The sequence below is a fragment of the Lemur catta genome, chromosome 12 (assembly GCF_020740605.2).
Source record: "Lemur catta isolate mLemCat1 chromosome 12, mLemCat1.pri, whole genome shotgun sequence".
Taxonomy (NCBI): domain Eukaryota; kingdom Metazoa; phylum Chordata; class Mammalia; order Primates; family Lemuridae; genus Lemur; species Lemur catta.
Window position 1 is genome coordinate 33290933 of NC_059139.1, and position 72089 is coordinate 33363021.

The 72089-nt window shown below is 42.8% G+C and overlaps 1 protein-coding gene across 2 annotated transcripts; it reads right to left on the reverse strand.

Annotated features, from left to right (window-relative positions):
• Positions 1-3167: 3167 nt before the first annotated feature.
• On the reverse strand, positions 3168-51239 carry LOC123647972 (chondroitin sulfate proteoglycan 4-like). 2 transcript variants are annotated; one of them, XM_045565641.1, is made up of 8 exons: positions 49178-51239; positions 47275-47742; positions 42807-42983; positions 33909-34107; positions 30341-30472; positions 24600-24772; positions 8814-8997; positions 3168-7885 (listed from the first exon to the last, which is right to left on the reverse strand). In XM_045565641.1, exons 1-8 carry the CDS (start codon positions 51008-51010, stop codon positions 6108-6110), a joined length of 4944 nt encoding a protein of 1647 aa, XP_045421597.1. In that variant the 5' UTR covers positions 51011-51239; the 3' UTR covers positions 3168-6107. The 2 variants fall into 2 exon arrangements, with proteins under 2 accessions (XP_045421597.1, XP_045421595.1); XM_045565639.1 differs by having other exon boundaries at positions 3168-8155.
• Positions 51240-72089: the final 20850 nt, after the last annotated feature.

Consider the following 72089-nt stretch of genomic DNA (forward strand, 5'->3'; position numbering starts at 1 on the left):
ACAACCATCATTATGCAGTGCATGACTGTATATGAAATGTCCAGAACAGGCAAATCTATAGAAACAGATAGTAGATTAGTATTTTCCCAGAGCTGCAGGAATTGGGAGTAAATGGAAAGCGACTGCTAATGGGTCCATGGGTACAAGGCTTCTTTGAGGGTGATGAAAATGTTCTAACATGGTTGCACAACCCTGAAAATACTAAAAAGTATTGAACTGTATACCTTAACTGGATGAATATCATGGTACGTAAATATCTCAATAAATCTATTATTTTTTAAAAAGAGAGGTTATATTGTCTTTGCAGAGGCATGAGCCATGGTGAAATGAAATACATGCAAAGGAACCTTTCTAAAATATTACATAATGTAGTAAATCTTGGTCATTAAAAAGTTGTGGTAAAAGGGCTATTGTTTCTGGGACCCAACATGACCAGCAGAAAAGCTACAAGGAAGAGTGAGGGGATGTTCAGCTAGAAGGTGGTTTGGTGAAAGTTACCTCCTCAGCGTGGTTCTAGAAAACAGCCTTGGGCCAGGGTCTCCCACAAGCACAAGGGCTCCTGGCTCCCAACAGCAGAGTCTCAGCAGACCGGAGCTACAGCAGGTAAGGGGTCCTGCAGGCAGGAGGTCCTGGAAGCAAGTGACCCAGATCTAACTCTGTGCCTAAGGTTCACAGAAGAACCAGAAGGCAATGGACCCCCAGCTACAGGGTCTGTAATCCTAGGGTACACAATATAGGGAGAATGTGAACTATTGTCTTAGCCTGGGTTTCCTCAAAAGCAAAGACTCCTCTGTGAGTGGGAGCAGGAGTGAGGGACAGGGATGAAAAAACAAGGAAGGAAAAGAGTTCATCCCCAAAGCACTGTGTTCAGTCTTCAGGATGTTCTGAAAAGCGTTATAGAATGCATTTAAGAACTGCGCACTTGAAGGATGCATTTACCCACAGGCTTCACTCTTCCCCTGGACTAGGGCTGTTCCAGGGGGCGATAACTCTCCCCACTTCTAGGGTGTGCAAGCCCAAGTTCTCACAAGCATGCTGTGGAGACAGAGGAGCCCCAGGATAGGAAGCACAAGGCACACTACACACTCATTTACAGCTGCAAACACGCTTGGAACTGGTAGCCATGGCTGTAGCTAGAGTAAGCAGCAAAGGTGAGAGAATTTGAGACAGTGCATAAGAGGTATCTGATACACCTATCAGCGAAATTCAGTAAGGACCAAGATCCAGCTGCATAATTTGTGGGGCCCAGTGAAAAATGAAAATGTGGAGCCTCTTGTTAAAAAATTAATAGTATTTCAAGATGGTAACAGCAGAGCATTAAACCAAGTCCAGGGCCCTTCTGAGGACAGGCCTGTGTGACTGCACAGGTTGCATGCCCACGGAACTGGCATCGTCTGGACTTTCCAGTGGCAAATTTACCTGCTGCTCCCACTTTTCTCCTACTACAAGTGCACACACGCACCAGGGTCTGCTGACTACATCTTCTTAAGGAGCACCGACACGGAGGAGCTTGAGTTTCCCTCTGCCTGGCTTCTGCCTCTGCTCTGACCTATGCTCCCATAGGCATGGCCTCTGGGGTGGTTTCCTGACCCTGCTGGGGTGTGCTGAGGTGTTGCCAGGCCAAAGTCAAATCTGGGCAAAGGAGAGAATTTTTCTTAAAGGGCTGTTTTTTCCCCCATAAAGTAAGATTCATTTAAAAATGAAATTATGACGATGGTTGGTAGTACTTTTTGTTTTGTTAAGGATATGAAAATTTTAAAAAAAGTGGCAGACCTTTGTCAGTCCTGGAACTGAAATGGAACTTGACAATCCATGGATGTCTGAGAACTATTGTTTTGGGAGGAGGGAAGGGCAGGTAAGGGTTCCAGATCCAGGGGGCTGGTGGATGTGCAGATTTGATTCCTGCATGGACAGGAAGGGAGTGGTGCAGGGTATTTTATGGAAGGCTCCACCCCCTCTGCAGGGTAGAAAACATTTGACCTCTGAGCTTGAGCCTGCTCCCTGCAAGTGTTCCTGAAGTGTTCTTTGTTTCATCCATTTTCTTACAGGTCTCCAACAAAGGACTAAGAAGGCCCTGCATGCCAGGTAGAGTTTGAGCATTTGGGAAGTTCCCTTCTTTAAACACTTCATCTATCCCTAAATCACCCATGTGAAATTCCTCTACCAGTAATACAGTGCTTTTGAATTAATAAGTGTACATCAGAGGTTAATATCAGACTATGAGCCTCTGGTTCTTTTAAAGTACATTAAGTCCCTAGGTAAGAAAATTCTCTTACAGCAGTTAGTATATTCTCTGATGCATTAAAAATACTGCACAAACATTATTATGCTATTAATATCAGGTGATTATATCACTAAATCCCAACAAAACCCAAACAGCTGGGTCCTAATACTATTATCCCCATTTTTTGGCTAGGGAAACTAAAGTTCACAGAAATCGAATAATTCCTCAAAGTCACATACTGGGCAGTAGGAAGCCACAATCCAAAACAGACCTGGAGTCTATTATTCAACCACTCTGCCACGTCACTGGGCCCGGGGCACACCAAGGGACAAGGAGTGCACGGTTGCGTTGAGAAATGAGGAGGGTGGGAGACAGGACACAGTGAGCCATTCTTGTGCCTCCAGTCTAAGCCCACCCCAGAGGATACCTTCTCTTAGGCAAAAATCTGTCACTTTTCTGATATTAACCTCTGGTATGCACTTATTAATTCATCAGTCATTTGTTAAGAATCAGTGAATTCATTATGACAAATAGTTAAAACTATTCAGTTATAGCTCTGCATATAGGAGAAGCCATTTCAGACTGATTTTCAATTTCTAAAATTTCAATTTTCAACATTAAACAAAGCTTTGCCAAAATATTTTTTTCATACTTATTTGAGCCAGCACCAAATGGTAGGCATTGTTTCCTTTTAATTGAACCCATATGCAAATCAGTAGAATCTTCCAGAGCCTCTGGAAGAAATCTTTCCAAACTCTCTATTAATTACTGAATTAATAACTGAAGGTTTGGCATCTGGATCTCACACTGATGTTCTTGCACAAGCAGGCATGCTCATAAAACAACCACGTGAATTATTATTTTAAAATGTGCGTGTCTCCTTCCAATATGGACACCAATTTTATGTTTGAAGTTACAAAATTAACAGGAAAAAGAGGAAGGAAAATCATATATTTTTGATGGGCCAGGCTGGTAATCCTAGCTCCAGAGATCTTATGGCTGAAGCAAGGAAGAGGCCAACATGCTCACTGAGCCAAGTATGTCTGGCTTTTCCACAAAGAACAGGCATTCCCCTTGCCCAGTTAAGGGGTAGCAAAGCCCACTTACTGGATGCAGACACGCTCCTTAGTCTGCCCCTGTGTGTGCAGACTCAAGCACACACTGCCAGTCTATTCCTTCCAAGTGCCCAGATTAGAACAGGCCTAAGAACAATTTTGAGTTGCATAATGATCAAGCCAACTTTAGGTTAAGACTCTCATTCCTCCTCCTTTCTAAAACAAAAACACTTGAAAGAGGCTATATAACTCAGAAGTCCAGAAAAACAGGAGGGAAGTGCTTTTGGAAGAAGAGTAGAGAAGTTTTCTTCAGCAACAGTTGTCCATGCCAGGGATGGCAGTCAACAGTTGTCCATGGCATTAGATCCAAGGATCTAAGACGTGAGTAGGTGTCTCTAGGCCCAAATATGCTATGCTTCCATTTATTCTGTAGACTGTGAAATGCGTTTTCGCAAAGAGCAGTTAAAATTGGGTTGGGAGGGAGGTGTGACTTAGAGGAGCAGAAAAGAGAGAGAGTGAGAAAAGCATCTTTTCCATATGGAACTCATCAGAGGCATCAGACTTTTGGGGACACTTTGACCTCATCTTTACCTTTATAAATATCCTACCTCATTTTTTTTCTCCTGATGTGTTCCACCTGTTAGAAAAATCTTTCTCTAAGTAAGATAAGGAGAAATACAAAGAAATGAGTCTGCTGTCAAGTTTTGCTTGGGTTTTAATGTCCTCTTTTTGAAAATGTTCATGTGTACCATTAGCCAATCAGAGTTTCAATATGCTGTGGAATTTTCACCCCACCATGCTGTTTTTAGAATATAGTTTTTGCCTAGACTTGCCAATAAGTTTGTTAATCCTTCACTGGGTATACAAGAAAACTCTTCATTATGGCTTAAACCAGGGTTTCTCAATCTCAGCACTACTGATATTTTGAGCCAGATAATTCTTTGTCGTGGAGGACTGTTCTGTGCATTTCTGGATGTTTGGCAGCCTCGTTGGCCTCTTCCCATTAGTTGCAAGAAGCACCGTCCCCCAACCAGTTTTGAAAACCAGAAATGTTTCCAGCCATTGCCAAATGTCCTCCAGGGGGGATATCTCCCCTCACAACTACCTCCATCACAGCCCATCCCACCTCTACTAAAAAACATCAGCCTCTGGCTTTAAGAAAATCATTAAAACATGAAAAGGAAATATTTAATATTAGACACCAATTTGAAAGATCAAAATCCCCAGAATTTCAATACTTGAGGAATATTTCAATAGACTCTATCCATTGTCTATCTCATTGCTATGCCCCCATCCTTCCCTAATTACATGGTATCTCTGAGTTGGTAGACTCCTCACAGCCCAAGGAGAGACAGATAGTCAGGAGAATCCCATTTTCTTTTGGCAGTGGTTGGTCAAGGGATGGGAATCATGTTACCCAGTTCTAGACAATGAGACATAAAAGGGGAAAAAATGTTTGGGGAGGAACTCCTCTTACAAGATTATAAATATAATAATAAAACAAGAGTCTGTCCTTTATTTTGCTATCTTTCTCTTTCCTCCACTGTGATTTCTGCCTTTGAATGTGGTTGTGTGGTTTGGAGCTTCAGCAACCATCTTACAATCATAAGGAAGTAAATAGAAGAACAAAATGCTAACAGCTTGAGGAAGGTAGAGAAGAAAGAGCCAAAGAGCTTCAGTCCTGATGACATCCTTGAACTACTGAACCAGCCTTAGACTGCCCACCCCAGAATGTTCCTTAACTGAGATAATTCCACACTTTTTTTTCCTAAACCAATGCTTGGCAAACTAAGGTCCATGGGCCAAATCCAAGAATTAAGAATTGTTTTTACATTTTAAAAGGTTGTTGAAACAAAACAAGAAGAATGTATGACAGAAACTATATGTGACCCACAAAGCCTAAAATATTGACTATGTGACTCTTTACAGAAAAAGGTTTCCAATCCCTGACCCAAGCTAATGATAGTAGATGTCTTGTGATTTGCAGCCCAAAGCATTCCTAATACTAGTATTGATATCTTCATTTTACAATTACAGAAGTTGAAGCTTGAGTTGGCCAGTGGTAGGCTCAACTGGACAATTTAAATACAAATTTGCCATTATTCCAATTTATTGTAAAGTTAAGCCAAATTGAGGCATCACAAAAGCATTTAACAAACTTTTCTGTCCATTAGGACTTCAAATAATATTTCTATTCTAGGATGATTTTACAAATCAGAAAAGACAAAGCCTCTTGATGAAACACAATGCATTTCAGTGAATACTTTCAAAAGGGGCCAAAGTATCCCACTACCTGGAGCATGGAGGCACTTCCCACATTAGGAAATCAAACTTAGAGACTCCAAGGAGGAAAAGACATTACAGAAAAGCCCTACATAAACAACTCATTGATTTGATAAATTACCTTTTCTACATGCTGAAATAGTTCTTGCACTCCCTGCTGACTCAGAGTGAATCCTCAATGAAAAGTATTCGAAGGCTTCCTCCTTTAACTCTATGTCCCAAGTTAATGCTGCTGTTTTCAGTGGGGCCAACATGTTCTGCAGCACCTTAGTAAAGGGTTTAAATATTGACCAACTTATGTATACTGAGAAAGGTCCAGGAGAGGACACACAGAGCACATTGTGGAAAGCCCATGAGTGTCGTACAAAAGTTACAATAAACACCTACCAACGTGTAACCATGGGGCTGTGACTGAGAACTGCATCATTAGTGGGGCCAGTCTTTTCTCAGTTCATTCAGCTGGTATTTATTTGCCTTTATATCCCAGTGCCTATCCCAGTGCCTGGTACACAGTAGGTGATCAATGAAAAATGACAGCTCTCAGTCTACACCCAATACTGGTTGTGCTTCAGCATTGGGTTGGTTTGTCGGCAGAGCTTGACCATGTCGGGATCCAGGTTTACCCATGTCTTCCAAGGAACACATTTTTCCACTGGCTCAGACACAGGAGATGCCACTGGCTCACATTGCAGGGTCCTGAAAAGACTGGTGGGAGGGCTGCTGGAGCTTTGTATAAGGGGTGTTACTGTGACAGTGGGAACAGTCGTGCTTCTTTCTGGCCTACGACCTGGGGCTGTGGGCTCTGGGTCGGCCTGGGGCTTGAAAAGAGGTTTTGCCTTCTCTACCTTCCGGCCCAGCAGCCAGACACATAAGGCCACTGCAGCCACTATCAATAGGAAGATCATCGCAGCCAAAGGCAGGATCACCATCAGAGGGTAGCTGCTCTCCCTGGGCTGAGTGGGTGCTCCAGGGCTGGCTTTGGTGGCAGCTGGTGGCCAGATGACCTTGGTGGGAGAGACCTTGCCATCCACGCTGGGCTCTTGATCCCTGTGTCGTCCCCAGGGATCTGCTTCCTGCCATCTGGTCCGGGTCAGCTTCCCCAGAGTTTCTGTCTCTATCACGGGTCCTGAGGAAACCACAGGTTTTTCCAGAGAGAGAACTGAGGTCACAAGGTTATCTCCAGTGACAAATAAAGGAACATCTGTTGTAAAAATTTGCAAAAGTAAGGGGTCAGGTGGCACTATGGTGAAAGGGAGATAACCAACCGCAGGCTGTACATGGTCTGCCCTGAGCAAGAAAGTGAAGGAGTCATTCAGCACATCGGTGCCTGTTAGATTGGTGTGTGGGTCAAGCAGCAGCAGTCCTTGGTCAATGTCCCTCTGAGTGAACAGAGTAGCGTCTTCGGTCACAGTGCTGCGAGCCCCCCTCCACACTAGCCTTCCATGGACAGGGGGTTCTGTCACTTCAAATCTGGGATCACTGTTAGTCATATTAGCCAGTTCAGTAGCATCTAGGTCCTTTCTTCTCAGCTGATGAGCCACTCCGTTGGCAATTTTCAAGTCTGACATAACCCGCAGTAAAGGCCGCACTCTGATGTTCAGTGTTTGTCCTGTCAGGTTGCTTTCTGATGTAAACAGTGAGAATTGTAGCTGATCTTTTGCAGCAGTGAGATTGGTCATGTGGTAAGAGAGTCTTCCTGAATCCAGATCCTCCTGTCCAAAGCTGGTGACCACCTGGTTTTCAATCAGTAGGTGCCCATGCTGGAGGGGCCATGTTATCTTGTAAGTGACATAGGGACTCCTCCCATTGGTCATGGCTGACAGGTGAGCACTGGTGATGGGGACGGTTGTCTGGCCTTGTGGGAGAAGTAGGTCAGTGAGGTTCACAAGGGTGATGGAGACAGGAATGACATCCAGGTGGAAGAGCTTGTAGAGAGGGAGGTGCTCACCATCTGTCACACTAAAGTAAAACACTCCTGAAGATGGGCTCCCATCTTGTATGAACCACACCTGAAAGTCATCAATGTCGGCTTGTGTGAAATGGTGAACAGGTGTGTCTGGATGGTCAGCCATTGTCAAAAAGCCATTATTAGGATGACGGAGAATCACATATGTGATCTCATTTGGAGGACTGTCTAGATCTTCCACCTTCAGGTTTTCAGGTCCCACAACCAATCTACTGCCCTGCAGAACTTTCAAGCGAAGTCCTTTTGTCTTTAATTCTGGAGCCTGGTCATTAACAGGAGAGATGGTGATATTAAACATCTCTTCAAGAAAGTCAGTTTCTGGTTTGGTGGTGGACTTGCTCTTTTGGTTTGGCCAAACTGCAAAGGTAAAATTATCAGCCAGGGATTCAGAGTCATCGTGGAAGTATGTGATTCCAAACTTATTGATTATATGCTGGGAGAAATAGGGTTTTCCTTTGGTAATATTTCTTTCTCCAACCATAATGGTTCCATGGTGAGGAAGAGATATAACCTGGAACCAAATTTCATAGGAGGAGCGCTGAGATTTGGGCAATTTAAATAAGAGATTGGAAGCATCTAACTTAGATTGGTCAATTAAAACTTTGTCTCCCTCCATGACAGTAGCACCTGTTCAAACATAAATATAAAGAACAAAGTGGCAATTCATTAGAACTTTCAGATGACAGTTGTAAAGCTCTTTCTCCCTCAAATTTATCTGTCCTAGTGGATTATTCAAAACACTTTGGTTCCTCAAGTACCTGAATTAGCATTTCTACCCAGGGCATATGAAAAAATTAAATTTTAAATAAACACACATATATACTTACACACAATTCAGTCAACATTTCAGGAAACTGAGCTTTAGAACCTTCAGATTCACTTATAAAATGTCAATGTCCAGACCTAACTTATCTACTACCACACTTTCTCTTGCCGTGGAAACAGGTGCAGCTTTCAATACCCCTTTCCTTTCAAGAACTTACTCTAGTTTTCATTTTCATTTCCTATCAACAGTTTTCAGTCATGGGCACAGTGAAGTCCCCATTTGGAGGTACAAATAAAATTCTTTAAAGCTAAACTTCCATCCTTTCCCCAACACAACTATTAAGCTCATGAGGACAGAAGAGGACGTGTAAAGAAATAACATTTTTTTGTAATTGTCTAAGTTTTATTTCAAAAGTTGGTATCATGGACATTAACAATTAAAAACAGAAAGACTTATTTCCAAATTGTGCCTCCTTTAATAATGATAGATAAGGCACTAATCATGTCTCGGTGGCATTACCTGTATTTGCAAGCAGATGACTGTGCTGTCCAGGTTCACTGATTTCATAGGAAATAATAATATGAAACTCCTCAGGGCCTAGAGCTGCCGGTGGGGAAGAGGCTGTGAATGTAAAGAAGTCTTCTGTGGTCCAGTCTGCGTTCTCACGGTCCACGTGCTGGTATAATATCAGCCCTTCGCTAACCTAGCCAGACAGTAAGAGTATTAGCCTCTGGCTTCAGGGATGATACCGTGATTAACATGTATCCTCACGGGAGGAGATACACAATCTTTCAGGGTTCATTCTACTCATGCTCAAATTGTTGCACATACTCATGTAAATGTAGAAACATTAAAAACATGGTAACTTATTTTTCAAAACTAGAGGATTCTATTACACAAAAGATCCATTCATCAGGGAAGGAAAAGCACATTGATTTTGAGATGACTAATATCTAAGGCATTTGTGTTATAGAAAATTTATGAGAAACCTCCACTTACCTGTCAGGGAGCTTCAACAATTATCAACTCATAACCAGCCTTGTTTCATATATACTTTTCTGCCCAGCAGATTACTTTGAATCAATTACAGACATCACACCATTTCATCTTGCTATGATTTGAATGTTTGTCCCCTCCGAAACTCATGTTGAAACTTAATTCTCCCATTGTGGCAGTATTGAGTGGTGGGAGCTTTAAGAGGTGGTTGGCTCATGAGGGCTCTGCCCTAGTGAACGAATTAATCCATTCATGGATTAATGGGTTATCATGGGAGTGAAACTGGTGACTTTATAAGAAAGGGAAGAGAGACCCAAGCTAGCAAGCTCAGCCCCTCACCATGTGATGCCCTGTGCCGCCCTGGGACTCTACGGAGAGTCCCCACCAGCAAGAAGTCCCTCACCAGATGCGGCCCTTTCACCTTGGTCTTCTCAGCCTTCATAACTGTAAGAAATAAATTCCTTTTCTTTATAAATTACCCAGTTTCAAATATTCTGTTATAAGCAACAGAAAATATACTAAGACACATCCGTAAATGCTTCAGTAAGTACTGGTAAAAGATGACTCTTAAAAACATAACCATAATACCAGTGACACATGTAAATATTATAAATAATTACATAATAGTATCAAATATGCAATCAGTGTTCAAATTTCTCTGATGATCTAGTACACGTCTTTTTTCACATAGTTGCTTTGTTTGAGTTGGGATCCTAAGCACATACATTATATTTGTTTGATACTTCTCATAGGTGTCTTTTTGTCTTATGAGTTCCCTTTCTTTGATTTTTTTGTTTCTTGTAATTTATCTCTTGAAGAAATTGGGTTGTCTTCTAGAGTTTCCTGTATTCTGGATTTTGCTGATTACATCCCTATGGTGTTTAACATTTCCTCTCTTCTCTATATTTCCTGTATACTAGAAGTTAAATGTAGACACATAGTAAGAATTGGGTTCAATCTTGCAGGTTATATTATGCATTTCCTCTTGTATCTCATCGCAAAGCAAAATATTTGGTTGCCTCTGTTTTGGATATGCTAAGATTGATAGGTGAGTTTAAGTGATGGCAGGTTGATCCATCTGTTTTAAGGTTCCCCATCAGCCTGTCATCTAATAGTTTTAAACAGTCATTGATACTATTGCCTAAGTCCGTTGTTATTGCAGTGGCAAAACATTGATAACTCTTTATCATTCCTTCTTCATTTATTATCTGCTAGTTTTTTATGAAGAAGCACTTTCTTTCATCAGCTATTTGATTATAATGAGGTACAGAAAGAACTTTCATTCATCAGCTATTTGATTACAATGAGGTACATAAAAACACGAGAAATTCTTGATTTTTTCCATTTACATATCAATTTTTAGATAGTGAGTTTGTCCCCTGGCTCTAACTGCCAAACATGACCGTTGCATTGGTTTTGTTTGTGTGTTTGTTTGTTTTGAAATCATTATAAACTCATGAATTTTAAAACATGATGTATTTCACTCCATTGCAGTTATTATTCTCATTGATGTTCCAATTGTCCCACCTTGCCTAAGGTATTTTTTCCTGAATTTAATCAAAGTCCCTGATGCCTGTTAGCTGTCAATGTCCTTTCTAACTCAACCGATGGGGATGAGTTCTACTCAGTTTTGTTGTTCAGACACCATGTGAGTAGTCCTTCCTCAAACAACAATGCTTGAAAGTTCCAAAATTGTAACCACAGAAGGAATTGCTACAGATGAAATACTCAATCCTTAATTCGTATGGCTCACATCTTTTTCTGACCAGCTAATTATTATAATACTCTGAATTTACAGGTGGCTTTTGCCACCTGTCCAGATCAAAGGTACCTAAAAGTGCCTAGGATAAACTATCACATAATTTACAGAGATGTTGGGTCTACTTCATCAACCAATATTTGGAAATACTGTATTAACTAACAGAAGTTGCAGTCTCTGAACATGTATTGCTCTGGCTAAACGCTGGTAGAGAGAATGTATCTTGAACCAGAGTTCTAGAAAGGCTTTTGATCTAGTGAGTTTCCACAGAAGATAAGCTCCCTGTCCCAGAGGGGCCAAAAACTGTACGAGAGAAGATTTTCGTTCCTTATGCCATTCAAGAATGAGGTAAAGAAATGCTGTCTTTTGGTTATTTAAAGTGAGAAGAAGAAAATATCATCTCTAAACACTTCTTCATAAAGAAACAAGATTACTCAGAAGAAATTAGAGTTTCTCCAAAGATAGTAATTTCGGGTACTAACTAGTGACGCAATACCCCGCAGTTCCTGGGAATAAAGTCTGTTTTATTTAGTGATCCTGCCACTTCCATTCCCAGATTAAGATTTATGACAAAAGATTAGTCATGAATGTATTTCTTCTCCCAGAAAGAGGTGACTGTGCCACCAGTTTTAGACCAGAGTATGGTTCCTATGAGTCTTGAAAAGGTATAATATTACAAAGCAAAGAAGATCCAGTTTCCTAAGATTAAAAGTAACAAACTCTATTAACTAGGGGAAAAGGTCTTCTTAGAAGCTTTGTTTAATCTTGTCCATTGGTCCTTTGGTACATAAATGAAAATTTGCTTCCCTGAAAAATATATAAGAAGTTGTTAGAATAATCTAAGGATCTTCTGATGGAGAATGATTGCCCCAGGGAAGGAATGGTGCTCACAGATGGTCAGATGAAGGTCAGAAATCTTCTGAGGGAAGGGACCTGGGAAGAATCCTAAACACAGGTTTGTACATTAGGAGCCTAGAGAAGGAGAGATTCCATTTCTGTTATTGATGGGTTCTATCTTTAAAAAGGCATCTCAAGAGTAGGAAACTAAGTGGAAATAACCAATTGACTTACTTTACAATGGAGACTGAGAGAGAGAATTTAATTAGGTGCATTTTGAGTCTCTGGACTTTAAGACTGGATAGCAGGTTACTGAAAGTGCTGAGCTAGAAAAAAAAAGGGAGTCAAGGTGCCCAGGGAATGTCAACTTGCTGGCCATGCCCTGAAAGGGGTTTGCAGGTGAGAAGAGTCTTTAATGTTTAGAAGAGAGCTTTCACCTCTACCACTGCAAGAGCCAGGTTCTAAGGGCATCTGTGTGTATGTGCATATTAAGAGAGGAACAGGAATGGGAGAATGAGACCAAAACTCCATGAGAAAAAGTGTGGGGTAAACCTGAGGAGAAAAGGGTCTAAGAGAGGGTTAGGAATTTTGTCACCTCAAATAGAAAGTGGCCTTAGAAGCAACTTCCAACAGCTCTGCATATTTCCACAGTATTAAATATGGGACAGATAAGCCACTTAGCTAAATACCCGGGCTCTGGGATTAAGGGAAGGGTGTGGGGGGTTATTATTTCCTATGGATTTAATTTAGCCCAGATATTTTCTCTTTTACAGATGGAGTCTTTCTGGAATGTCATTAAAAAACCAATGGTGTAGAATTCCAACTAATAAACATTGTAGGAAAAGCAAAATGAGAAAAATCACCACTTGGCAATCACCACAGTAATAAATACTTCAGGCAAGAATCCTAAACCTAGTGGGCTAAAGTGTGATGAGAAACAGGAGATTTAAATAGTTCCAGAGAATCTCCTCAGAATATATTTATTAATTACAAAGGGGACAACAGCACCTTCACGGTGGAGAGACCTGAGAGGCAGCTCCTGACCAAATGATGACAGTAAACATCCTCCACCCCCAGGCAAAGTGGACCTCCTGCCTGCCCACCGCAAGCTCTGAGAAGAACCTGGCAGCTCTCCTGGGATTCCTGCCCCACAGGCACAACCTGAATCAATCTGATCATGGGGAAACACAGGATAAAACACCAGGTAAAACCAAACTGAGGGACATTCTACAGAGAACTGGCCTGTACTCTTCAAAAAATGGCAAGGGCGTGAAAGGCAACATGACTGAGGAATGGCTCCAAATCAAAGCAGATGAAAGACACAGGACAGCTAAATACTATGTCTTATGCTATGGATATTTTTTCTTTTGCTAAAAAGAACGTTTATTGGAACAATTTGTGAAATCTGAATAAGGTCTATAAATTATATTAATATAACAGTATTGTAGCAATGTTAATTTCATGCTTTTGAAAATTATACTACTATTATTATATGAGAGAACGGCCTTGTTTTTAGAAAATGTACATTGAACTATCTAGAGGTAAAGGGGCATGTCAGCAACTGGCTCTCAAAATTTCCAAGGTGAGTGTGTGTAAAGAGAAAACAATAAATGCTAACATTTAGGGAATATGGCTGAAGAGTACATGGGAATTCTTTGTACTCTATTACAATTGTCCGATAAGGCTGAAGTTATTTCAAAATGGAAAGTTAAAAAATAATTTTAAAAAGTAAATCTCATGGTGTTTTACTACACCTGCTTCAAGAAGGAACCAATAATCCCTCTTATCTGATGACTCAGCCTATGTGGAATGGGAGAGGCACTCTTAAATCAAGAAGTGGTTGTTTCCTATCCTGATATGGGGTCTGGGTGGTCCTTATCCCACAATGGTTTATTAAAAGGGTTTGTTCTGTAAAATTTGGATTCAGTCAAAAGGCCACATTCAAGGATCCAGAAGGCCACATGTGGCCTTGAGGCCGCAGGTTCTCCACCCCTGCCCCAGCCCCACCCACACCACCATCACCTCCTCCCCACCCCACCCACCACTTGGTCCATTTCTCTAGGACTTTAACAAGGCTGTAATCCTACCTCGGCTACGAATGGGTGAATATTTGGTTCCAAATGCTAGAACTTCTCAGAGCAGTGCTTTTATTTGAAGGCATGATATTACTAACATAACATCCTTTGTGTTAGGTTGGGACAAAGAAGAAGGGAAACAGATGCTTTGTCTGGGTGGGGGGGCTTCCACTGAGAAATAGATGACTTTAGGAGATGCTTTGTCTACTGGGAGGAACAAATTGACTAGAAGAGGGGCTTCCAAGAAAGAACAGATGATGCGTCAAGGGGTCACCAAGAACCGACCAACAAGAAAGAGACAGAAAGGCCATAAAGTGGAGATATGTCCAAGGCCACAAATGAGGATCTCTGGAGCATGCATACAGAGTACCCTCAAGTGACCTACTCTCATTAACACTGTAAAAATCACACCTACCAGCGCCATGATAGTTTATAAATACCATGGCAACCCCCAGAAATTGCCTTACAAGGTTAAAAATGGGGAGGATTCACCATTCCAAGAATTTTCCACCTTGTTACAAGAGAAACCATGAATATTCTGCCCCACTACTCAACATAAAATTAGGGAATCAGCATAAAAGAGAAAATCTTGTTAAACTCAGGGTCTCCTCCACTCATGGGAGTTGACCCACTCCTTCTCTGGAATGTATTATCTTTAATAAAGTTTTGCACTTTTCTTGCTTGCATCTGCTTGGTCTGCTCATCTGCTCCATCGACCAGTATCCATTCTTCCGTACTGGGAACCAAGAACCAGGGAACACAGGGACCTGACATCTGGTCCCCATACCTGACACCTTGGATCTCTGAGATCTAAACTTCCTGGATCTCATATCCTTGATTCCTATCAGACCACAAATAAAAAAACATTTTTCAGATGCTAAAGAGAGATTTGATGCTAAGAAGGTCAGGGTCCCTGACTTTTCTGTGATGGGTTAAAGTTTACAGCGGAGAGGCTGCTGAGACACTCAGAAACTGGAAGTTTAGGGAATACCTCCCTACCTGACCCACATCACAGAACTATTAATAGCTGGTAGCAGAGCTGGGACCAGAAGCCAGATCTCCAGGCTCATCAAAAAGAGCTCTTTCTCCTGTAGCAGTTTATAGGGGCCTCTTTGCCTCCAGCTGCCTGAATTCTTCCTCTTCTCCCAAGGAAAAAAAGGACACTTATTCCTATGAAAATGGAAGCCAAAGAGTGTTGCAGATTTTGAACCTTGCATTGATCAGACCTAAATTCAAATATAAATGCTGCCAATTTTTAGCTCTGTGGCCTTGGTGTAAGTCATTTAATCTCGCTGAGCCTTCATTTCAAATATAGAATATATATTCAAACATAGAATAATATCTCACTTGTAGATATATATTTGACCTAATGGGTCTATTGGCATATCAGTGTTCAAAAAAAAAAAAAAATGCAAGCCTTGGGGCATTTCTAGGTCTTTCAAGAAAGCATCTAAGTCTTCACTAACCAATTCCTTCCTGGGACATCAGGGTATTCTGGTGAAGACAGAAGGCAGTACTCATTTTTTATAGTGAATCATGGCATGCGAGTATTAAGCAATCAGAAAGTTCTAAAACATGCCTAAGAAAATAAATATTTTCCCATAAAAATGAAGGAATTTATAGGCTGGAATCTTGGCTGGAATCTTGGCACATATTCCAGAAGCTTACTTCCAGTTTCTCTGTAAATAAGTACTTGTTCACCATTCTATGTTAGGTATTTCAATAAATATTTGTTTACTGAACAAATAAACTACTTTAAAAGTGCTTTACAAAATCTAATTATAAAGTATATTCATTTTTAATCATAAAGAAGTAGAAATAAGGCAATCCAGGATATCTTTTACCCATTTATTTAACAAAACACATAGACAATGCCTAACTTTTACTGAGCCCTAAATATAAATTCTAGGCACTTTATGCATAACTCATTTAATTTTGTCTCAAGGGGTCTTCTTATGCCCATTTGAACGATTAAAAAAAAACAAAAACAAAAAACAAGGCTCAAAATATAATAATTCACCCATACACACGAAGTGGGAGAGCCCAGTTTTGAACCTAGTCCTGTGTGTTCCAGAGTTCATGCTTTTTCTACTACCTAAGAGCTGCATCTACAATGTGGAAAACTCAACAAGACTCTAGGCAACAAAGAAATTCACAAGATCTGCTTTCCAAATCCAAGGACCCTGTTAATGGGGAAAGTCAGTTGCAAGTACAACTAAGGCAGACAAATGCCATTGTGATCTGGCCTGGCTAGGACATGGTCACTATTGGCCAGAGCTTGACCACCCTTGTAATGATTCAAGGGAATAGCTCATTCTATATACTGTATTTATTACAATGGCAAATTAAAGAAAGACTATATTCCCATTCTTCTATACTACTGCCATTTTTGAGCAGGTAGAGACTCAGATAAGACACTGGGGAAAATAGGGTGGCACTAAAGAAAAAGGAGTTTTTCCTGAGGGAAATTCCTGTTTGGGTCCCAGGGTGACTACCAGAGCCTGCTTGCTAAAGGCTAAGCTTTTTAAACCTGGAGCCAGAGAGCAGAGGGTCACTATGAGTGCCCTTGGATGAAGCCAGGGATGAAGCAGGAGCTCAGACACACCATGCTTGGTGGAGTCAAGCATGGCATGGAATCTGATGATTATGGAATGTCTTCAGGTCCACAAAAGTACATGTGGACAGGACTGAGGATAATGAGAACAGAATTGTCAAAGTTGGCCAAAAGGCAGGGCTAAGAACACTCAGGAGAATATCTTTATTCTGAGGGTGTCTCTAAATATAGCTCCTTAATGAATTTGATAAGAAAACCAGAGCATGAGTCCTTTACACTGATCCTTCCCACAGTGGGACTTAAAAGTCAAACACAGTTTTAAAATTCCCACTGGAAAAGAGAGTAACCGAATCATCTGTGGGTCAGCTGGGGGAAGGAGGAGGATGAGATGGAGACAGGGAATCCACTTGCTTGGTCTTCCACACATGATGGCTTTGCCCAAAGTTCAAGTCTCTGGATAGGATGTTGGCCAGAAGGAGCACAGGAAAGAGAACTGGCCCCCCAAAAAATCACTATCCTCAACAGATATTCATGGGGAAAGAGACTACATAAAGCCAAACAATTCAAGAAGGTAAATTCACTTAAGTTCCATGAAGACTAACCAAAAAGTCCTAAGAGCTAACTTTCCGAAGACACCAAGATCCTATGCTCTGAAGGACGAGCTCTGAGGAATGGCTCCTCTCTGTGCCCCTTCTCTTTTCTGCCAGGACTGACACCATCATAGCTGCACAGAGCAGCTGAGAACAGAGGGTTCAAGGTTCCCAGAAGAGATCAGAAGACTGGGGCAGCCCAAGGTGCCAAGGCTTAGAGAACACTCAGGTATCAGGCTAAATAAAGTGGGGCTGAGTTAAGTCCCAGGAGTGATTGCTCTTCGTGGGCATGGCTAGAAGAGGTATTTCAGAAAACCTAAGTTCCTAAATGGTGATACTTGGAAATCTCCAGCTAGAAATGGGCAGATGAAAACCTGGCCCATATAATTATCCCATATTTGTGGCTCATGCCCTTCCATGACAGGTCAATCTCTTCAGAAACCAACTAGAAAAAAAGTCTTTTCAAGGATCCCAGCAATGTATCCATCTACAGCCTTGCCTGGCAGAGAGGTCCAAATCCACATTTGTATAGAAGTGAGCATAGATTCTCATGGGCCTTATGCCATTATAAGTATATAGGCCTTACTACCAAATGAGATCATATGAAAGGTTATTATTAGGAAACTGCAGAAAGTAGCATGGGACATCTTGTTTTTGTTATATATGAATGTAGTAGGCTAAAAAGACCCCTGAAGATACCAAGTCCTAATCTCTGGAACCTGTGAATGTTCCCTTATATGGCAAAGACTTTGCAGATGTGACTAAGTCAATGATTCTGAGATTGGAAGATCATCCTGTATTATGTGGGTGGACCCTAACTGCAGTCACATGAATCCTTATAAGAGAGAGGTAGTGGGAGACTTAGACAGAAGAGGAGAAGGCAATGTGACCACAGATACAGAGACTGGAGTGATATGGCCACATGCCAAGTAATGCCTGCAGCCACTGGAAGCTGGAAGAAGCAAAGAAGGAATTCTCCCCCAGAGCCTTCGGAAGGTACACGGTACTGCTGACACCTTCATTCTGGCCCACTGAATGGAGTTCAGATTCTGGCTTCTGGAACTGTCAAAGAATAAATTTCTGTTGTATTAAGCCACCAAGTCTGTGGTAATTTATTACAGAAGCCATAAGAAATTAATACAAGGAACAAACATGAAAAAATGGTCAATATTTCTAAACATCAGAGAAATGCAAATCAAAACCACAATGAGATATCACTTAACTCCATTGAGAATGGCTTTTATCAAAAAGTCCCAAAACAACAAATGCTGATGGGGATGCAGAGATAGGAACACTCATACACTGTTGGTGAGACTGCAAACTAGTACAACTTCTATGGAAAGTGGTATGGAAATACCTAAAAGAACTAAAAGTAGACCTAAAATTTGATCCAGCAATCCCAATACTGGGTATTTACCCAAAAGAAAAAAAGACATTCTGTAAAACAGACATCTGAACTTGAATGTTTATAGCAGCACAATTCACAACTGCAAAAATGTGGAAACAACCCAAATGCCCATCAATACATGAGTGGATTAATAAAATGCGGTATATGTATACCATGGAGTACTATTCAGCCACAAAAAACAATGGTGATCTAGCACCTCTTGTATTAACCTGGATGGAATTGGAGACCATTATTCTAAGTGAAGTATCACAAGAATGCAAAAACAAACACCACATGTACTCACCACTAAATTGGAACTAATCAAAAAACACTTATGTGCACATATGGAAATAACATTCATCAGAAATCAAACAGAAGGGAGGGGATGGGTAAATTCACACCTAAAGGGTACAATGCACACTATCTGGGGGATGAGCACACTTGTAACTTTGACTCAAATGCTACAAAAGCAATTTATGTAACCAAAATATTTGTACCCCTGTAATACTCTGAAATTTAAAAAAAGAAAGAAAGAAATTAATAAAAGGAGAAAAGATAAACCACTGTCACTGAAATGGGAGTTAATTGTATTTGCTTTTTCAAAGTAAGAGCCAACAATTCTAAGAGAAAGGAACATTTTTGGCTATTTGTAGCCACTGGGCCAGGACCCAACAGCCAATTTCCATTTCAAACAATGAATAGGTGACTAAGTAAGTGGCAACGCAATACAATTATTTCTACATGTGGAAAAATATGTTAGCACATAATTCAATGAACTATAATGGCAAAGCCAAAATTACCCCCCCTCAAAAAAAGAAAAAAAGCAGGTGGAAAATGTCCAAAATGACCTCTATGTCTAGTTGCCATTGAGCATATTACTGAAGAGACTCCAAGAAAGCAGGGCTGGGGGTGGGGGGGCAGGAGGAATCACTAATAGCAACACACTGATCCTTCCCTGCTCAGAAAATTCAGGGACGGAAGCTTAATGATCCATTAGGTTGACTCTACTCTCCATTAAGTTGTAATAAATAAATTTCTATCCTATGGGAAATATGTTCACAATTTCTTAAAATATACACATTATCTTGAGCAATAAATCCAGATTCTGGAAGAGGTAATTAGACAAAAGTCATGACCCAGAACTGATTGTATTATTTTCAAAATGTGGCCCTGGAAACCAGTGCCTGCACTGCAGCAGCAAGCAGAGACTAAGATGGATGATCTCCCACCCCCGGCAGCACAATGGCTAAAATGCAACTACTGGCTTTAAGGAGAAGAAAAAAGGCCAGGCATCATAAACCTCAAAACTGGAACCCTTTGCTTTCTAATGACTCCAGATTATCTCAACAAGCACTGGAATGAAAATCACTCAATTAGCTTCATGCACTACTTGGAAGGGATCAGTGCTCTATAGAATTCAATTCTTATTTTGTTTATACGTTCTTTGAAATGAACAATAATTTTTCTAAATTTATAAAAAGCTTTCATTTAACTTTTAAAATTTGATTTGCCTTCTCTGTGTATTCATATGCTTAATTCTTCAGGGTACAAGATTTTCAGCTAAAGTTTTTGTGGTTTAGTTTTTCCCACTTAGGCAGAGATACTATTATGGTGAAAAACAAGAATGTTACTTGTTTATCTTGGTAGGCTGACATTGTATGGTTTGAAAAAATAGTGTATTTTTCTGGGATAAGAAAATATTTTTGAGCTATGACATAACAAATATTTTTCCCACAATTATTTTGCCAAAATATGATATTGCGCATAACAGAGTTAAGCTTTCCTAAGCTCTATCCATCCAGAGCCACTGATTAAAATGATCATTTTAATTTATCCATCAAAAGCCAAGAGTGAGTGTGGGTTTTATGTGCAAATGATACAGTGGTTTTGTCTCCCCCAGTTGAGGGTGGTAGCGGGCTGAGAACAGGTTAGTCCTTTCAGATAAAAGTGTGAAAGCACACTGAACCATCAACTGCCTAAAGCACTCTCCAAAGTTAGTAGGTTATTGGCTGGAATTGACTCTTGAAATTAGAAAAATTGGTCTACGAAGCCGAATAGTAATCAAAGCCATTCGATTACTTGTACATGGCTGAACAGCTCTGACCTTTTATATCTGAAATTGCTTCTTTAGTACTATCTTTTTTTACCAACCAGATTGAAGAGGACTAATCAAAGCACATGTGTTGATAAATGTCTTCATTGAATACTTCAGGGAGGAGGTTTTGATCATTTTCACCAACTCTATAGCCTGTCTCCATCATTTCTTTTACTTCTAAAAAATGTTCTGGAGCCGCTGGGTAGTATTAGGAGCCATTCATTATACAATGGCTGAGAGTTGACCAGGGTCCCATCTGACAGAGGCCATAAAACTGCAGACTTTAGGAAAAGGTTCACATTCCAGTTGCATGTGTAAAAGAAGACAGAATCTGGAAAAGGGGAAGCCAGGAAGATGAATAATAGGTTTTTTCCTCTTCCCAAGTCACAAATAAAAATCTGCATTTTTGAACACACAAGCTAACCAGAGTTGGAACGCCTTCAGATGAACACCCATTGTCCTGTACTTATTGGTGATGCTCTGCTCTTTCTCAATATAAATTTATTTATTTTATTTTCACAATAATCATGTGTTAGTTTTATACTCAGAAACTAACACACATGCATACTGAAACATCAAAATGACCTACTCCCTGGAAAGAGCTAGAGTTAGCATTTTGGTTTATATCCTCACAGAGTTTTCTCAGCACACTCCCTCCGCGATCCGCATTATTGATATTCTTTATGACTATTGAAGTGGAAGGGGAGACAGGGTATTTCAATCACGTGCACAGAAATTTAGCCAAACATGTCCTGTAGAAACACCTCAACTTGGCTACAGCAGCTCTCAGCTGCTCTGAGAAGCTGTCCTTCCACTGTCCTTCTCGCACTAACCTGCTGGGCTGGGGTTCTTGGAGCTCCCCTGGCTCCAGGCCTCATTCCTCCTCCAGCCAGTGCTCTGGAGAATGCAGTGTTCGATCCCTGCATGAGGCTCTTTCATTTCCTCAGCCCTCCCTGCCCCCACCCCATCACCCAGGGAAATGCACTGGGGAACAGCAGGGACTCTCCCCTGCCCCCCCAAGGGAAACTGTAAGTGGGTTATAGGTGAAGCAAAAGTCACTCTCCTCTAACGACCTCATTTCCATTCATTAAATTACTGTAGCAAATTAGGGTAAACACAGTGGCCAATTCCAGCGTCCCAGAAAATTGCCTTCCCCTGTGAAACAAATCTTTTAGCTACCAGGAGAGAAAAAGAACATCCACATTTCCAAGAACAAAAAGATAATAACATTGGCCTTAACTACCATTTATTTAGTGTTTTGCTAAGCATTTTACGTCTGTTATCTGTCTTATTCCACATTTAAACACTAGGAGAAAGGCATGGCTTAGCCAACAGGAGCATGACCTAGAAGCAGGAACCGTGGGTTTGAATCCTGCCTCTGCTACTTTCAAGCTGGGCATCTGTGGCCAAGTTATTTAACCTCCCATGCTTTGGGCTCTGAGTCTGTAAGAGGGGATAATAAGTAATATAACACAAGGCTTAGACCAGTGCTTGGTACACGGTAATTGTTCAAAGTGCTTTTAATTCTCATTACTATTATTTTCCCATTTTACAGATGAGGAAACTGAGGTTTAAAGGGTACGTGATTTGCCCTAAGTCACAGAGCTAATCCAGACCTGCGGACACTTGAGGCCAAGGGACTTGTGCTCAGTCACCAGTAGTCAGCAGTAGACCAAGGAGCACCAGGGTAACTGATTCTTAAATTACAAGCTTTCTCTGACATCACACACTAAAGGTACAGAAAGTGCAGGCTGCTGTGCTGAATTCCTATAGACTCTAAGTATATCTTAGATGTTGTTTCAGGAAAAATAAAGTGATCACATCCAGGGGTGTGCCTTGTATAAAAAGTCTCATAAACAGGCTAAAGCCCTGCACACAACAAAACAATCTCTCCTTTGTTTTTCGAGTCAAAGCGCTGGACCAGGCCACTGGTGTGGCGGGTGCACACCTGAGAGAGCTGGACTCCCTGGTCCACTCAGGAGGGAGAGAGAAACTCCTCTCCCCACCCCTGACTTATGGGCTGCTGGGTTGCTCTTCCAGACAGACCCTGCTCCTGTCTCCCCAGGGCCCGACAGTCAAGGCCCTTCATCCCAGACACCCCCGTGTGGCCCTGAGCCCCAGGTGGCACACTACCCGCTCTGCCACCGTGCCTGCCACTGCTGATACGTTCTCTTCATCCTTGCCTCCTTGTTCATAAAAGCAGAAGGACTCATGAGGTGAAAAAAATAAAACTTTGAAGTAACTGGATTTTAAGGAATCTAGACTTTGCTTACCCTGGGACCTTATCTCTAGCTTGGGATATTAATTTGCTGTTTACAAATGTGTCATATTCTCAAGGTGGTTTGTTTTCATAGGGAAATATACTTTGAGTATTACAAACAGTTTTCAGATTACCAGTCTAGCCGGCTGTGCTCGTGTTCCAGCATCCAGTGCCTCCTCCCTGCAAAATCATACTTTTCAAGCCCTGGGATTCAGTCCTGTTCATGTGGCTCCCGCTAGCCAGTGAAACACGAGCACATGTGACACGTGGCATTCTGAGCACGAGCTTTAAGAGGCATCGCACGATACATTGCACGGTTCCACCAAGGCTTTTCCCCTCTGCTGTAAGCACAGCAATGCCCAAGAATGGAGGCTTCTCCTTCAACTCAGACCCTGGGATAAAGAAGACCCACCGAGCAGAACTCATAGCCAGCCCACAATAATGTACAATATGCGTGAGAAATGCATGTTTGTTATTGTAAGCCACTTCGATTTGTTTGTTACTGCAATACAACCTAGTAAATCCTGGCTGCTATATCCACTAAAGCCTATTTAGACCATATGGATCTAATATACTACATAATTGAAAAAGCAATTGAAAACAATGCTTCAAATGACCATAATCAAAAATTTTTTAAAAAGGAACTAGGGCTAGGGCATCGTTATGTGACTAATATCATTCTTGTCAGTATTCAAAATGCAAACCGACCCTGAACATGTTTTGATGCTCGTGGGCACGGTTCAGCTCCCCACACAATGTACTTTTCATCCTAGTTCTTTTTCTCCTCCTCTGGAGTGCGCCTGTGAACTAGAGAACTTATGCTCCCTCCTTGCAGCATCACACTCAGAGGGTTTACCAGCCTCACGATCTGTTCCCTTAAATGCATCCAGACAAAGGCAACTGTAAAGCAAAAGCCAAATTCAATCCTGCCACATCACACCGCAGAGAAATGGCCCGAAGGTTAATGGCAGGCAGACAAATGGTTTACTCTTGCTATTTCTGCTAAACTTGACTTTGGGTTTTTTTTTATTCCTTAGTCATGTAAAGCTATAGCCAAATCAACTATCAGATCCATGTACACACTGTTTCAGAATGCAAAAAGAAAGGTGAATGGCAAACAAGTGAAACAGTTATATTCAGGAAGACTATTTGGAAACATAGTCTTTCAGAAAATGAAATCACATATATGCAAACATGTCTGGTCAGTCAGATTCCTGGCTAGAATATAAAAAGAAAAAAAAGTTTGAAGGATTATCCAGTTAAATAGGAAGGTACGTGATGCTAGTAAAGTACTAGTGACATTTAAAACAAATGGCTCTAAAGATGGATTAAAAAATAATAATATATATATGAATGATACAATGTAGATACACTCATACATATTTATATACACATAAACTTATAATATATTAAATAATTTAATAATAATATTAAATATAAATGCACACACATACATCCTGCAGGATTTACTGCTGCAACTCTGCTTTGGATTTCCTCTTAAGTCAGTTTTCAGTGATAAAGGACCCCTTTTTATTTATTAGACACATAGTTTAAATTTTCTTAGTGTTTTCTGACAACTGTGTCTCATTTTGTGCTCCCTACAAAGTGTCCGGTTTTAGAACCAGCACAGCTGAAATGCGTAATTGCCGGGCAAAGGGGCACGTCTGCTTGGTGTAACAGGATGGAGACAAATGAGAGGCCCGCCCTGTGGGGACGCTGACCCTGCGCAGCAGCTCGGACGTCAGAACTCACCAGACACTGAGTAAAAACGGAAACTTCCTCTGTGCTGCCGTCAGAGTTCATTCTCACCAACCTCCCCCGTCGAGGGGAACTTACAACCGTAAAAGTGATAGTTCTGTTTCCTGCACTGTCCACATCATTGGTCACAGCTTTCAGGTCACGAGATGAAAGGGGCTTTGTGGAACCTAAGTGAGGATTAAAGCATGCGTTTAAGCATAAAGCACAGGAAAGCTGCCAGTTAATAAAATACCCTTCATAGGCTCTTGAAAACTCTTTGGAAAACACTTGGTTGCGAATGGGGCAACTGGCCATCTCTAACTTGAAATTGGGCTGTGAGAGGCTAGTGAGCCCTCAGGCATCTATCTGTAGGCAAAATTTGCTACTGGGCCCCCAGATGAGACAGCCTTCTAATGCCCAGCCCAGACCTGGGTGTCTGATCCCTAGAGAGAGGAGGCAATGCCAGGGTGTATGCACCCCAGCGTGGCTCCAAGCACATGAAAGGGAAAGCAGATTGTGCAGTGCCTAGAACACAGGACACAGCACCTCCTCTTGGAGGGTACAGGTGTCCTGGCCTGACGGTGGCTACAGGTGCTCAATGGAGTGTCCGTCTACTAATACCCGGGGAGAAGAGGTTGGCTCATGAACAAACAAATGTGAGACATCTCCTGGGCCCCCCCCAGTCACACATGTTCCATGGATGTTGTGAGGAGTGAAGGGCCTGTGTGAAAGCCACAAGAGAACCAGCAGTGACACATGGGTTTGCAAGCTAATGTGACCATATGGGTAACCAAAGGCCAGAGAGGCTCGGGGACACTCAGGTTAGAGGAGTGCTTCTCAAATGCTCTGTGGTGAAGGATCAGTGTTCCCATCCTAATCCACTGTGGACCAATAATTTCATAAAACACAATAAAAATGTTACAGCAATGTCAGACTGCAATAAAAGTTTCTAAACACTTCCTCTCATTTTCTGTTCTTATCAGTTCCCAGACGAGAAGGTCCATGGACCACTCTTGGAGGAACACAGAGTTGGAGTACATATCCCTTTATTTGCAATGATTTAGGGCTGCAGTCTCCAACCCCCAGGCCACAGAGCTCTGCTGGCTCCCCTTGCCCCCCTTTCCCCACCTCTTGTCTATAGAAAAATTGTCTTCCGTGAAACTTAGGAATGGGGGGGTGTTGCATAGGTGAGCTGCGGGGAGTGAGCAAAACTTCATCTGTATTTACAGCCACTCCCCATCCCTGGCAACACTACCTGAGCTCCCCCTTCACCCCCACTGTCCATGGAAAAACTGTCTTCCATAAAACCGGTCCCTAGTGCCAAAAAGGTTGGGGACCACTGCCACTGCTTTAAGGAACATCTCCAACCTCATATACAGGATGCCGGGTCTGAAATAGACTCACATAGTTATTCTGGCCCAAAATCTTGTCTTATCTCTTCTGTTTTAGCCCTTGCTGAAGGGCTTTAGCATTAAGCTTTTGCAGGGGAGCTCACTGAGTAGGCACTTTGTAAGTTGTTTGTGAAGTTGAGTCAACTGTCCAATAATAACTAAGCCTCCTGAATGACATCCTCTTTCGCTTTCCTTATGCAGCCATTGTAGAGGGCAAAGGCCACCAATTGTACTATTTAAACCATATTAGGTACTTGCCAATTCCTAGGGGAAGCCAACTTTGGGTCTGAAAGATTTCCAAACTTGCAAAGATTGTTCTGAGCCCTCAATTTGGAGGCTCCATTTAAAATGTCTGAGGCCCTGGAGTGAGTTCTAGGTTTTGGGGCTCCTGGAGGTGGGGGCAGAAGGGCCTTGGAAAGTCAGCTGCAGAAACACCACTCCACGTCGGGTTCAGGACTGCCTTGCCACAAGTTTGGGTATTACACAAAGTGCTCGTGTGATGCCTGTAACTGCCTCCCACATTCCTCTCACTTCTTGCTGTTGACATTTTTTGCAGGCTTTGCCACCTTCTGGCACCTGGAGCTGGGAGGCCAGGATCAGAGGTCACCCCAGGGAGGCGAGAGCAATGTTTCTGTGCCCTTAGGCAATGTTTTGTAAAGTCCTAACTGGGGCCCTTCTCCGTGACCTGTCAAGGTGGGGTCCTCACTTCCTATCAGATGGATTATGTCCCCTCGGTGTGTGGTCTCTGGGCACCCAACATCCAACTTCTCCATCTACAGTTTTCCTTTGGAATCTCTCCCTACTGTGCCTTCTTATAAAGAACCCTAACTTATAGTCCACTTGTTCCTTCACCTCCAGGGTTACTTTTGGTGGGTGGCGGGTGCAAAGGACTCTTTCTTAAAAAAATATCATGTCATTTGTGTTAGCCTTTTGGAATAGAGGACACACCAGAGCTGTTCCAGGCCAAGAGTGGCTTTCTCTCAGCCAGGGTAAGTCAATTCCTCATTCTCTTCTCTAGCAACCTAACCCAGAAGGGTATCCAGGTTTCATTCCTGTTCAGCCGTCACCCTGAGCATGCTCAGTCGGCAGGACGAGCTTGCCCCAGCTTGCAACTGCCTGACAAGCATCTCTCATGGCCCAGCCCAGCACACCAAAAGACACACATCGTTTCCCCCCTGCCCACCTCATTTCATCCAAACATTGATATTTTCCTAAATAAGCTGCAGCCACTTAATTTGGGAGTGATTTCTCTAAGGTCCCACCTAAATTTATAGCCATAGAGTAAGTGTCCTACAAAGGGTGTGGTCATAAGGGGGCTCCGTAACCGTATCTGTGTGGTTAAGCCTCACTCCATATGCCCTTCCTGGAGATGTGAAGAGCAAACCAGCATGTTCAAGTCTCTGACAAGTCATGGAGTAAAGAAATCTGTTTTATCCTCCTTTTAAACACAGCATTTCTCAAACATACTCGTACCCTAGTGTGTTTGTTTCAAGAAAAACCACCACCACCACAATTGGCCAGGGTTTCGAGGGCACTAGGCTTGGAGGCCTTACACATTTCTTCAACAAACATTATCAAGTACCTAATAAGTGAAGTCCTATAGTCAGGAGCAGAGATACACCAAGACACAGCACAGACTCAGCCCTGCCCTCTCTTTGAAATATCATGACACCCCTAGGAAGTGTGTATGTGCTTCCTCATCACCAAGAACGGGTGATGAGGCTAGGAGAGGTTAAGCAACTTCCCTGGCGGTCAACGTAAGCCTCGCTGGCTCAGAAGTGAGTATTTTTAAAGCTGACACTACATTGTCTATAACATCTTACTTGGAACTCAATGGGGGGAATGACGTTTGAGTCAGAAAATAACGTGATTAACCATTTAATGAATCTGACAAGTTCTTCCCCTGCCCTCTTCCACACACACCCTTCCTCTCCCCTGGTCTTCCCTGGGCAGTTGTGCTGCCCTCCCTGGCATGCCCACCCCTCTCAATGCCACCCACCAAAATGCTGCTCACCCCGCAGGGCAGCCCGAGGCCTGTCTTGGCCACAAGCTCTCCCTGACCGTGCCAGGCTATGGGATTTCCCTCCTCCCAACTCGGGCAGCTCAGTCACTTTGTACCACTCACTGGACACTTATCATAATGTATTTTCCATGGTTAGTGTACTCTTGAGTGTAAGTTTCTCATTTCACCAATTAGTAAGCTTTCGATCATTTCCTTGAGGATCAACAATGTCTTCTTATAGTTCTTGGTTATCTCCCACTAAGTCTTATGATATTCCACTCAGTGTTTCAAGAACTACTGATTAAAAAGTTTATAAATCTCTGCTCTAAACCCTTTAACAATACAGTACAAATCCCTTCTCCTCTCTTCTCTCCTTCAATTCCTACCTCAGAGGACAGACCGTTGTTAATGATACGAGGTTCCCTGAAGTCACAGACTTTGCCAGGAAGATCCTTTGCTGATGAGCTGTTTAACTCTGGGTCTGTGTGAGCTTATATTCTAGACCATTTCAACAAAACCCTCAAGGTTAGTCCCTCCCCAACACTCTTTGAACAAGAGCCAAGTACAATTTGGATAAGCAGAAAAACTAGGTCCTAAAGCCACAGTATATTCTAACATGCCACAGCTAAAGATAAACAAACAAAATCAATGGTAGCATTCAAGGTGAAAAACTAGTTATAAAACTCCTTTCTGGGGAATAAATTTTTCAGAAAGAAATAGAACATGTTTCCGTATATGTGTGTGTGTGTGTGTGTGTGTGTGTGTATACACACACACACACACACACATATATATAACAAAATAAAAATACACTTTGGGTAGGTTTTTTTCCTTAGTTCACACACAAAAAAAGCTCATTTAGAACTATAGTACTTTCTACTTTAAAATAACTGGGTTAAAAAATAATTGTCAGATTCGACAGGGCATAGAAGCCATGGTTAACCTTAAAACAGTCACCATACTAAGTATTCTAATAATTATTTTGGCTTACCATGCAAATTCCTACACGTCTTAAGCCAGGGCCATTTTTTAAGACTCAGAACACAAGGGATACAAAACGGAATACCAAAGTCTGACAAGCTGGCAGAGAAAGTCCGACTGGTATGGAATCAATGTGAGTCAAAAAACAGATTGTATTGACTAATGCCAGGTTGTAATATTTCCCTAACTGAAGACAGTAAAACACACGGTACTTCTACATAATTGTCTCTGTTTATTAAATTGTTATGTATATTTCCCTGGTTCTGCACATCAGTCCATCAATAATACAGAGAAGGAGACAAAATAAACAGTGACTATGGTGGCACGGTTCTCAGGAAACCAACGCTCTGCAATAAAACAGAGACAGCCCTGGAACACTGCCCCACGCAAAGGAGCAGAGCTGCTCGATGCCAGCACAGGACTTGGGGTCAGAGTTGGCACTCGGTCTTGGGGCTGTGACTCCTATTAGTTAGTGACCTTCCCAAGCCTTCATGTGTTTTTATCTGCCAAATGGGGATGACCAAAAGTTGCTTTCATATACATTATTTCATTTAAATCCTTGTAACAACCCAGAGAAGTAGATAAAATATCTAAAGACACTACAAAAACAAAAAAAACAAGGATTCAATGGTATGTGAATGTCCAATCTAGAAAGGAATAGATTTTCTACTGGTATTATAGTTCTAAACAATCGATAGTTCTATAAAAAGGAATAGATTTTCCCTGATATGTTGGATCCTAACAGGTCCTGACCACAGCTGACCGCCAATCACACCCTGAGATGGGACGCAGCAGGCCGCCTTCCCCAGCAGGACCTGATACAATGGGGTGGGGGTGGGGGCCTGTGGCAAGAGGAAGAGTGAGGCATCTGTCACCACTGCTACACGCAGTGGCAGGGACCTACGATCTCAGGGTGACTGCTGCAGAGCCCAGGCTGAGCAAGGCTCAGTTGGGTCCCTGAAAAGAGGACAAGGTGGCATGGCCATCAGAACCACCCTCACACCAGGGGATTCTGATACAGAACAGGGAGGGTCACTGCTACCCGGGGGTGTTAGGGTAGAACCACCAAGAACAACTGGATCAGAAGACCCTTAAGGTCCATTCCAACCCTAAAATCTGTGATTCCGCAGTTCTTGTTTCCATGCCCACCCAAGTTGAGATTTTATCAGATCTAAGAGCCACCTAATAGAAATGTGTGTGAAAATCTGACTTCCCTTCTACTGGCCAGGAGCTAGAGCAGGAAGCAAGTCACAGTGTGGAGAGAGAGAGCAATGCAGAGACCAGGAATACCAACAGAGCTAACGTCAGGACAGGCAAGGCCAGGACAGATGCAGGGCAAACAAACACTTAAACTTGAACAGGTGCTTCAGTTAAAATCTTACCTGGGAAGATGCTCAGTCCTCTGTTTACTTCTAAGCTAATGATCAGAGCTCGAGCTGTGATGCTAAAAATTTGTCGAGGTGCAAAGTTCAAGCCATCAGTAACCTGAAAATTAAAGCCTCCTGACATTGCTCCTTCAAAAGAAGAAATTACACTCTGGTCAATTGGTTGTTCCGCACAAGCCACACAATTTTACCCTCTCTCCCACCTGTTCCCCTGCAAAGCTACTGCTATTAATTTGAGGACGTGCTAATATGGTCACTGAGCTCAACCAATCAAATATTGATAAAAACACAAAGTTAAAACAGTATCAATAAAGGACGACAATGAAAATTCTATCCATCCCATGACATAATAAATATGTAAAAATTAAAACAAAGATGTTACCTCTAAGAACTTTTTAAAAATGTTAAGAACATACTCATCACCTCCATTTTATTATTTTGGAATCAATTTATAAAGTTATGTATGTATAGAACACAAACACACCCCCTAGTAATTTCTGAAATATTGATGATAATTACCTAATAATACTGAAAATCCAAACTAGGGGGAAGTAAATAATACTTAAGCACACCTTCCTTAAATAGTTACCTGCACTTCTAATTATTTATCTGTCTCAAGCTAGCTATAGTCCGCTAAGAGGGAAAGGAGAAGGAAAGGGAAAGAACCTTTTGTTAAATTTCTGCAAGGAGAGAACTCCACACCCACGCTTCTGTCAAGGGATTAGTGCTATCAGTAAAGTTATAAATTAACTTATGTGCAAAGCTTAAATTGAGATGGCCCCTATCGATCCAGTTCCCAGGGGTGTTTTACCAATCTGACTCACAAAGCACCAGGCAAGATCACTATGCAGACAGCCTGATGTTCGCATTCCCATCACCCTTTGAAAATGTCCATCCAGCAGTAAATTTGGAGGCCCACAGGTCTTTGCATTATGCAGTGGGTAGAAATGTGTCTTTGTTACCCTCAGGGACATGTGGCAAGGAACAAAAGAGGCATAGTCAGACTCTGCAATTATGGACAAGTACTCCCTAGTAACACGATTTAATAAAAGGTAGGTCAATGGCATGACAAGCTCTCAAGTTTTTGTTATCTAAGCAAATCCTGAGAGTTCTGATTTCTCACAAAAAAAAAAAAAAGGCTACAGACTGTTTAAAATTTGCCTATTACACTCAAAAGTCACCATTTAAAAAAAAAAAGGAGAGAGAGAAGTCTGAGTCTATATAATTTAGAACAGGGCTCCACAACCAAATGTTATTTTTCACTTGTTTTCCTAGAAATAGCACTTTGAAAGTTGTATTGAATGAAACAGGAAATGAAGGAGAGAACACTTTCTACTATTAGGTACTTTGAACAGTTCCTGAATCTGGAACAAAATGGAGATGGAATCAAAGGAATTATATCAAAACAAACACAGACTATTGTCTTGGGTGTGCCCTAACAGACTAATTATGACCAGAGAAAGAAGAGGAGGGTTGACCTGTGGATTTTTCATTGTACAACTCAGATTTTTTCCGACAATCCTTTCAGAAGGGCGACCTTATATAAATCACTTAGCCTCTCACATCTTGGTTTTATCAACCTACTTAGGTTGTTACGTTCGATAACGAATTCGATTTATGGCAGAGCACTTTGCAGATATAAATGCTAAGAGAGGCTACTTAAGCCTAAGTCTTTGTTTGGGGCTGATGATGGACAGATGTGCCAGGGGAGAACCAGCTGGTTTCAGCAACAGACTCCTCTGCAGCTGGGCTCTGGCCCCTTGGGGGTTATCAGCCTGCCTCACGGCCATTTAGAAGATGTGATGGATTGGCTCTCACGTCCAGCTTGCCTGTAACTCTCCTTCTGGCTTTTTTAGGAGAAATTATTTTCTCTACTCACCAAAAACAAATACAGACCTAATAGTTGACAAATAAATCAATCCAGAGAGCTAATTTTTCTTTTAATCCTTTACTGCAAATAGTAACTTCAGTTCTTCAATCTCCTCTGCCCTTCAGTGGGTGGCAGTTAGTAGAGAAAGCCCAGCTTCAGGGTCAGGCCAACTTAATCCCTCTGAGCCTCGGTTTCTTCATCTCCAAAATGGGGTCCTTACTCCCTATCTCCCAGAGACCTTCTGAAGGGGAAATGAAATGGACAATGTGGCTGCCCGGCCCGTGGTGCCTACGGATGGTGGAGAGTCAATGATTCCTTTCCACTGTAGACGATAGTTTTAGAAATTTGAAACTTCTTTTGTGCAAGTCTCTAGAGTACTTCTCTCCATTTTGAAAATACGATAATCCTTTCATAAAAATAAAAAGCTTTCTAAGCCCTCATCTAATAATATTTGGACTTTCGGTATCTACTATTATAACAAAAAACACACATAATTGGCAGAAACCTCCTATTAATTCAGTGGCTCTTTAAATGAATTGTATTTTATTAATCAGCAATCTGCACACATTTGAAAAATAGAAACACACGTGTGAAAAATACCATCTGGTCTAGAAATAACATTTTGGTTCCTGTGTGGGTAGATTTAGGATCCTGTGGCAATGAAACTAACCCCCACAGGTCCTGGGCTAGAGGTTTGGAACCACTAGATGGGAGCATTCACGTAGTAAATTATTTTCAGATTCTTTGGGGATTCTTTATGTTAACTGCAAAGATAATCAGGGAATGACTACATTTGGATTTAGAAAATATTTTATGCTTATTTTCTTTACTCTATTTTCAAAGAAGATAATTAAAAATAACTGAACAGATGAGACTTTTTAACTTTCTCATCATGCCCCACTGGCTCATGCTCCCTCCCACCCCTGCTGTGGGAATGGCCTGTTTCAAAGCCCAGCCACCCTTGCAAAGTGACTGGGTCACCTGCAGATTTACAGTGGCTGCTTGGCCTATTGATTTACTGCTGAACAAGAGGAAAAAGAAAGGCCTTTTCAAAGTCAGGATCTCTTAGAATTACAGTTATATCCATTCATTCATCCATGTATTCATTCACTGAATAAATATCTCTTTGTTTTGTTCATTAATGTATTCCTAGCTTCTGGAAATTAACTGGGCACATAAGAGGTGTTCAGTATTATTTCATTCTTTCAACAAATTTTTAGTAAGCACCTACTATGTTCCAGTCACTGTTCTAGGTGCTAAGGACACCAAAGTGAACAAAACAAAGGCCCTGCCCTTATAGTGCTTATACTCTAGTGGGGAAGACAGACAACAAAAAAAAAATATTCAACTCAATCTATATTATAATGTCAGGTAGCTAAGGAAAGGGATGGACAGTGGCAGAGAAGAGATGCTGTTTTAGTGGGTGCTCAGGAAAGGGCTCTCAGAGAAGCTTAGATCTGAGCACAGACCTTACATGACAATCTGAGTAAGCCATGTGAGTTACAGGGACTCTCTAATGCTTGCTATTATTGGCCTTACTAAAATCAGTCACCTTTTAAAAAATTATTCTGTCACTGAGATGGAAAGTTTTTAGATGGCCTTAGGTTTTCGGTCAGCAACTCTTAGGTATGACTATCACATTAACCACTGATTGAAACACGTTTCAGTTTCACGCTGTTTTCCTCTGTGGCATACCGGTATGTACAAACACTAGCTGGCCCTCATTGATTTGAGCCTGGGTGAAGTTCTGGATGCTTTGGCCAGGAAAGGACTTGAGAGCCAAATGCCCATTGCTGGGTGGAGTGACCCAGTAGGCCAGGTCCTGTGGGGCGGAGTCCACATCTTCTGCACAGAGGTCACCTTTGGTCATCACAGTGACAGAATTTACCCACACCTTAAAAAGAAGAGGAACGTGCATCTTTTGAGTCCCAATTGTAATCACATCACATTAATAAACTGGATATCTATGACACCCTGGTCCCTTGCATAAAGATTCAAAAGCTAAAGCAATTCATGAAGTCTCTTAATTCAAAACTGATATATAATTAAATGCCAGATGAAATGCAAGGCATGTTGCAGTATTTAATTTATGAGGTCTATGAAGTTTCAGTAAAACAGTATTCATAATTATTCAAATTTAAGTTTTTAAACAGCACATGCATTTATAGAAAGTATAATAACAATAAAAGTTGATGGTAACTAAGCACCTCCTGTGTGTTGGGCATGGATTTCTATTCATCACTGGAAGAAGCAAATTATTTCATCAGCTTTTAAATAGTTGAGAGAAAATCACACATACTGCATATTTTTTATTCCCTTTATCTAGCCAGTCTTGCAAGAACACCAACATCTGGTTCCTATGACCTTGCAATGTTTGCTGTGCTTACAGCACACATCTACAATTGTATCTGGGTAATATACCCTGTTTTTCAATTACATTTAAAATTTATTTCTATTGCCTAAACATCTTCATTCAATAATTCATCAAACATTAAGCGTCTACCATGTTCCAGGCAATGATCTGAGTACTGGCAATGTATCAGTAAATGAAACAGAGTCCTGTCCTCAGGGAGCCTGCATTCCAGCAGGAGGGGATGAAGGGACACAGGGAAGAAACAACAGGCATAATAAGGAAATGAATTACATAGTGTGTTAGAAAATCACAGCACTATGAAAAAAAGAAAAAATAAAGCAAGATAAGGGGGGAGGTTCAGGAGTGGGCAAATGTTAAGTAGGAAGCTCGGTTTGACGAAAGGCTGGAAGGAGGTGAAGGAGGAGCCAAATGTATAAGCAACTATCTGGGGGAGGACCATCGGGCAGAGGAAACAGCTCTAATGTGGGCCCCCTCTATTGGGGGGTCAGGAAATCGGTTAGTGCGGCGGGAACAGAATAAGCAAGATGAAGGGTAAAAGGAGATGAACATAACGGAAGGTCGTATCACACAGGGCCTTGAACACACTGTAAGAACTTTGGCTCTTCCTTGAGTGCCACGGGGGATCATCACAGGGTTTTAGGTGAGGAGAGACCTGGGAGGACTCAAGTCCTCACAGAATCCTTTGGCTTCTGTGTCAACAACAGAACCTGAGAGGGCCAGAGTAGAAGCTGAGAGACCAGCAAGAGGCGACTGCAATAATCCCGGAGAAGGATGATAGAAAGAGAGTGGCCGACAGTTGCAGAGGTGGCAGGAAGTGGTCAAATTCTGGGTGTCTGCTGAAGATAATGCAAAAGAGTTTCTAACAAATTACACGCAGTGAGGTGTGGAAGAAGGAAAGGTGGAGAGAATGACTCCGTGGCTTGGGGCCTCAGCAACGAGGATGCGTTCCATCATCTGCAATAAGGAAGCTGAGGACAGATTTGTGGAGTGAGATCGCGAGTTCAGTTTTGAACATGTTAGGTTTAAAATGTTTCTGTGGACACTGAATCACATCTGATGGCATCGGGCTGTTTTGAGTTTCTCCAATCATACAATCACATGATCTTTCACTAACACTATAAACAAGTGGTTTTATCACTAACTCAATTATCACATTGCTATCTGCATTTATATTGATATATTTTTTCTTATCCACAGACACATCATGTGCACATTCCCAAGATTATGTGTCATTCCTTGTTTTCTGGCTAGAATCTTATCATCATCTTCTATGTTTCTTACTAACTTGTTTAAAAATTTGATCCTAAATGATTTAATATATAATCTCTCCAGTTAAAGGGAACTGTTCCCAGTAGAACAGGCAGTTTATAAAATAATTTACTCCATGCTCACTCACCATCTAATTGCTAAACATAATTTGAGACAGGGAGATCAGGAAGTATATACAATCCCTATGCTTTCATATCAGACATGATCGGGCTAGAAGACAGAAATTCATTCTGTTCCTTCTAATGTACCAACTACTGACAGCACAGGAAAAAAAACTACTTTGTGAATTATCCTTTAGCTCTTTGGAAGTTAAGAGTTTAGATCATAAAGTAATTGGACCTAAATAAACATCCACGTACACCACATACGCACGTGCACACACCCCCGCACACATACATACACACTGAAACTTACACATCCAAATAGATGTTTAACTCCTCAAGGAGACTATGTTGAAGAACAACATAGGCCAACACCAATATCACTGCACACAATTATTTTCAGGTTGTTCAAGAACATTTGATTTTGTTTTTGTCCAGTTATCTGGGTTCAAATCATTCCTTTGATGCTAACTAGCTATGTAACTTTGGGCACATTTCTCAGCTTTCTGTGCCTTAATTTCCTCATCAGTAAACTAGGAATGATGGTGTTATTATGTATATTGAGTAACTTAATATGTGAAAGGTGCTTAGAACCACTTCACCTGGCACATAGTAAGCATTCAATAAATATTAGCTTTATGGAATTCACCTTCTTCATCAGATTTGGCTCTGAGGATGGATATGATTTTTAATATTGCTAAAAATTATTACATCATTAAGAGTGTGATGATTGCCACTATTGAGGCTAGTCTGCAACATGTACTGCAGATTTTGTTTGATCTCACAGCATTCCTCCATAATTTGGGGTGAGTAGTGTATCTGTTTAATAATTGTGTTGCCAGTGGATGCTCCCATATCTTGCCATTTGGAATATGCCCACTGAAGATGTTTCAGCACTAAACTCTAAGGAAATCAACTGTTAAATAGCTACCAGAAATGCTAGTCAATACAATGTGCAAATTATAAGGTTTTGGCCTTCATTTAACCTGTTGAAAGGCTATTTCTATAAAATGTACATGTTGGACTGTTCCACAAAATTCCAGTTTTTCACTTTTTACATGTTTAAATCCACCCATATATCTTGTCCTCATTTCTTCAACAACTCAAGCTGATGTGGAATCTGCTGCCATTTCTCTTCCCGTGACTTGCAGACACTCATTTTTTCCAACACTACGCACATGAATGCTGGACGAAGCATGTTTTCCACTGTCGTTACTCTGCTGCGGAACACTGCTTCTTCCCCCTCTTGCCTCTGAAATACACTATCTTCCAAAACAAATGGAAAACCTGCCACTCAAAACAAGAGCTGGGAACCTCAAGTCTTATTTCTACCAAACCAAATTTAATTCAATTAATAGCCCTATTGCTCCAGGTGAGGCCTAATTTAGTGCCTAGTGCTTGGCAACAGAAACTTCAGCTAGGTGGGGAGAAGAAAAACAAAACCCCCCAACTTGAATTCAGATTGAAAATTGATCCAAAGCCCAAAAATGAATGGCTCAGAGTATAAATATCTGAACGAATTAACACAAACCTGGAATAATATTGTTTTAATTTACCATTAGCTTTAAGAAGAGACTAGTGGTATTTATTAATAGAAACCCAATTCTGATCCAATTTAATTCTAACTATGGTTGTAATATTTAAAAACCCAGATCCTTCCTGAGTTTCATATGAGGGATGTGAAAGGCTCATAGATGCACTGTCCCACGGGTGGTACCCCCAGGACTTCAGCTGTCACTTCAGGCTTTGCTGTCCTAATTCTTCTGCTGTGCTCAGCTCTCAAAGCTCTTTCTAGTGATGACAAACACTTATCAAAAACAAGCAAATGGTTCTATTTTCAGAATAAAACAACAACAGAATGTATAGTATTATTGAAAGAAAAACTTGAAAAACAGAAAAATGAAGCCCCCTTGTGGACACACATATATTTTATCAGGTGTACACAAAAATCACTGGTCATGCTTGAATACAAAAGTACTCAGTAGAATATATTTCAGAGTAAAATGCAAAGGATTCACCTACAATGGCCTAATTCCTGTGTGTTAGGACACAAATGATCTGTATGGCCATGGAGATCAGATGAAAGCCCCGTGGCTTAAGAAAGTGTTGCTATAGGACTTCAGGAGAAAGAAGTATGTTTGACATGCTGGGGCGGAGAGGTTAACATTCAGATTCCTGGCTGCGAATGGCCCTCCAGAGTCTGAGATGCCATCGGTGGCTCTATCCCCCTCCCCGGTCCCACCTTCTCTCAGGTATACTGCAGGTGGACCTTCCTGCCACCTCCTCCAGGCCCTGATGACAAGTAAGGAGAGTGAGTGGTCTTGAAGGATAACGTGAAGGTCTTGAGAAAATGCTGATGGGAAAGTCAGAGACCGCACCGGATCTGAAGGCCTTACGGGCTTCGCGTTTGAGTAACTGCCTTTGCCCCAGACTCTGCTGCTGTTTAACTTTGTTATTTTGGGCAAGTCACTTAACCTCGTGAGCTCTAATTCCCTCTTCTTAAAATAGGAATAAGAGCAACACTCGCTTGTTCTACTTTACCAGGTCCTTGGGCTTCTTCGCTGTAACTGCGAAGGAAGAAGCAGGAGACCCTGGTGGTTCCGAGCTCAATCTCGCGTCTAGCTCTGCCACTTACTGTCTACCAGCAGCTCTTCTGCTTTCGACCTTGAGGAAGCCTGTCTATGCTGCAGATTCTTCATCTTTAAAATATTAATAAAAATCATAGCCCGAAGAGATGTTGAATATTCGATGAGTAAATGTAAAGTGCATAGAACAACGCCAGGTACAGAGCACTATGTATTAGCTGTCATTATGACCATGTAAATGGTTGTTATTATTACTGTTTGATATGCTCTGAAACCTAGAAAAAGAAATGTCATTGTCTGAAATGATCCCCTAAATTTGAGACTTGGCCTGGACAGAAGTAATTAATAACCATAGCACTAGAGAAACTCTGTTATTGGAAAATACACTCTCATGACTCTACTATTTTCATAAAATGCATATGCTTTCTACAGTAACTCTCAGGGAAAAGCTAACAAACCTGATGCGTGACAATTCTTTAATAGTATTAAAGGTTATCAATTCAAGAGACTGCCCTGCAACATGACCAACACACAGTCTTTCCAGGAAGCTTTCTATGCCCGTTTGCCATTGCTATTAATATTATATATCCTGGTGGACAATAGAGCTATCACAGTCCAATAAAAAAATTTAGGGGCAGAAAGTAAAAGAATGTCTTCGATGTCATAAACTGCCTACACAGGCTTTCAAAATTAGCAAGACCAATTCCTGGTTGTCTCTTGTCTCTTTTGTCAAGTCTAAATTATGTTGAGATTGAAAATAGACATTGTTATTGTATCACAAAATTTCAGTGCACAAGATTTCATTGTTCTAAAAATCCTCACAGCAGCTTCATTCACATTATACTACATATACGATGAAAGCAATATTGTGATTATATGCTCTTGTCTATATTCCTTTCTCTTGGAATATTTGAAATTTTATAATTTACGATTTTTCTGCCTTCCTCGCCATGACTTTGGGCCACAATAGCCGTCCATGAAGTGAATAAGGCGGGTTTCAGACAGCATAGCTGGTCCTTCCATCCCAACCTCCCTCCCTGCTGAAAAGGACAGGCGGATGGGCGGGACACGGGCAGGCAGGGCTGACCTGCAGGAGGGCTGTGACGTTAAGTGGTCACAGGGAGCCCAAAGCTGAGGGTAGAGACCCTTTATATGTGGTAAAGTAGCCCAGTCAGGGGAAAATTTGGGGGTAGGGGGTTGTTACAGGCTGCATCGACTCTGTCATGACCCTATTGTACCAGTTTCTACATGTCCCGGTGGATAGAAGTTTCAGTAGATGAACTCCTGAGACCTGCCCTAACCTCATAAAAGGACAGGTTTCCCCAGAAACGGGAAGAGCAATGAAAAAAGTGATCCATCCATATAAAAGCACCTAGCTTTGCTAGATCAGTGGCTTACGGTGTTTTTTGATTACCACCCAAAGTAAGAAATACATTTTACACAGCAACCTAGTACACCTATGTGTATTTGTGTGTATATGTTTAAAGTCCAATATATGTATAAATGAAGCAAGTTTCACAAAACAATACTGACCCTCATTATACATAGCATATTCTGATACTACTCATCCTACTTAATTTTTTAAAAAATATTGATTCTGACCCACTCAATTAATTTCACAGCCCATGTGCAGGTTGCAGCCGGCAGTTTGAAAGCACTGTTCCAGACCGTCCCCACTGTGGACAGCAGAGCGTGGACCCGGTGCTCAGACTACCTGGCTACAGATCCCGCTCTGTCTTTTACCAACTGTATGACCTGGTCAAGTGACTTAACCTCTCTGTGCCCCAAGGCTATTGTAATCCTCATTTTATTTCAAGAGTTGTTGAGAGAACTAATGAGAAATCATTGAATCATTTACGTGATACATTTAGAACTGGGCCTGACGCACAGCAGGGGCTCAATAAACGCTCTCTTGCCTCCCATGGTTATCTCCAGAAGGCCAGTGGAACAAAATCATCTGGCATCAGGGGGTCCGTATGCCCAGAAATCAGCTCTCACCACGGAAGTCGATGTCTATTCTCTCTCCTCCTCCTTCCATCTGCTGCTCCAGTCACTCAGAGCTTTTTGTGTCTTCAAACACGCCAAACCCACTACAGACTCACTACCGCTGCCCTTGGTTATCCTCTGGCCGGGAATGCTCTTCCCCTAATATTCATCCGGCCCCTCACTTCCCCAGCTAGTCACCTCCACCCCCCAACCCACCCCTACCTTTATTCAGAAAAGAGTTAACACAGCAGGCTGAAGACTGTCTTTCCTGAGAAAGGCCTGCTCACAAGGTTGGCTCTTTGCGGGTATCTGGGAACTTTCCTACGCTGACACATTTTCCCTGGATGATAAGGGTGGCTCACTGTGTCTAAACTGTTGGTCCAAACAGTGTGGTTGATGCTGGGCACTTGCTTTCCTCCTGGGAGTCAGGGATTTTGGCACATACTACACAGACGGTGCCTAGCTGGCCAGCCCCCATTAAAAACCTTGGCCACTTGGTATCCAGTGAGCTTCCCTGGTAGACAACATTTGCGTGTGTTGTGACAACTCACTGCTGGAGGAATGAAGTGCATCCTGTGCGACTTCCCTGGCAAAGGACTCTTAGAGCTTGACCTAGTTTCCTCTGGACCTCACCCCATGTGCCTTTTCCCTTTGCTGATTTTGCCTCGCATGTTTCACTGTAATAAATCTTGGCCATGAATATGCTATGTCCTGTGAGTCCTTGCAAATCAGTGAACCCAGGAGAGGTCTCAGGAACCACCGACACACAGGCCTCCATGCAAATGTCCCCTCCTGGGACAGACCTTTCCTGACCACCCTCTCTGCAGTGTCGTTATTCTCTAACCCCAACCATTCTCTATCCCTTAAGAGTTTACAGGAAAGTACAGCAGATCACCACTTTATTTATAACATAATTTTATTGTATTCCTCACTGAACATAAGCTCCATGAGGGCATTTAGGGATTCGGCATTTATTGAGCCCCTGTGATGTGCCGTATACTGTGCCAGGCACTGAGGAGACCACAGGGAAGGACAGACAAAATCCCTTCCAGATGGAGTTTACACTTAAGGGAGGAGACAGATAGCAGATTATTTATTTGTTTACTACCAGGGAGTGATGGGCACCAAAAAGAAGAAGAAAGCAGGGTCCAGAGATAAAGAACAGCACAGCGCTATCTCTGCTGGGGTGGTCAGGGAGGGCTCTATGAGAACATCACATCTACAGCCTTCGGGAGCCAGAGTCTAGCAGGGATTCCCAGAGGAGGTAACACAGCTACACTTAAAGAGAGGCCCTCTTACTAAGTTCTGTACCATATGACTGGAAATCAATAAAATCCCAAAAGGCTCTGTTCACAACAGTCATAATTTAGACAAAGGAATCTATTTAATGTAAGCTTTGAGATACTTCAGTATAAACTGGCACTGATGGGTTGCCAGCTCTGATGCTGGTAGTGCTGGCGAGGCAGGAATGGAGCCAGCGGGGCCAGGCGGCTTCCTGCACATCAGCCCCCCTGTGTGGGCAACAGAAGCCACAGGAGCTGACAGTACCCCAGGGATCCCCATCAGGAGAGGAGCAAAATGGTGCAGACCCTGCGTAGCCCAGAGATGCCTATCTGCGAGTGCTTGAGGAGTACCCCTGGGGCAGCCTCAGAGAGAACAAAGGGGAATAGAAGCTCTCAGAACCCAAGGAATACTGTCATATGGCTTTACCATGGCCTCTTTTTACCCAAAATCTGGTGTGGCCTTGGAGTTTTTCAATGACAAGAGCTGCCATTTATTGAGCCCTAACCATGTGTCAGGGACTGCGTGAGAGCTTCACATCATTTTATCTTTTAATCCTCACACCCCTGCCTCCATTCACTGCCTCCAAAATGAGAGCAAATCAGTGGGCTAAATAACCTGCCCAAGGGCACATAGCCAGGACTCGCACCCGGGCCTGCCACTGCAGAGCCCACTCTCTCAACCACGAGGCTGCCAGCCTGGCAGGGGTTGCCCACGTGCACAGGCCTCCCTAACGCAGCTTATAAAGGCCATGCTCTGGGTGGTGCCTGCTCAAGCAATGCAATATGCAGGTCACTCACTGTGATTCCCTGCCACTTCCCAGCTGCACCCAACAGAATGTCCTGCTAGTAACTAATATTTATTTAAACCAGTGGGAACATGTCAACTCTATAAACATAGTCATATGTCTTCTTATTTATCATGAGAAATAGTATAAATGAAAATCAAATCAGTAGCCCTCAGGCTCTCATGATAAGACAAAGCATGTAGCACTTACCTGGAGGACGTTATTGGCTATAATCACTGGAGCTTCATCATTTACAGAGTCAACAGTCACAAAAAGAGTTTGGGGCAGACTCTGTTTTCCAAGCTCTGAGCTATTTGCAAAGATGGTGAAATTGTCAAGAAGCTCTTCACTATCATCATGAACATAGTAAATCAATTCATTTTCCACCTATAAAAAATAATAAAATCACCAACTTGCTGAAATGTGACTTTAAAAATATGAATAAATTGCTATAAAAGAAATCCTATTTTTTATCTCTAAAACACAGGGAAACACGTCTTCATCCTGTGAAGTTTGAGTATGACAATCAGAGTGCAAATTGCGATGGATGGAATGGTTTTTGTGAAATGACACTGCATCCCAGAAATTAGATTAAGGAGGAACCAAGCAACTGGGCAATGTGGTGTAGCGGGGAGAATGCTGAACTGATCATCAGAAGACCTGGGTTCAAATGCTGTTTCTAACAATAAAGTGTGCTGGGAGTGACATAATCTAGCTTTTCTTCCAATGGAAGAACACCTAATAAAATTCAGATTCACCTTCACTAATGTTTGAAGTTGTTGATTGCTTTGTTGAACAATACAAACCATTAGATTTAGGCTCTGAAACTTCTACCCATTGGTTGGATTTCTCCTCTTTGGAGACATATAGATCAGGGAAACTATTAAATTCCCCCAAATTCATCTTTTTCTAAGCTAAATATGCATTGTTCCCTTAACTGCTCTTTGTATGTGAGGTTACACCTGCTACCTCCTAATCCTTCTCCTCCTCCTCCAGAATACAATAGTTTTTTGTGCAACTCATAAGGGACGCTACCCATAACTAGCTAACATACATCACCTGTGGACAAACTATCATGAAATATATTGGAATCAAATTATTCTGTCAAAACTGCCCCTCACTGTAATAATCCAAATGCCAACATTTACTTTTATCCCTGTTGGATTTCATCTCTTTTATTTTAATTCTGAAATGGTCATCCAATGAATTAGTTATTCCTCTTGGATTTGTAATAACCACAAATTTGATGAGAATGCCTTTCATGTCTTTAAGACTCTCATGGAAATACTAAAGAGCACAGGATCAAAATCAGAGACCAAGAGAACTTTAAAGCTAGAGGGGAACTTGGCTTCTGTAAGTTCATGACCCAAACATACAGCAGAAAACTTCCAAACCCCAAAAGGAGTCATCGAACTTCTGAAAAAGTCTCTGGGGTTGTGTTTATTTTGATAAAATACAGCCAAAATTTTTAACAGTCCAACTTCGCCCATTCCTGTGGCGCACTTCCTTTGAGCAAAGTCTTTTGATCTCTCAGAGGTGTTTCTGACAAGAGTTGAAAAGTTCGTGAAGGATCTCAAGGGAAAGTTGTGTCCACCCGCACACAGGTGCTATGAGAATTTCTCTGGAGTTCCGTGGGCAGAGGAATTCCAGATCATAGGCCTGTCCACATGTTCCTGGAACATGCCGTTTTAAGCTATTTGAAAACAATCATGGAAGACGGCACTGATCAGAAGGTGAAAGTGTTAACCTAATGCACTTTGGGAACATAGCGTTTAAACAGCAGTCACCTCCAGAGTGTTTTTCCTGGAGAAATTTGTCATTTCCTCAACGGAGTGGCACTTCCCAAAATGACATGTCCTTTAATGGCATTAATCTGAAGGCAAAGAGAAGGTGTTTTGGGGATTTGTCTATTCCTAGACTTCTAAAACAAGAACAATATCTGCCGATCTGAAACTAAGGGATACAACTTGTAGAAAATCTTGACAGATTAAAAAGTATTTGGTCCCTGTCACCAATTCTGTTCAGGGGTGTACTGTGTCGCTCCTCTGCTCACATCCTCTCATCCTCCAGTGCTCCTGTCTCACGCCTCACTCAGGGTCAAAGGTGAAGTCCATCTGCGGCTCTCCCCACCATGCATGCAGCTCCAGCCATCCTGGACGACCTGCTGCTCCCCAGACCCCAGACACACACCCAAACGGAGCTCCTGCTCCTCCCTCTGCCTCAATGCTCTTCCCACAGACACTTAGCTCACCCACCCCTCACCTCCTCCAGGCCCTCCCTGAGCACTCTGTCAGAAATCCAACAGCAATACACACACATACACACACATGCACACACATACACACCACTAAAGGACCCAGCACTTCTATCTCCCTTTCCTGCTTCATTTTTCTCCATAGCACTAATCTTCATTTAACAGGCCATTTATTATTAAATATTTCATATATTTATTTTATTTATTGTTTCTCCCTGCCTCCCTCTTTACCCCACCAGGAAAAATGCCCCCTAAGGGCAGGGATTATTGCCTGGTTAGTTCACCACTTTATTTCCAGTACCTAGAACTGTCATCCCTGACACACAACAGATATACTCAAAAACTATTTGCTGAATGAATGAATGAATGGCAAAAATGGCCAGGGACTCTCCTTCTCCAAGCCACTAAAGGCTATAGCCATTACTTTTTAGAGGTTAGTGTCACAGTAAGTGAAAATGATGATGTGTCAAAACCTGGAGACCTCAGGAGTCATGTAGGAAGAGACAATATGAAGGGGTCATCCGGAAAGCAAGGACATGTGATTTTGACTCTTCTCTGTGAACGGGGCTACACAATAATATAGATGCCACACGGAACACATGTATCTCGACACACAGATTTCAACCAACCATCTTAAATACATGCCTCTTATGAAGCATGATTAATAACTGAAATTGACCAAGATAGGACCAAAATTTAGTACTCAGAAGACAGGACCACAATTTATAAGCCACTTTTAGAAAAGTATTCAATTCAACTCACACCAGAGCAGGTGGTTATGTTGGATGGTTTGTCCAGCCTTTGAGAGGGACGCCATGATTAAGAGACACCTGCACAGGTATCCCACCTTTCCTGGGTCCCCAGTTGAGAAGCACCCAGGTTTAAGGTCTTTTCCAACCCTCAGCATTCTCTGCTTCTCCCCAGGGCTCCTCCGTGCCACTGGTTATGTCCAGCCCTCTTGACACGTAACTCCAGTTATATCTCCTGTGGACAAAGGCGAAGACTCCCAGCCCCTCACACTTCCCAACTCTCCTCCACCTCCAAGATAACTCCCCTTGCCCCTAGAAAGCTCTCGGCCAGGTTGTTCCCTTTGTTTGTCTTGCTTTTTTCTGTTTCCTCCTCTGTTATCTCCCTGCTCTTTCTCTCTCTCCTCAAAGTCTAACTCAAACGTTATTCCCTCTGTGAAGCCTCCCCTGTGCTCTTAAATTAGAATCAAATGTGCCAATTCTTTACTCCCATAGCACCACAGTGAAAATGCCAAAGAGAGGCAAGGTTATACCTACATTAAAGTTGGTGCACCTGGTTCCTCCACCACATTTCTTGAGGGCAGGGAAAATGTTTTACTTGGTAACGCCACACAGTAACTCAAATAGAGTAAGCATTCAGTAAATGGTTTCAAATCAGTGGATGAGTTCAAACTCTTAGAAGCAAAATGAAGCAGCGTACACGTGTTCTTAGCTGACTAGACAAAGACACCCCAGAATGGTAGGTGGCTGTTAATTGTTCCCCACCTGGAGAGTACGTGTTCCTAGGGGCTCATAAGGAAATGATGGGCATCTGCCGCTACTTTTCAAAATTTAAAAAGAAAGTAAGGGAAATCATTCTTTTATTCAGGATAAGAAAGCAAAGTCTGACAATAATACAATTCTAGCCCAAGGCAAAGAAACCCGATACCAGCACAGAGTTGACCTTGGTTACTTTATGCTGATTGGAATCCACATTGGCAATTGTGTCCAGCTCCCCGACTGCAGGGACTGGGCCATTTTGACCACTGATAGCCCTGTGCTTACCGTGGGACATGGCAGAGCACGTACTCTATAAGCATCTGGTGGTAGAATAAGGGGGTGAATGGATGAAAAAGTCTGCCAATGATTAACGCATGCCTGTGTTAAATATCGGGGTGTTAGCCTGATATCACTGAGAGGGACAGTGACAATGAAGTAGAATTGGGCAGCCAGGATGGTGCAGGAAACCCAGAGCAGATAAACAAAAGCTGGGGGACTAGGGATATTTAACCTAAAGAAGATAAAATCCAAGGGAATTTGATAACCTTTTCTTTCAAATATTTAAAAAAGCTTTCATGAAAAGAGGTCTGTGGGGTACCAGAGCCAGGACCTAGGAGAAAAAGTTTCTAAATGGCAGATTTCAGCTCAGCCTAAAGAAATTTCTAACAAATGGAGTGTTTTCACACTGGACGTGCCCATCTCAGGAAGCAGTAAGTTCCCCATCACTGAAGATGCTTAAGCAAAGGCTAGATGACCTCTGTGTGGGGATACTGCACAAGGGCTTCTAGCATCTGATGGAAAGTTGGACTAGAAACCCTCCAGGGTCCCATCATTCCCAAAAGTCCATGAGTCTAAATAATAAATACCCCATTTTTTCTCTTCCCCAACATTCCCAAATTTGTTAACTGAGAGTTATTACCTGTTTCCTGGTAAATTTCATTAGCTTTACTCTTGGAAATTTAGAACTTTCAAGATAACCATGTTTTGGTGGTTCAAGTAGAACAAATTCACAGTCAAGTCCCTCAAAATATTTGTTTGGAATTTTGAGGTAGTCTAGAAGTGCTGTGGAGCCACCTTCTTGAACTGTGAAATTCTGTACCTCCAGAGGAATCCACTTAGGGACGATATCCACCAAGACTTCCATTCCACTCACAACTTGGACACCATCTGTCACATCCAGGGAAAAACGGTCCTGTTGTTGGCCAGGAGCTGTCTGCACATAAAGGATGTTGCCATCATCAACATCCTGTTGTGTAAAAATCAAAGGGGACTTTCCATCTGCACCCAAGCTGCCTTCTTCTGGTACAGATTTTTGGAGGTCTCCATGCATTGGTGGAGTTCTGACAATGAACACTGCTTCTGAAGGAATATTATCTTCATGCGCACCCTTGAGTTCAAATACACAATACACAGGCACAAAAAGAAAAACATATCAATAAATGTAAGCATCAAGGCTGTTGATGAACCAAATTGTTTTCTGTTAATGTCCATGAATGGCTTAAGTTACAATTAGAGTTGATACACAGTTTGAACCTGGGTCTGTTCTGGTGCCCATGCCAATATTTTGAGCATCAGCCTCGGTCACAATGACAAGTAATGGTCAACAATACCTGAGTAGCTACTAATGTATTAACAAGGCATCACTCACAGCTGCAAAAAACCCAGGATGCAGAAGGCTGAGGTGAAAGAAATAAAACGGTAATATAAGGAGAAGGAATGAAAGATGGTGGGAGCAGCAGCAGCTGAGTTACTAAAATTGCAAGACCTTAGAGGAAAGATTTTCCTCCCCCATTTTAACTAGTTCAGCATTTTCAATACATCTTTAATTTACTGATTCAGCAAAATCCACCTCAAAACTGGGATTGCAACCGATTTATAGTCACTGAACTACACATGCCCCCTTGTGGTGAAACTCAAATATAAACTTTCCAAGTTCTTCAAGAATTAAGAAAAGTGGGTGGGTCCCTTATTCCCTTATTCAAAACTCATTTATAGTAAACTGATTCTGATTTGAATTCATTTCTATTTGATGTTATTGGCTGCATCTAGAAAACAAGTAAACTCATTTTCAGTCCTGAGGGTAGATTCAGAATAGCCTGCATTTGTGGCCAATTGTCATAAATCACAGTTTACACACCACAAATCCTGTTATAGGATTATCCTAAAAAACAAAAAACACTCCCTCCTAACTCTGATTGACATGGCTGTGCCTGCTGGAAGTTTCCAAATAAGAGCCCCAGGATAACAGGTGGCTTCTGGTCTCACCCCTAGCTTTCCACTGGTTTAGGCCAATTTTATCCATCAACTTAGGAAACTAAACAAGGCCACATTCAGAACTTAAAAAAAAAACTGTGTAACATAATATCTTCTGCTGTTTTAGGAATCCTTTTTATGTTTGTTAAATTACTATAGGTTTTTATATATCCTGCTTCATGGTATCATGAACGTAACTCAGATCAAATGAAATATTGGCACTATTGCTATGAATAATGAATAAAAGTACAGATCTCTTAATTTACCATAATACATACCTCCCTTCCTTGTTCCCAGTTCAGACTACACTAAACATACACATGTACGTGTGAACACAGCCTTAAAATAAGGCTGATGATTGCTTATATTCTATTTTAACTACTAATTGGTAATATCAAAATCAAGAAACCTTTAAAATTTTCTTCTCAATGGCATCTATGTATGTTTTAATGTCACTCCTAATAACAGGAGAGAAAGCAACACAAAAATAGCTTTCAGAAGCAAACAGATTATTAGCCCCTATGGTTCTAGGAGAGTGAGAATTCTTGATGCTTAGGACGACCACCTACCTGGAACCTTCCTCTGCTCAGTTTTACTGGTTTTCCTTCTTCAACTACAAGAGTCTTGGTGTGCAGCACATGGGTGAGATGCTGGTTGCCTTCCGAGCGTACTTGAACAAATACTCCTGCTTCTATGTATGTGTCTTTAACTTTCACTGTCAGGTTGAACGCATCAAAGTTGCTACTGCCGTCATGACTATAAATCACACGTCCTTGCTTCAAATCATCCTGGGAAAACGAGTGGGAGACTGAATTGTTGACCAGTACTCTGCCATGCTTTGGGGGCTGCACAATGTGGTATTCGATCTCGTGGTCTGTTCTGACATCTTGGTTTGTAGTGACACTCAGGTTGGCTGCTGTGAGGCTGGCATCTTTTCCTCTCCGTACGAGCAGCCCTGTGTTGTTGGCTATCTGGACATAGGGGTCTGACACACTGACCTCAAGAAGGGATGACGTGTAGTGAACACCATCTGTCACAAACAGCACGAAGCGTGCCGAGTCTGTGCCCCGATGCCTGAAGAGCACGCGCCCTTCCCGAAGATCCTCTTGTCTGAACTGGTAGAGTCTCCGAGTGGGGTCGCTGGCCAGCACCAAATCCCCATTTGGGATGCCCCGCCGGGTGTAGAGCAACTGCCCATCGTCAAAATCTAAGTCAGGGTCATGGTAACAGAGATCTGCCAGGGTCAATAAGCGCTGGCCGTTCCGCACAACATGAAAGACCTTATCTACCACACGTACTGGTTTCTCATCATTCTTTAACCCAATAGAAACAGTGACTTTGATTTCTGTAGACAGATGCTCTGAGTTAAGATCTCTGACCGCTCCCTCTTGGCCTGGTCCTTTGGTGGAGGCCACGATGAAGAATTCATCAAACTCAGTCTCAGAGTCATCATGAACATACATCAGCCGTTCACCCACTATGTCTTGATTTGTGAACGTAGTGATATTGTCATTACTTTCCAGAGAATCAGAAAAGCTAATCAGTTTCAGCCTCCCATGTTGAGGGCTCTTGGTGATTTTATATTGGAAGATCTGATTGTCCAAGGTTTGAACAAATAACTCTGTTTTTGTAATTAATTTCCCTTCTCCTTCTTTTACAAATAATCCTTTGTTAGTTAAAATAATTCTTGTCTTATCTGCTTTAAAGTTTATTCTAAAAGTATAATCTTTTGATTCTATGTGTTTTGCAACAATCGAAAACCTAAAAGTATCCTGTGAGTCTTCCCTTGGCCTCTCCTGAGGTTCATAACTTACCTCAGCGTCTGTAATATTTTTTTGGCTGAAGATTGAGTTTATTTTTAGAACTTTATTGCCAAGGAGCAATTTTCCTTTCTTAGGAGGGGTCAGCAACTTAAAATGTAGTTCCCTCTCAGCTACTTCCACACCCTCTGTTGCAGCCTGCAAAAGATCAGAACTCAATACTTGCTTGTTTATTTTACTGATCTCTAGAGGAACATTTTCCAGAAGTGTAAACTTCAGCCATCGTACAGTAACTGGAAACATCAGCTCCTCGCTGATTTTTCCTTCCACGTTAACTTTAAATTTAAAGTGATCCGTAACATTTCCTAACTGCATTTCTTTGAATGTGCTACAATACCGGACACGACTCTGATCGATGGAGCGCTGAGAAAAGGTACTAACTTGTTTCCATTCCCCACTTGACTGGAGCTGCTGAATCTGGCCATACTGAGGTGGGTGAGTGATATTATAGCGAGTCTCCAGCTCATGCTGCTCACCATTAACCTCCACGGACAAGTTACTCTGTGTAATCAGAGCGGTGCCACCCTGTTCTACAACGACACCGGTTATATTGGCCACTACAAAGCCCCAAGGAACAGCCATGACCCGTAACACCACCGTGTTGCTAACCAGCTCTCCGTCACTCGCTCTCAGAACAATCCTAGAGTTCCGATGACCCCTGTGCACATAAAAAATGGTGCCATCTCTTAAATCCTTATGTGTAAAACCATTAATGGCTTTCCCAGGATCATTTGTGTTTTCTAAAAACCCAACATCTGAATTGAAGTTCCCAAGAACTGAAAATCTAAGACGTAAAGAATCTGTGTCAGGGTCTGACACATGTATTATATTTGGGGTCAGTCGTTTCTTAGAGTTCTCAAACAGGAGTAGCAAGTTTCCTTCCAAGAGCTTGAGGTACGGGGGATCATTTACTGGAATGACAATAACATTAAACACGTATGTAATATGTTCTTGCAGATATGATGGCATTTCCTTATTGTTATTGGAAGAGACCGAAAATGTGAAATAATCCGTGGGTTCTTCTGAACCATCATGGACATACCAAACTTTTCCTTGCCACAAATCTAACATAGTAAAAGCCGTCTCCATTTCTTGCTCAGGTGAAACATCTAATTGAAGAAACCCATGAGTAGGCATTTTCTCTATTTTAAATAGTATTTGAGAATGATGGACACCCAAATCCTTAAATTTCCCATTCACCTTTATATGTTTTTGTTCAAGTAAGGCTCGTCCACCTTCTTGGACCTCCAAGTTATTCAAAACCAAGAAAGAGCTACTCTCATCTTGATGAAAAGCCTTGATAGCTTCAGGGATGACAGTGGAAAGGGAGACTTCCGACTGAAGTAGGTTTTCTATTGCTGTCATGGAAGGATTTGCGTTACCAGTACTCTCAGTTTTACACCCAGCAGAAATATCTCTGGAAACAAGGGCATCCCTTAACGCTCTCTTTTCTGAGTTGGTTTCCAAGCTTCTTAAGCACCCTTTGAAAGAGATTCTTCGAGGAGATTTCCCAGGCACAGAGGCAAGTTCTAACTTCTTTACTTCTTCCCACATTCGGTTATCAAGACCTCCCACAAAGAGGGGGCCTTCAGATACAAATGGTCTGCTTTGCAAAGGCAGTGACATCCTTACTCCTTGTTCATCTACCATTAGGTCCAGATACCCTTCCGTGAATTTGAGTTGAATAATGTGCCATTTGTTGTCACTAACTAAGATAAAAGAAGAAAGCTGAGTTTTACTTTTACTCCTTCTTACGTGAGCCTTCAATAGACCTTCATTTATTTCCAAAGCAACAAAATCTCCTTCTCTACCTGACTGAAATAAAAGCAAGGCCCATTGAGTTCCAGTTTGCAAAGCAAATTCCAATAGCCCTTCCCCATGTACCTTCCATTCTGGCAAAGTGACATAGGATCTAGAGCTAAAGAAATTGATAGCTTCATCCTCCCCTGCAAAAAACTCATCACTGCATCCAAGTGACACCTCATAAACCTTCTTAAAACCAGGGTAAGATCTAAGGGACATAAGAATCTCCCTCTGGTTAAATATCACTTCCTCTATACATCCGCGGAAATTGGGGAGCTCTCTGTCTAGGTAAGGGACGTTGAGTGACCCGCGTCCTCCTACATAGATTCCATGTTGAAAATTCAAATTATTCATCCCACCAGCCATTTGGCCAGTAGTCTTATAATGTTTGTCAATAACCAAGGAAATATTATCCTTAACATAGGACAGTTCCACCAAATGCCAAACCAAGTCGTCCATACGAAGTCTTTTCTCAGAAAGGAGCACTTGTTTACCTGTACCCAAATTCACTCTCACCTGTAAGAGAAAGAATCATAATTAATCACTCTCATCTCACGTCTCATCTCATAGTATTTTACTGAGAAAATGAGACTCTTCACAAAAGAAAAAAGAGGGAGAGAGAGAAATTTGGACATAAAAACTCTTCTCATAGTTATAGATTACATAGTGAACTCAGAAAATTTTAAAGTCAGAATATTGAAGACATGCTAGTAAAACTGGAGAAGATCCCAACCTATACAAGTGGCACATCATTTTATTCTAGTGAAATAGTAGTAATCAGCATGTATAGCTATTTTGTTCTCTTTCTCTCTCACTGTTTTTCCCTCCAGTAATTGAATGCTTACATATTTTAAAGATTTTTAAAAATCATACCCATAATGTTCCTGATTGAAGTTCTACTATACAATAGTCATTCTTCCCAGCTGCAAGAAAAAGTAATCCCTGTGGTTTGCTGGTTTGAAATTTTAATTGAAGAGATAGCTCAGAGGAAACATCTATGATGTTGAGCTCCACATAGCTTTCGCCATAAAAAGATGCTAAGGGGAAAATAATAAAAGAAATATAAATCAGTAAATTCATTACACAATGAGTTTTCCACTTTACATTATCATCTCTTTTCAGGGACTGACCCTGCTAAAGAAAGCTGCCTTCCCTAAGGCCATATCTTCTTCCTGGGGTGTCCTGCAGATCTGACATGGGTGCAGAAAGCCTCAGTGTTCTCTCTCCCCAACTCAGGATATCTGTGAAGGGTCATTCCCTCTTCCCAACTCTCAAGAGGAGTGGCCAAGGCTTCCACTGAGACTGAACTGCAATTCAGCTTCTCCATCTACCCCTGACTGCTTCCTTCCCCTCACAGGGGTTGATCCTAAGAGCTTTCTCTAATAAACTTCCTGCATGCTAAGTTTCATCTCAGATTCTGCCTCTCCAGGGACCCAACTTGTGACAATTGATACTGCGAATGGTTTGAGAAAGCAGACACTGGGATGGGATTTGGAGCTGGACCACCCACTACCCAAATGGCAATTAGGACCCCAAAACTCGTGGTAGGTGAACCACAGAGAGCCCTGGCAATGATTGAGAGAACTTCACTGGTGGTGAGCTGGTATGGTGTAAGGGCAGAAGGGAACACATTAAACCTGGCTATGAAATAGCAAGCTTTGAAACATACAGGATAAATAAATAGTAACTGTGAGTACAACAGAATTGGGTGCATATTGCTAAGTTTGAGTAAAGCTTTGGAAAAGATAAAGAAAGTTGGGCATGGCTAGCTGACAATTACAAGCTAAGTAAGAAAGCCAGAAGGCCTTCCTGGTAGCATACAAAGTCTTTCTCATTTCCTACAGCAGGAGGGCAGAGGAAGCTGAGATTCAGACTCAGACTTAATCATCAGAGTAGTCAAGCTCCAAGTAAAGTTAAAATCCCACTAAAACAGGCTTTCTCTGATAAGGCCAAGGCCCTGGTTGGGAAAGAGTGGGGCCCTCACATATGAAATGGAGACATCTGGGTTGATGCATTCAAATGTCTTGAGTCCTTGGAACCCCTTGAGCCCTCCAAGCCTGCAGAAGTGGCCCACTCCCCTATGGCATTCCACCCTTGCTTAAAGAAAATGCAAAGGTCTCTCTATATAAGACAACATGTGACCCCTGAAGATATGACCCCATCTCTACCCCTGGCCATTAGACAAAAAACAAGGGTTAAGTCACAATGTAATCTGCTGGGAGAATACACATGGGACTGAGGTTACCTGACCAAGCAACATATGGTTGAATAAGGGAGAGTTTTATAGATTTTAGGGCACTCTCCAAGGATATAAGGTATAATACCCTGACAAAGACTCCTGGAAATTGTATGAACTCACTGCTAAAATGGCTCCTAGAAACATGGAAAATGCAATAACCCACTCTAAGTGAGACAAGCATGACAAAATTGCCACAGCAGATGGTGGAAGAAGAGATAAAGGGGTGGAAATGGCACATCCAGGACCGAGCATGAAGAGGACCAGAAGACACAAGCAATCTACAGGAGTGGTGGCCCAGACCTCGTGTCATCCACCATTCCTCAGCTCACACCTATGGCTGCATGGGGATCCTTTGTTGCCAGCTGATGGAGGAGCCAAATACGTGAGCTTGGTTCATGGATGAGTCAGCTTCATCTCAAGGGTGCCAGCTAAAAATTGGTTCCAGCTGCACTACAGCTCCTCTCAGGGGTGGCATGAACAACGCTGGTGAGAAAAAAATCCTCCAAATGGATAGACCTTTAAGTGGAACAATTAATCATCCACTTTCTATGGAAAGATGAGTGGCCTGAGGTTAGACTGTATAAAGATCGTAGGAGGCAGCAAATGGACCAACCAGATGGTGAGGATCCTAGGATGAGAAAAACTGAATGATCAGAGAAAGGAGGTCTGGAATAGATGTATGAGCATCAAGTGGGAAGATCTTCATGTTGCATGTTAATTCCCATGAGAAAACATCTACCACAGAATAGGTACTAAACAACCAGGTGGACAAATGGCCAGCTGACATCAGCTAGCCTCTGTCATCTGCCACCCCAGTGTTGGTACTTTGGGTACATGATGAAGTAGCCATGATGGCAGGTGTGGTATCTATGCACACACCAAATAGTATGGGCTCCCTCTTACCAAAACTTCCCTAGCTAGTGCTGCTGCTAATGCCTCCAAAAGAGACCAACACCAGATCCCCACTATAGCCTCATCTCTTAAGAGACTTAATTGTCCACTTGGTGACAAGTTGACTGCAAGGAAACCCTTCCTCCTTGCAATGGCCAGTGGTTCATTTCAACAAAAATAGACAACATATTCTAGGTATATATTTGCCTTTCTTGCCTGCAGGGCCTCAGCTAGCACCACTGAGAGATCATGGGCTATTTGATCTACTAAAGTGTGATGCCAAATAGCATCACATCAGACCAAGAGACCCACTTTACTCCAAAGGAGGTATGGGAATAGGCCTATGACCATGGGATCCATTGGTCCTACACCACCAAAGCTTCCAGCCTGATAGAGTGTTGGAACAGCCTGATGAAGGCACAGTTAAATCACCAGCTCAGAAGCAACACCCTCCAAAGGTGGGGTTCCATCCTGCAGGATATGATATATACTTTAAATTAATGATCTCTACATGGTGCTATGTATCCAGGGGGTATAACATATGGGTCTGAGAACCACTAGATCAGGAGTGGACTAATTTACCATCACTATCAGTGACCAGCTTGAGGGATTTGTGCTCCTGTCCCCATAAGTCTGGACTAGGGTATCAAAACTCTTGGTTTCCAAAGGGGAATGCTTTCACCAAGACCCAGCAAGATTCCCTCTATACGATGCACTATAGATTCTGCCTGGACATTTATTTGGTCTCCTTATATCAAGGAATTAGCAAGCAAGAAGGGTTGTCCCTAATTTGTCAGTGTAACTGACCCTGAATCATCGGGAGGAGGTGGGACAAGTGCCAGACAAGGGGGACAATGGGGACACGAGGAATGTGCTGGGTGCCCATGTGATCCTCTTGGATGTTTCTCAGCAGTAAATAAGTGCAGTCACCCTGGACTCAGAAGAGCATGTTGACAAGGGCTCAGAACCCTCAGAGATGAAAGTCTCAGTCACAACATCAGGAAGACATTGAGACCAGCAGAGATGCCAGTTGAGGATAAGAGCATCTACAACAGATAAGATTATGAAGATTATGACCCAGGCACTGCTCCCAGAATTTACAGGAAGAGGTGGATCCAAGGGATGCAAGGGCCGGACTGTGGTGGACTCTGTGATACACCAGTCTGATCCCCCTGCAGGAATAAGGGACTTTGCACCCTGGCTGACATGAACACTGCCGGCACACAGCCCCAGCATCTGCAGAACTCTCCTCCAGCCCAGCCAAGGCTTCCACAGAGACCACATTGCAGCTTGACTTCTCTTTCTTTTCTCCCAGTCCAGCTTTCTTCCCTTCTCTTCCTTTCCTTGCTCAAATATTGACCCAATACCGTCCCTACTAAAGCCCCTACATATTTATACCCAACTCAGAGTCTGCTTTTGGGGAATCCAGCCTACAATATCTGCCTTTCCTCTTTGCTCCTACAACAACCTGTGCATTACTTTATTCTAGCACTTGCCATGTTGTATTGAAAGTACTTGTTTATGCATGTAACTTCTGCACTATTTCATGAGTTTCTGAAGATCAAGGACCATACCATTTGTATCTTCATCTCTTCAGTACCCAGCACAGTGCCTGGCTAACAGGTGGTGTCATAGATTCTGTTGGTGCCCCATTTAGATCCCTTTTAGCAGGCGGGTGCACCCATCCTTCAGCTGCCAGAGTTTGCCTTATCCAAAAACTCCAGTGAAATCACATTTCTACCCTGGAGGGCAACCCACAGTGAAAGACTGATTGAAACAGACGTATAAAATATGTAAAATTCTGTGTTGCCATTCATGCTGCAGAGCCCCTCTGGGATCAGGCTGAGATTACATCAGCTGAAACCGCATCTTTGCTTGGTATCTCCTCCTGCTCTAGCCTGCTGCTCTCACTTCCTTACATTCTCTCCTGGGAGAAACTCCTCAATGGTTCAGTTGTACAAGAATCCCTGTCTCGGCCTTTCTCCCTACAGAACCTACCCTTAACCAGGCAGGTAGCAAGCAGGCATTTACTGAACCAAACTAAACTGACCTGGTAGAGCCCTCATTCTATAGTTGAGTAAACTCCGACTTAGAAAAGCTTAGAGACTTGTGTAAACAGTTAAAAACAGAGCTGAGACACAAACCAAGCTTTCCCAACCACCAATTCAACATTTTTACCAAGATATGAAGTTTACATGGAGGTGAATATGACCCCTACAGACTCTCCCAAATCTGCATAAGCACCCTTTTCTTTAGCATTAATAATTAAACTCAACAAAACTAAAACATAGAGCTAAAGTCATTAAAGTTGAGACACAAAATTACAAACCCCCTGGCTATCTGAGTTTATCCTCCTGGCCTCCCCATTACTGAATTCCCCCACCCCAAATTTTAACGGACTTAGAGGTTGTATTGTTAAGTTTTCAAAACCAGGAAATGTTTCCTAAATCATAAAATCAACTGCTGAGAATAACCAAGTAACGTTAATAAACAATATCCCTATATTTTTCCACATTTCACCTCTCTGGCACTAAATCAATTCCAGTCTCAGCTCGTGGCCAGAAATTTCCATCGCCTCACAAGAAAAACAAAGAAACAGGTTAAAAACTTCTGGTTTGAAGCCTGAAGCCAGTTCATGTCCTCACATACCTCCAAATCGACCCCATCTTTTGCAGCCCCTAATAAATGTCTCAAAATAATAACCAGCAAATAGAAACACAAGTGAAATTGGCTCCTGGAGAAGAAAGGTGATCCCTACCTCCAGTGAAGGAAAAGATGTAATTTCAGCATCAGTGAAACAAATCAAGAACAAAAATCAGACATGACTTTTGTCTGCTTAAAGGCGAAATTATTGAATAAAAGACAGAGTTTGGCAGTAAGGTAGACAAAATACTTTATATAAAACATTTATATTGTTCTGCAACTTCTCCCAGGAGACTGATTATTTTATTCACTGTATTGACCTTAGAATTGATTCCCATTCCTTCTTCCAAACTACATCTTTCTGGTTTTTTGTTTGTTTGATCAAGCAATTACAGTTGCTTGATTATCAATCGGGAAACGTAGACCACAACAGAAGCATTTGGCCTAGTCAAGGGAGGTTTCAAGCAAGGCAGTGGCTCCTGGGAAGACCTGGGGAGTGGAGCAGAGAAAAAGGGGGGTGGGGGAGAAAAGAGAGGAGAGACGGGAGAGGAGGGAGAGGTAGATGCAAAGGACCAAAGGCCCCGTCTGGCTGAGTACAGGGCGAGGAGGAGACAGCCAGAGTAGAGAATGCACCAGTATTAGGGGTCATGGGGCAAATGGTCAGAGGGCAAACGCCACCTTGTCCATCTGAAAGGCCTTCCCTAACCATTCCATTTAAAGTGCTTTCACACACATAGTCGTAAATGCACACACGCCAGAGGCTCTTATCATAATCTCTGATTACCTCCTTTATTTGCTTTCTTGGTTATTACTCAGCCCTAGCCACACCACCCCAAAGATTCTATAAGATTCTGAGGCCAGAAGCCTTTGTTAGTCTTGACTGCTGCCTATTTCTCAGTGCCCACAACAGTGCCTAGCAAATATTAATAGTAGGCACTCAATACTTGGAAAATAAGGTGAAGTTTGGACTCTAGCCAAAGAGGCCTAGACAGGGATCAAACAGGGAAGTAGCTTGATCAGGTTGCAATTTGGAGATGACTCTGGCTGAAATGCAGACTGGAAAAAGGTGGCAGGGTGCAGGCAAGCAGAGAGCAGAAGAAGTGGATGGGTTCAAGAGATACTGAGATAGGATTATCAGGGCAGGAAGAAGCGAGAGGACCAGGGAGCAATCCAGATTAATTTTCAGATTTCTGGCTTGGTGTCCACTTACTGAGATGGGAAACTTGGGAGGAAAAGCTTTGGTTTCATTTTACTTTGTTGATATATATCTGACAAGAAATTCTCAATGAACATTTGGGGAGCAAATGAATGACTGACCAACTGGATCCCTGAGGGCAGGGTGGGCCTTATGAACTATATTAAGGAGACTGAACTTTATTCTGTAGACAATGGGGAAATATTAAATGGTTTTCAGTTAGCAAGAAACAGATCAGTTCTGTGCTTTAGAAAGATTGGTCTGGTGGCTATGCAAGTTGAAAACTAGAGTAGGATAGATACTATTAATAATTAGAAAAGCATTTTGAAAAAGATTTCAGAATTGTTTGCTTTCACTGAAAATTAGAGTTAACTTTTCATAATATCATATTTTCACTAATTTTAAATTGTGCTTTTTAGGGGTTGCCAACTCTTCCAAATATATTCTACAACTATAATAAGTGTAGAAGTTTATTTATTTATTTATTTATTTATTTATTTATTTGAGACAGGGTCTTGCTTGTTGTCCAGGCTAGAGTGCAAGATCATAGCTCACTGCAACCTCAAACTCCTGGGCTCAAGCAATCCTCTTGCCTCAGACTCCTAAGTAGCTGGGACTACAGGCATGCACCACCATGTCTGGCTAATTTTTTTATTTTTTGTAGAGACAGGGTCTAGCTATTTTGCCCAGGCTGATCTCAAACTTCTGGCCTCAAGCAATCTTCCTGCCTTGGGCTCCTAAAGTGCTGGGATTACAGGCTTGAGCCACTGCACCCAGCCTAGAAGTTTATTTTTAAATTTTAAATTAAAAAACAATAAAAACAAAACTTCTCTGATAATTTGCATTATACAAAGTCCTAAGAGGAGGTCTTGCATTATAAAACAGCTCTTAGTCACGCTGCATCATTTGAGATTAGTAACTTCACTTGGAAGCGAAGTGGGAGGAAAGGAAAGAAAACCACATTTAGCTCCACAAATCTATTCTTAAGAATCTCTACAGTATTTTATGGTGTCGATATTGTATACATGTCAAACAAAGTTGGATATTTATCCAAGAGATAACTAACTTTATCCAGAGCATCTGAGAAAGAAGAAAACACACAGGTAACTTAGCACAAACATCCAACATGCCCAACCTCCTTTATTCATTGAAAGAAAACCCCAACAGGGAAAATTCTAAAAGTCTCTGCTAGAAAACATGGGTCCACTAAATTTAAGTTGGGACAGAAAATCAGTGAGCAAAGATTCTGTAGCCTGCCCATGACTATAGGACAGGCAGGTGACCAGATGTCCAGAGGACTGGAGTAAGGGGAAGCTCTGGCACTAAATCCCTACATTGACTCTGTTGGAGGTGGGCAGAGAGGAGAGGGTAGCAGGCCCAGGTCCACTGTGAGGATGCAAATCTTGAGTTTCCAGGCAGAAGCAGGGCAATCTATAACCCTGGACTTCTTTGCAGAACACAACCTACCAGGTGCTCATCTATTCATTCGTTCTCCAAATGTTAGCCTACATTCAATTGCTCTGTGCTAAGATTTCAGATTACTAAGAAAAAAAATAGCAGTTAGCCTGCCTTTAGCTCCTCTCAATGGGGCATTCCCCAGGTCCCTAGGCCCACTGCACATGGCAGTGCAGACTGTGCCCAGTGCAACTCCAGGGGGAGTCTCTGATGCAAATAGCACCTCCTGGAATTGTGCAGTGAGGCAGTCCCGGTGCCCAGCCTGCCCTCAAGCTAACAACGCTCTCCTTAGTGCCACAGAGCCTATGTCGTATCCCAGATGCCCCATATGTGGTATTTACGTGTCTCTGTGTTTGTTCCCCTGCTAGTGTGGCAGTTTTCCAGGCCCCAGCCACAGGCATGGGAGTCAGTGCTGAAGCCAGGCTTGCTGCTCACAGGAACAGAAACTTCCCTACAGCTCCCAGCCTGATGTTGCTAGCTCAGCCAGCCCCTCACTCCTCTCTGACAGCACCTGACCTCTTATGCCCCTGTCAGAGTTATATGGCCCTTATATTACCTCTTTTACTAGGACACAAACTCCCTGTATAAGTTTCCTATTGCTGCTGAAACAAATTACCATAAATTGAGTGGCTTAAAGCAATGCAAATTTATCTCACAAGTTTCGGAGATCAGAAGTCAGAAATGGGTCTCACTAAGCTAAAAGCAAGGTGTCACCAGGGCTGCATTCCTTCTGGAGGCTCTAGGGGAGAATCTGTCTTCTTGCCTTTTCCAGCTTCTAGAGGCCACCTGCATTCCTGGGCTTGTGGCCCCAGCCAGTAATCACACCACTCTGATATCTGTTTCCCTTGTCACATCTCCTTCTCTGACTCTAACCCTCCTCTCTCTTATAAGACCATTGTGATTGCATTTACAGCTCACCCAGATAATGCATCTCAAAATCCTAAATTTAATCACACCTGCAAAATCCCTTTTGCCATACAAAACAATGTATTAATATGTTCTGAGAATTAGGACATGGACATCTTTGGGGGGGCCTTTTTTCTGCCTACTACACTCCCCAGGGGCTTCCTATCATTCAGTCACCCACGGTTACTGAGCATCAATTATTTGTAGGTTACTGGACTAAGTGCTGGGAATACAGAGGTCAATAAAGCAGTAGTATTGGGAAGGACCCCAGGAGCAAAGGTTGGGAGGTTTTTTTGTATTCTGTATGGCCTGTACAGCCCTATTTAAGAACAAAAAATGAAAACTAGGAGATTTTAAAGAAAAACTTGGATGTTTTAGCTTCTCTAGAAAAACCAGCTGTCAGGGCACAGGGAGATCTGAGAAGGCAGTGAATGGCACTGGGGTACAGATTAAGTGGCCAGGAGCCTGCGACTCACACCTTCCCCCTCAAAACCACAGGCACACACAGCCCCAGGCCTCCAGCTCCCCTGTCCAGGCCACCCTGGGAACCAGGCAGGATGGGGCAGGGGACAGGGCAGAGGAAGATCCAGGAGGAGAGGAGGAAGAGGAGAGTGCAGAGCTGAGAATGGAGCCATCCCTACCCACCCCCCTGAACAAGGGGAAGGGTGAGGAGTCCTCTCCTACAGCTGCGGGTCATGGCTGGGACATTACTCTAAAGCTCCTACCAGAACCAGCAAGCACCAAGCTACAGCAATGACACTGTCTATACTTAAAACGAAGTAAATAAGACTTCAGAATTTAATCCAAATGCTAAAGCGATACAAGGCCTTTGATTTAAAATGTGTTCTTTAAAAAAGTCTCCAAGGGAGTCTTCTGTTGAACTGAATTCCATTTCAAAAAGCCATGGAGGCCGGAAAGGCCCAAATACAGGCCTCAATCATGTAAAAAGTCTGAACAATTGTTCTTATTAGTACTCCGTCAAGTCTGAAAAGTGCCATAGAAATGTAAAGCACTTCTACTAATTGGGCCCAGAAAATCTAAGCTATGTGGAAGGGCTTAGGGGACAATGGGCCAGTGACCAAAGAATTCCGGCGGTGAGTTTAGGGCCCCACAGCCCTGAAGGTCACGTGCAGCCCAGTAACTCCGGCCTGGCTGGGTGAGGGGCAGAGTTAAGAGGATCAGCAGGGAAGACGGCAGGAACCACCCATTCTGCCGGTCGCAGGGCAACCGGGTGGCCGACTTTAAAACTCCAAATCCTCTGGGGGGCCGCGCGGAGGTGAGGGACAGGCCGCAGGGCCCGGCCGCCCGGGGCGGGGAGTTGGCAGTTTTCCGCCGCGGGGCCGAGCAGTCTCCTCCCCCGGCCGCCCGGGCTCAGGAACGCTCGGCCTCGGTGGCAGTCGGAGTCGCCGCGGGACGAGCCCGGCCTGGCGTTTCCCGGGCCCCCCACCCCGAGCACTGAGGGGCAGCCCTGCCCGCCCACCCTCTCGGAGCGCGCGGCCGGGACGGGGAGGGGAGTCCGGGCGCCTACCTCCGCGCGCCCCGCGCGCCCCGCAGAGCCCCAGGCAGGCGGCGAGCAGCACGAGGCGGCGGGCCCCGAGCCGCCCCATCCCGCCGCGGCGGCCCCGCGCCCCGCGCGCGCTCCCGGAGGAGGCGGAGCTACCTGCAGCGGCCCGCCCGAGCCCGCCGCCCCGACCCGGGCCCGGCGAGGGGCGCCGCCCCCAAGCGCTCGGGGGCCGGACGGGGCGGGGAGAGCCCTTTACCACCCGCAGCTGTTGCGGCCAGTCCGCGCGCAGAGCCGGCCAGGCCTTTACCCCTGTCTTTCCTCCTGCCCCACGCGGATGGCGGCGTCAAAGTGGTCTGGTGGCGCCAAAGGGTACAGAGGGGACGTGGCCCCCGCCCTGCCAGGCCGAAATCTGCGATGGAGTTAAGCGTGTGTGTGTGCAGGCGATTGTGACAGATCTAGAGTGAGGACGGCAGGCTGGCGTCGGTATAATAGAAGGGAGAAGGATCCCTGGAGGAGGTAGGACCCTAACCCGGGCTTGAGGCAGGTGGTTCCCCCACGGGGTGAGCTTCAGGAGGGCAGAGGGTTGTTTTCTTCACTGCCGTATCCCCGATGTGCGCCTGGTGCATAGGCATCAGTAAATATGTATTGGGTGAGTAAGAGTGGAAGGAGGGAAGGCGAGCTCATCATTCCTTCTCAAATGTGAGCCTTATTTTTGTTTCTTTTAAAGCACGGTCTCTAAATTATTTCACTGAAGTTTTTTGACCAATTATGTATCAGAAGAATTAGTCAAGACCCAAGCTCATGTGTGGTGGACATCACCTCCTGATTTTTCACACATGATCATAGATCATAGAGAGGAAAAGCCCCCACCCAGATGTGAGGCTTCTGGTAAAAACTGACTTAAGCAGGGCCTCAGGAGGACACGGGTTGACCGAGAGGAGCCAAAACCTTCTATTATATTAACAGAATCAGCTCCTCTGGGCAGCATTTCTTCAGCCGTGTTCTCTGCAACATTGGTGCTGCTCAAAATGCCAATGCATGTGCTACAAGAACAGTCAATGCTAGTGCTCTTTGGTTCCTAATAAAATTAATGATGACTTCATTGCCTTTGTTTGGGTCTGTATTAAAGTGTTTTTTAAGCATAGACTCAAATTTTGACCTTTGTTCAGCAGTTGATCTGAGACCACAGTTTTACTTCTGAGCCAACATGTGTCGTCTACCCAGCCATTCTCTTGGGAACTCTCCCTCTTTCTTCAGGGGAACGGCTCTCTATTCCTGCCCCCACCATATGTGGAAAATGAGAGTTGGCATCCCATTCACGGGCCACAGTGAGAGGTCAGGAAGTGGGCTCTCTACACAAGTGGGGCCAATCAATTCCAATGTGAAGGCTTTCCAGGAAGGCTTCTAGGGAAGAGCATCTGCTCCTCTCTGGAGAAGCAGGGAAGCTATAGGTAGCCAAGCCCTCTGCCTTTTCAAAGAGGCTAGCCTCCAGTAAGAAGAGAGCAGACTTCAAGATTTGCAGAGGAGGAGGAGTCTGAGAGATCTGAAGCATGAGAAGGATTCTATGTGTCACTGCTGGTATGAAGATAAAGGGAGCCACGTGAGAAGGTGAGTGGCCTGTAGGAGTGATAATCAGCTCCTGCCTGGAGCCAGTAAGGAAACGGTTGGCCTCAGACCTAACACAAGGAACTAGATTCTGTTACCAAACTGAATGAGCATGGAAGTGGATTCTTCACCCGAATCATACATATGGCTGATACGTTGACTTTGGCCTTGTGAGACTTTAAGCAGAGCACTGAGCTGAATCTGCCTGGACTTCTGACCTACAGAACTGTGAGATAATAAGTGGGTGTTGTCACTATGTCTGTTTTGTTACACAGCAATAGAATACTATAATATATTCATCTGCAACCCCATAAACAATGTGAGGAGAAATTAACAATTCAGTAATTTAAATCTGATTATTTTCTAGTTATAGAAAGAAATCTGGGGGAAATAAATTCAGCTTGTTATTCTTCCAAAGGCTAAATAAAGATGTATTTGGTGACTGGAGTAAAAAAAAAAAAGAATAAGAAGAAGATTTGCAGCATGGGCCTGGGATGTATCATCTGCATTCATTCCTGAAGCCAGCTGTACTTTGATCTTCTCTGAGATTTGGTTACATGCGTCTAGTCCCCTTTTAACCTAAGCTAGCTCAGGTTGGGTTCTATTACTTGTAACCAAAAGAACCCTCTCAACTTTAATCCAAGCATGATTTATATCTTACTAGCTAAGGTTTGTGTTCTGCAGGCCATAAATTTGCAAGTCCTAAGATGAAGAGCTGACTTCCAGCTGGCAGATGATAGACCCTAGCATGAGTGTGAAGGACACTGTCTGTCCTCAGCTGAGATTCCCTTGGCACTCACGATTGCCTTACATACTCTTGACTTTCTCTGCAAGTGCCTGCAGCTCTCTGCATGAAGGCTTACTCTGGGTACAGGAACATGCTTCGCCCATGTACGCCCAAGGCAGGCCAGGTGTGGATGTTCACAAGCAGCCTTCAACCTATGATGGAAGGGAGTTGGTAGACAAATATTCAAAATTCCTCACTCTGGGCTGGGACAACTCTAAAGTGGATTCTGAACAGTCTCCTAGAGGACTGGGCTCTAGTTGCCCACAGTGGTAACCTGCTCATTGATGTGAGTACTTGGGAGAACCTCTTCCCCATATTGAGTCACCAAACCAAAAAATGTTGGGATTGGAAGGAGCTTCTGAGATTGATCCAGAAGCAGCCACGTTGTGTTTAAGAACCCAGCCACTGGCTTTGCATCCCAGACAAACCACTCTTAGCCTCTATGGGCCTCCATACCATGCTGCCACATTGTTTCTTATCTGCAGTATGTGCATATTGACAGTTCCTACCTCATATGGTTGTTGTGAGGATTAGTTAAGATGTTTTGAAATTCAAAAATGGAGCTTAAGGGGTAGAGAGATCCCCCCAGAGATCTGTGGCTCATCTGCCTAATGCACATGAGTCCAAACCCATCATTTTATACAACTTCCTCTCTGGGTTACAAGGACAGTTGCAGCAGTTCTTTAGCTTCAAACTAAATTAGGACAGAAGTCAGTTGGCAACGGCTTATCAAAGGAGTGGGGAAGTCCTAGAAGCTGACGGTATGATATACATTTAAGGAATTTAACTTCAAAAGTCCTGCATGTTTCCCCTGGTTATCACTTCTTGCTTTGCTGGCAGCGATGAATAGCTTACCATTGAAGGAATGTAAAAAATTTTGATATTATGTGACTTGATGCAATTATGGGAGTCAAACCACCATCACATTTCAAAACGTTTTTTGAACAAAATGAGAAGACTGAGCTATCTGGCCTCTGAGGTCCCCGCCAGCTCTGACATTCCGTGATGCCTTGAACCTTTGGGCCATCACAAACGAACTTTTGCAGAGCCCTTTTAGTAACACAGAATACTCAGAGATGGCTCTTGTCAGTAGCCACAGTGGGAATTCTTATAACCTTCCCGCAACCAGGGAATCCTCTGCTTCTCACTGCCCTCTCCTACTTAGCTTTGCTCAGGCTCTTTATCAGGCCACAGGCTGTGCTGTGAAGCCACCCGCAAGCGACGAGGGGGCCCATGTGGCCAGCTCTGAGTGGCAAAGTGCTCTCTGCAGACCCTCCCACAAGGTCTGTATGGAGTTAGACGCCACCCGGAAGCCATGTGCAGAGTCTCAGCACTCTGCGGTCATTGGTGGCCATTTAACATGAGGACTTGTCAGCAACTGGAAAACCAGAGATCACCTCCGCCACCCTCCCCCACTGAACAGCCCCAGGGCCTCAGACACAATATCAACAGGCACCAGGCCTGTTTCTGCTGAACTTGCATTTCTAACACAAAGCCGCCTCTGGTAACCCTAGTTAAAGAAATACAAGAAGCCACAGGAAACGGTTTTTGGCTATCTTCGAACTAGAAAATTGACTGTAAATTGTTGCATTCTGCTTTCCAAAGAACCATTTACTCTGTTTTGCCTCCCCACTTATGTAATTTACACATAAGACTCAGTCCTACCTTCACCTGACAATTGGGTGGGACTTGAAAAGAAATGTAAGCTAAAGAGAACCCCAGCCCCTATGGACACGGAGCTCTCAGGGTGTCCAAGCCAGAGGCACAGAGCATCGCTTGCTTCTCCACAGTCCTCCTCAGCCCACCTGCTTGTGATCCTGTGTCGCTGGTGCCATCTGCAGGAAGTGAAGCAGCTAACATTATACCTGTATACAGGGTGAATGTCCTTTATCCAAAATACTTCGGACCAGAGTGTTTCACATTTTTTTCAGATTTTAGACTATTTGCGTATTATAATGAGATATCTTGGGGAAAGGACCCAAGTCTAAACACAAAATTCATTTATTTTTCATACACACCTTATACACATAGCCTGAGAATAACTTTATAACACCTTTAATAATTTTGGGCATGAAACAAAGTTTTGACTGTGAACCCTCACATGAGGTCAGGTGTGGCATCACGTCCACCTTCAAAACGTTTCAGATTTTGGAGCATTTTGGATTTCGGATTTTCAGGTAAGGGATGCTCAACCCATATTTTTATGTGGTATTAGCTCATGGTAAAGTACTGGTAGTAGCCAGGCACAGTGGCTCGCACCTGTAATCCTAGCACTTGGGAGACCAAGGTGGGCAGATCATTTGAGGCCAGGAGTTCAAGACCAACCTGGGCAACACATCAAGACCTTGTCTTCACAAAGTCTAAAAATTAGCTAAGCATGGTGGCATGTGCCTGTAGTCCCAGCTACTCAGGAGGCTGAGGCAGGAGGATTACTTGAGCCTGGAAGTTTGAGGCTGCAGCAAGCTATGGTGGTGCCACTGCACTCCAGCCTGGGTGACAGAGTGAGACCCTGTCTCTTTAAAAGAAAAAAAATAATACTGATGGTGATTGACCATGGAGGAGATGACAAATGAGAGCCCAGGAGAAACCAGAGAAGTCTAGTTAAATGGAAGATGAGGAAGTCAAGAATGTCCATTAGGAAGCTCAACAATGCTAGAGGCATCAAGAGAGGTTAAATAAGGTAAAGACAAAAATCATCCAGTGGTTTTGTCCTCTTGGAATATAGAGCTAACCTTGATGACAGCAGCCTTACTGGCTCAGCAGGAAACAGAAATTATACTGCCCTGATTGGAGGGATGCAAAGAGAAAGGCAGAGATATTATGTGCTTCAGAGGGTTCAGATTAGAACAGTAGGAGTGATGTTAGATTATGGGGTGAGGGGACCATGTATCAGGAAGGGGACTTTTAGGATTAGAGCATGCTTGTAGGCTGGGAAAAATAGAGAGAGAGATACTGAAGACTGCAGGAGACAGAGAGGGGATGGCTTGAAGAGGCAGAAGGAATGGAGTCTAGATGCAAGTGGAAGTTTGCCCTGAACAGGCGAGGAGGGCAGGATGAATTTAGGTATGCGGCAAGTTTATAGGTCAGAGTGCAGGAAATTTACCTAGGAATTCCCAATTTTCTGTATGAAATGAGATGCAAGGATATCTGCAAAGCATAGGTGGGCATAATATAAGCCTGGAAGATTTGGGATTATCCCTGGTCTAATCTTCCTTCCCTTCACCTCTATTATGTAAAATTGTTTGTCAGTAGATTGACCATTATTCCTGGTATGTCCACGATAGTCCTAGTTTATGCCTATTGTTCTTTTGTAATTATTCATAGCACCAGTTCACTCTCAACAGTGTACCAGCAGGAACAATAAATTATATGGTGGCACATGTGTGTGCATGCATGTGCACGTGTGTTTATATGAAAGAGAGAGCAAGGTTGGTGTTTTGTCAACCTGTACAACTGTGTCATTTTCTCCTGCAGTGCAGACCCCTGCATCAGACCCAGAGGAGGCAAAGTATAAGATTGACCGAGGGTTGGGGTTTTTCTAGGCAGGTGTGGCAGGCTAGAAATGTGTGAGATTTGAAAGTTTTGGTGACTGGCCAGCATGGGGACAATGACATCGACCCATGCTGCTGGTTTTACACACAGGTGAGAACACCAGGAAAGCTTGTGATTTGAGGCATCTCTCAGAGGAAAAGCCAAAGTCCTCACAATGGTCCACAAGGCCCTGCATGACCCACACTCACCCCTGACCTTCTATCAGCTCCCTCTCATGTACTCCTGTGTGGAAAGAAGACCACAGCCTCAGAGTTTAACGTGGGGACTGCCTTGCATGGGGGAGGGAAGAAGTACCTAAGTATCTGGCAAACAGCACACTCCAGATCCTTGACACATGAAAACTGAAGACTTTCTTTACATACTGATACGACCTAAGTTACCCCCCTCCTCCACCTGAGAATTGCCTTATGCATCAAGAGGAGTGCAGGAATTTTGTAATATGAAGGTGGAGGTAGAGGGACATTGTAGTGTCAGGGAAGGGGGGATCTAGGATTACCAGAGGACAGGAAATATTGTAATCCTAAATTAGCAAACTTCAAAGGGCCATGTGGAAGGAGTGGTGATTACATACATTTCCCAGTCAAATATTAACATTAACAATCTATCATCTCACTAGACTTTAATTCTCTCTGTATAGCAGTTTGTCAAACTTGAAGCTCTGAGGAATAACAAGATACTAAACATGTACAGAGTGGAGCAAAAAGGAAAAGTCAATCCCATTCTAGACACGCACCTAACGACATTCCCTCCTCGGCATCTGCACTAGAGGTTTCCTCTGCTTGAGATGCTGGTTATACACACAGTCCCCACTTGATGATGGTTTAACTTACGATTTTCCCACATTACAATTGTGTAAAAGGGATATGCATTCAGTATGCTCCTTGACTTACCAGGGGGTTGTGCCTGAATAAACCCATCATAAATGGAAAATATCATAAATTGAAAATGCATGCCATGCTCCGCTGCTTGGAAAACATCATCTGATGAAGCAGTGGCCGGGCGACAGCAGTGGCATGCCCGCAGTCTCTATCCTGGGAGGCTGCTGCCTGCGGCTCCTCATCAAGCCTCTCTCAGTGTTCAGTAAATCCTCCTGACTGAGACTCACTGGATCAGACAGTTGCTTCACACAACATGGGGGAGTCCAGCGTCCCTCCCCCTCAGAAAGCCTGTAGTCCCCATGAGACTTTTGAACAAAACGTTTTTGCCAGCTCCCGGTCCTGAGTTACCATCCAAGGGCTTCTCACACTGCTGCAAACTGGCCCGGGGTCCATTTGGCCATTCAGTCCCACAGCTTGTGTGCAGTAGAGAGGTTCCACTCTCTGCCGTACCCACACAATCACCCCTTGCCTGAAAGGAGCATTTCGGGGTGAGTAAACACCCATCTTTGTAGTCAAGTCAGGTGACAAAATCCTCCATGAAGCCAGTGGAAGAGAGCCCAAGAGATTTTTAGACCTGGATGGCAGTTGTTAAAGTCCTGGGCTTACCAGATTCTTAAATCTCATTCACAAGTGCCACATAATGTTCATGAAAGGACAGCAAATCCTATATAACACTCCCAGTTACACTCTCCCTCACACCACGAATTTCACCACTTAAAAAGATAAATGAGCTGGGCACGGTGGCTCACGCCTGTAATCCTAGCACTCTGGGAGGCTAAGGCGGGTGGATTGTTTGAGCTCAGGATTTCGAGACCAGCCTGAGCAAGAGCAAGACCCCGTCTCTACTAAAAATAGAAAGAAATTATATGGACAGCTAAATATATATATATATAAAAAATTAGCCGGGCATGGTGGCGCATGCTTGTAGTCCCAGCTACTCTGGAGGCTGAGGCAGGAAGATCCCTTGAGCCCAGTAGTCTGAGGTTGCTGTGAGCTAGGCTGATGCCATGGCACTCTAGTCTGGGCAACAGAGTGAGACTCTGTCTCAAAAAAAAAAAAAAAAAGATAAATGGTGCTGGGAAAATTGGATAGCCACATGTAGACGGCTGAAACAGAATCTGCACCTCTCACCTCTCATAAAAATTAATTCACGATGGATAACAGACTCAAACTTAAGGCATGAAACCATAAGAATTCTAGAAGAAAACATTGGAAAAACTCTTATACACATTGGCCTAGGCAAGGAATTTATGAAGAAGACCCCAAAAGCAATCGCAGCAACAACAAAAATAAATAAATGGGACCTGATCAAATTAAAAAGCTTCTGCACAGCAAGGAAACTATTACTAGAGCAAATAGACAACCTACAGAGTGGGAGAAAATATTTGCATGCTGTGCATCTGATAAAGAGCTAATGACCAGCATCTACAAAGAACCCAATCAAATCAGCAAGAAAAAAATCAAACAACCCCATTAAAAAGACAAACAGACAAGAACAGTGAGCAAAAGACATGAACAGAAACATTTCAAAAGAAGATAGACTAATGGCCAAAAACATATAAAAAATGCTCAATGTCTCTAATCATCAGGGAAATGCAAATCATAACCATAAACAGATATCACTTAACTCCAGTGAGAATGGCTTTTATCAAAAAATCCCCAAACAACAAATGCTGGAGTGAATGCGGAGAGATAGGAACACCTATCCACTGTTGGAGGGACTGCAAACTAGTACAACTTCTATGGAAAGTAGCATGGAGATACCTCAAAGAACTAAAAGTAGACCTACCATTTGATCCAGCAATCCCAATACTGGGTATTTACCCAAAGGAAAAAAGGACATTTTATTAAAAAAAAGATACCTGCACCTGAATGTTTATAGCAATACAATTCACAATTGCAAAGATGTGGAAAGAACTCAAGTGCCCACTGATACACAAGTGGATTAATGAAATGTGCTATATGTATACCATGGGGTACTACTCAGCCATAAAAAAACATAGGGAACTAATACCTCTTATATTAACCTGGATGGAGCTGGAGCCCATTCTTATAAGTGAAGTATCACAAGAATGGAAAAACAAATACTGCATGTATTCACTATTAAATTAGAACTAATAGAACAACACCTATGTGCACATATGGAACTCATCAGAAATCAAGCAGGTGGGGGGTAAGGGAATGGGTAAATTCACACCTAACG

Excerpts from the sequence above, each read along its gene's own strand:
- LOC123647972 (XM_045565639.1), bottom strand. The coding sequence starts at position 51,010 with ATGGCTGTTCCTTGGGGCTTTGTAGTGGCCAATATAACCGGTGTCGTT. Across the intron at positions 42,984-47,274 it reads TGAAATTTACCAGGAAACAG|GTGGAAAATGAATTGATTTA; the intron begins GTAATAACTCTC and ends TATTTTTTATAG. Across the intron at positions 34,108-42,806 it reads TAGCCAATAACGTCCTCCAG|GTGTGGGTAAATTCTGTCAC; the intron begins GTAAGTGCTACA and ends CTTCTTTTTAAG.